Here is a 61,028-nt window from a genome sequence, read left to right as displayed (position 1 = left end):
ACTGCCGTCCCTTTTCTGACCCAGGGATGGGGCACCTGAGAGGCATTCCTTATCCCAAAGCTTACACACAAAACACATCCCGTGTCAATTTTCTATCAAACCCCAAAAACTCTCTCCAAATCCATTTCCCAGAGCGCCCACAAACCCAGCATCCCTGAGCTGCCCCCAGATCGTGCAGGGCAGGGGGAGGGTTCCCCCTGAGCCCCCCCGAGCCCACAAACACCCCCAGGAGGGGATCCCGGCTCAGGGCACGCCTGGCTGGGCCAGAGCAGACCCTGGAGGCGCTTAGGGCTGCAAGAACCTTTGCTGTTCTTCTGGGGCAGCTGAGAGAGGTTCTGCAGCTCCCTCTCCCTTGCCCAGGCTGGGGGAGCTGGAGAATTCCTTGTGGCAGCTCAGGGCTTGGAAAAATCAGAGAAAAGCTTTTCCTCAAGCCAGGAGAAACAGCGGCGATTTCAAACCGGGAGAGGGTGGATTTAGGTTGGATATAAAGAGAAAATGTGCTGGGGGGGATCAGTGGGAGCCCAGGGATTCCCCATCCCTGGGGCAGCGAGGCTCGGGCACCCCTGGTGTGAAAAACGCCAAACACTTGGTTTTTTAAAAATTTTAAAAGTTTAATAGTAATAAAATGGTTATAAAAATAGTAACACAATTAGAGTAATAGTAATTTGGACAATTTGAATTAGGACAATATGAGACAATAAATATAAAGAGTTACGGATGTCCGGGTACTTTTTCTGGGCAGCACAAGCCCAAAAAAAGGACACCAGTTAACAAAGGATTAACCCTTAAAAACAACAGCCTGTTGCATATTCATACACCTCATACCTGATGCAGAAATTCCATTCAAACACAGGATTCTGTCTGGTCATCATCAACTTCTTCCTCTGAATCCTGACAGCGCCTTCGAGGTGGGAAGAAGTTCATTTCTTCTGATAAAAGGGCAATAAATTCTTTTCCTCTGAAAGATTCAGGTGTCCTGTGGCTGCTATCTCAGTGCAAGTCCTTGCTTTAAAAAAAAAATATCCTACATAGCATCGTTTCTATTTTAACAATTTTTATATAACCTAAAACTATATTTAACACGCTTACTTAAGAGAATTAATACAGCATTACCTTCTAACACAACACATATAATATTCTATATATTATATAATATTTTATATATTATGTTCTATTATGTTCTATTATGGTATTATATTATATTATATGATATGATATGATATGATATTATATATATTATATTATATTATATGTTTATATATTATATAATATATACAATATAAATATACTATATATTTCTAATATAATTAATATTAATTATATGATATTAATAATATAATTCCAATTCTATTATTAAATATTATATAATATTTTAATATTTGCGAAAAGCCAATCATAAAAGATGCATTTTTCACACCTGGCACCCCGGGGGCACAGAGGGCTGCTTTAGGTCGGAGTGGTGCTGGGCATTCAGTGACACCCCAAAACTCCATCTCTCAGCCCAAATCTGCTTTTTGTGGGGCTGCCCGGCCCAAAATTGGCTTTGTATTCCCAGCCCCTGGGAAAAGTGGTCGCTGTCACTCCTGGTGCCGGTAGGGCACCTGGCACACACGTTAATTATTGCATCATTCACGCCGTGTTTGCATATGCTAATTGCCGTTAATTGGAGCGGGCTCGCTGCGGCTCCGGGAGCGGCGGTGGGATGGGGGTGGGGCTGTTCCCCCCCAAATCAGGGAGTCCGGGCTGATCCCGGGGCTGCGGGGTGGGGGTGCCCCTGTGGGGCTGTGGGGGTGCCCATCCCTGGGGTGCCCATCCCTGGGGTGCCCATCCCCGGGGTGCCCATCCCCGGGGTGCCCATGTGGGGCTGTGGGGTGGGGTGCCCATCCCCGGGGTGCCCATCCCTGGGGGTGCCCATGCCTGGGGTGGGGGTGCCCATCCCCGGGGTACCCATGTGAGACTGAGACCCCCCCGGGATGGAGCTGCTGCTCGGCTCCCCCGCGCCCAGAGCCGTGGGCAGGGTGTGAACCGGGCTCGGGCTGGGTGTGAAGAGGCTGTGAATGAATTCTCATCAACGCTTTCATTACCTTAATAAAATTACTTCAGGTCTGCTAAGTTCTCTTGCAGAAAAACGAGCTGTAACTGCACGGTTTGCTGGCTTCTCCTTCCCCTGAGCCCGCCGAGGTGCTCAGCCCTGGCTCTGCCCCTGCCCACCTTCTCTGGGGCTCTGGGGGCTCCCCCAGCAGCCTGGGACAGGTGAGGAGCTCTGCTTGTCGTGGATGGCCCCTCTCCCTCCCATCTGCTGAGCTCTGACAGATCCCGAGGAGTTACTCAGAGCTTTGGGCTTTTTTGAACATTATATTCTCAAAGCTTTTTTTCTGTGGGAGACAGATTCTTACCTAAACTCACCCACTCTCCAGAAATAGCAGCAATAATAAGCCTGAAATGAGGGGATTAAGAGCTGGAATTCATTTTAGAATCATGGAAGAGTTGGAGTTGGAAGGGCTCTCTGAAGGTCTCCCAGCCCATCTGATTTCACCCCTTTCAAGGTTTTCCAGGTTATCCACTCCCTGTTACCCTCACTCTGACCCCAGAGATTCTCCAAACCCTTTTAGCTGTGGGATCTGTCCCATTCCAGCCTGGCAGGTCCCAGTTTGGAGCCAGCAGCAGCCCCCAGAGCAGCAGAGCCCAGATTTGGCACTGTCTGGGCTAATCCAGGCTGGTTTCAGTGCATGCTTTGCTTTAAAACCTCTTTTTCCACACAGCAGCTCTGATGTGAAGGGTGAATTGGGAAAGGTCTTTGCTGCACCCAGAGCTCAGAGATCCTGGGGCCTCTGGAGCAGCTCCTTGGCACGGGAGGTTCAAGGACTGCAGGGATCCAGGGGAAGTTTCCTGGAAGGAAATCAGATATTATGGGATGGGCTTGGAGCAGGTGGATGGTTTAGTGGGTTAATTATTGGGTTAATCAGCCCTTGGAATCATGGAATCATGGAATGGGTTGGGTGGGAAGGGACCTTAAAATCCATCCCATCCCACCCCTGCCATGGCAGGGACACCTCCCACTGTCCCAGGCTGCTCCAAGCCCTGCCCAGCCTGGCCTTGGGCACTGCCAGGGATCCAGGGGCAGCCACAGCTGCTCTGGGCACCCTGTGCCAGGACCTGCCCACCCTGCCAGGGAACAATTCCTAATTCCCAATATCCCATCCATCCCTGCTCTTTATTTAATCTCATTTGCTCCTCTATTACTTTAAAATCCCCCTCCTTGTCCCATCACTGCTGGCCCATGTACAAATTCCCTCTCCCTCTCTCCTGTCAGCCCCTAAGGCACTGGAATGTCCCTGCCCTGGAGATGGAGGCCATCCCTGCAGCCGGCTTTGGGAATGGTCCCTGCAGGGCTGCACCCCTCCCTGCCTGCCCTGGGCTGCTCCTCAGCTGCTCCTTGCAGTGCCTGCAGTGGGCTGAGCAGGGATGGATGGGATTTCAGGGAGGAATCGTTCCCTGGGAGCACAGGATCCTCCTGGGCAGTGCCCGTGCTCTCCCTCCAGCAGCTCCCAGCTCTCGGGGTCTCTCACTGCTCACACTGACCCTGAGATGGGTTAAAGTCTCTTTTCCCAGCCCAGCAATCAAAAAGGAGTCAGGGCTCTTCATTTCTCAGTCTCAAGGTTGTTTATTGTTCCTTATCTATAAAATTCTTTCTCTTGGCCTGCCAAGGTCCACTCAGCAGGACATTTCCAGGCACTCTGCCTGTCCTTGGGGAGGTGTTATGTCTTTATACTAAAAACTACATGTACAATATTTACAATTATTTCCCAATACCTATCACCTATGTTAGACAGTGAGTTTCTACCTTAAACCAACCCAGAAGTGCCAGCATCACAGCAGAAGATGGAGGCCAAGAGGAAGGACAGGACACACCCAGATTCCTCCATCTTCCCTGCTGAACCCCCATTCTAAAACTTCAAAAATCTATTTTTTCACTCCGTGACAAACTATCATGCTACTTAGACTTTTGTGGCTTGCAGATCCTTATATAATGTTGGTACTTTTTTCCATGGGTCAAAATCAAAATCACAGGGGTCTTGGGCTCTGTGCCAGGGTCTCTGAGCCCCCTGGCAGGGGTTTGAGCCATCCAGGACAGCCGGAGGGATGTGACACCCAGGGTGGCTGGAAGGTTTGGAGCCACCTTAAAATGCAGGTGGGAGCCTCTGGTAACCAGAGTTGGTAGCAACAGTGCAGAACCTCCCGGGAGAAGTTCCTTAGAGATCCTTCCTGGGCTCCTCAGTCGCTGCCTGCCCAGCCCTGTGCAGAGCCCCTGGCCTCTGAGCACATGGATCTTGGAATTATTGCAGAGAATGAGAGTGTGAGTATTCCCACAGAGCACCTTGCTGCCCAAAAACCCAGCCATGGAGGTGTGCAGCCGCTCCCCAGCTCATGGAACCAGCACTCTGCCAAGGAAATCCTCCCCAGAGGGGATAAACGGCTGCTGGAAGCCTGGCTGGGATCTGTCAGGCTCTGAGAAGCTGGATGGGCAGGGCTGGGATCTGTCAGGCTCTGAGAAGCTGGATGGGCAGGGGCAGAGCAGGGCCCAGCTGGAGCTGCTCTGTGCCTGCAGGGGCAGCTGGAGGACAGGACCCAGGAGATGCAGCAGCCTGGAGACGCACAGCAGGAGATGGGGGAACTGCCGGGCTCCAGGACAGACTTCCCAGCCAGGACGGTTCTGAGTGAAGAGGAAAAACTGAAGGTAAAACTTTGGGAGTTGGAGGGAACTGAGCTGTGATGGCCACTGGATCAACGGTGGGAAATCTGGGGGGAATTCCTCCTTTGGGGGGGCTGTGTTGTGCTCAAACCTCACACTGGCCTCAGAACCCATGCATGGCCTTCACTGCCTCTGTGTCTCCCAGATTTCCAAAGACCTGGTGGATCTGCAGATCGAGACAAACAGGATGAAGGAGCGCTATGAGACAGAGAACTTCCAGCTGAAAACCACGGTACCACTTTGGGAGCAGCCCCTTCCAGCCCTGCAGCCCCTTCCCCAGCTCTGCAGCTCCCAGCACCCCCCTGGACCCTGCTTGCATCTCCTCCTGCCTGGAGAGGGAGCTGAATCCCCCAGCACCCAGATCCCGAGGAATTCCCCTGAAATCGCCTCTGGTTTGGGGCTGCCTGTGCTGCAGTGACCCTGCTGGCCCTGTGCAGATGCAGGCGCTGGAGAGGCGGGTGCGGGAGCTGGAGCAGGGCAGGGCCGGGCTCCGGCAGGAGCGGGATTCGCTGCGGGAGGAGCGGGATTCGCTGCGGGAGCGCCTGCACAGCCTGGAGAGCAGCCGGCAGGAGCTGGGGGAGGAGTTCATCATCCTCAAGAGCAATTACCTGGCCCTGGGCAGAGAGCTGGACAAGGAGGTGAGGAGGCTGCAGGGCTCATCCCAGGGGTTGTCCCACAGATCCAGCCCCACCTCACCTTCCCTGGGGCCTTGCTTGGCTTTCATTTGCGCAGCCCCATCACAGCTCAGGTCCAGGGAGGCTTCTCATGCAATTGTACCCAAAGTTCTTAAAGGTCACCAAGTCCACAAGAACCACCCAGTGCCACCCCTGCCATGGCAGGGACACCTCCCACTGTCCCAGGCTGCTCCAAGCCCTGCCCAGCCTGGCCTTGGGCACTGCCAGGGATCCAGGGGCAGCCACAGCTGCTCTGGGCACCCTGTGCCAGGGCCTGCCCACCCTCACAGGGAACAATTCCCAATTCCCAATATCCCATCCAGCCCTGCCTGTGATGGTGTTCACAGGGGTCCCAGGAAGAGGGAAGTGATGAGGATCTGACTCCATGTTTCAGAAGGCTTGATTTATTATTTTATGGTATATATTACATTAAAACTATACTAAAAGAATAGAAGAAAGGATTTCATCAGAAGGCTAGCTAAGAATAGAAAAAGAAGAATGATAACAAAGGCTTGTGGCTCAGAGAGTCTGAGCCAGCTGACTGTGATTGGCCATTAATGAGAAACAACCACATGAGACCAATCACAGATGCACCTGTTGCATTCCACAGCAGCAGATAACCATTGGTTACATTTTGTTCCTGAGGCCTCTCAGCTTCTCAGGAGAAAAAATCCTAAGGAAAGGGTTTTTCATAAAAGATGTCTGTGACACCTGCCCTCTGGCAGTGGGAGCCATTCCCTGTGTCCTGTCCCTCCATCCCTTGTCCCCAGTCCCTCTCCAGCTCTCCTGGAGCCCCTTCAGGCCCTGCAAGGGGCTCTGAGGTGTCCCTGGAGCCTTCTCCTCTCCAGGTGAGCACCCCCAGCTCTCCCAGCCTGGCTCCAGAGGGGCTCCAGCCCTTGGGGCATCTCCATGGGCTCCCCTGGACTCTCTCCAGCAGCTCCAGGTGCTGCTGCTGTTGCCCCCAGGGCTGGGGCAGCTCAGCAGGTGGGCTCTCACCTGAGGGGCAGAATCCCCCTGCTGCCCAGGGGGGCTCAGCCCAGCCCGGGGGGGCTCAGGGTCCCAGCACACCCGGCCGGGACATGTCCAGGCTCTGAGCTGTGACACGGCACAGCCTGGGCTGGGGATTGTCCCTGGGGTTTGGTGTCACCCAGCTCCTCCTCACAGGGCCTGCAGACCTGCCCTGGTAATGGGGACAGGGATGGGGACAGGAATAGGGACAGGAATAGGGACAGGGATGGGGACAGGGATGGGGACAGGGATGGGGACAGAGTTGGGGACAGAGCTGGGGACAGGGATGGGGACAGAGCTGAGGACAGGGATGGGGACAGAGTTGGGAACAGGAATAGGGACAGGGATGGGGACAGAGCTGAGGACAGGAATGGGAACAGGAATAGGGACAGGAATAGGGACAGGGCTGGGGACAGGAATAGGGAGAGAGTTGGGAACAGGAATAGGGGCAGGAATAGGGACAGGGATGGGGACAGGCTGAGGACAGGAATAGGGACAGGGATGGGGGCAGAGCCGGGGGCAGAGCTGAGGACAGAGCTGCGGACAGGGCAGCGCTGCCCCGCCCCGGGCAGAGCCCTCCCGCTGCCGGCGCTGCCCGGAGGTCACGGCGGGGCTGCCGGGGCCGCTCCCCCGCCGCTGCCAGCCCCCTTTGTTTCCCTTTTTTCTGCTTGGCTTGCGCAGCCCGCACGTGAACGGATTGGAGCCGCTCTCATTTCGGGCGGCGGGAAGGGGCCTGGCAGCTTTCAGGTCGAAAAGTTTCTAAAACCACCGAAATCAAGCAACTTTCTGACGGTGCCTTAAGAGACAGACAACTTCCCGCTGCCTGCTCGCTCCGCAGTGATCAACCGGAGGCTTTTGGACCCAGATTTGTGGAATTCTTTGGCTACTTCAATAGGCTTTCCTCTGTCCCCTCCTCTCCCCCCTGCCGCTTCTCCCGCTTTGTGAATGGGATGGAATGACGGACACGCCGCCTTCCCCCTCCCTCCCTCCCTCCCCCAGCAGCTCGGTGACCTGGTTTTCCATGTGCTGTGCTGGAGGATGTGCGGCAGGAATGCTGCCCTGCCCCAGCGTGTCTGCACGGGCTCCGGCAGAGCAGGACAATGCTCACCCTTGCGCAGACACCGTTTGTCTCCCAGAAGCTGAGAACTGGGAATTTCTCACAGCTCAGCTCCTGCAGGGGGTGATCCCAGCCTGCGATCCCGCCGGGCTCAGGGAGGAGCAGCGCAGCCATCAGCGCTCTCAGCTGCTTCTCGTCCCCAAGGGGGTGCAATGTGTTTGTCAGAAACGGCATTTTCAGGCAGCTGACATCTCTAGATGATGGGTTTAGCGGGTTGGAGGTGATAACACACCGCTTTCACATGGATCCTGGGGTAGTTCAGAGGGTGAAAGCACGTGGATTCAGCTCTGTGCCAGACAGCATCCTGAGGAACCATAGAATCAAGGAATGCTTAGGGGTGGAAGGAATTTAAACCCCACCTGATTCCAGCCCCTGCTGTGACGGTGTTCACAGGGGTCTGAGGATGAGGGAAGAGACGAGCATCTGACTCCGTGTTTCAGAAGGTCTGATTTATTATTTTATGATATATATTACATTAAAACTATACTAAAAGAATAGAAGAAAAGGTTTCATCAGAAGGCTAGCTAAGAATAGAAAAAGAAAGAATGATAACAAAGGTTTGTGGCTCAGGCTCTGTGCCCAAGCCAGCTGACTGTGATTGGCCATTAATTAGAAACAACCACATGAGACCAATCACAGATGCACCTGTTGCATTCCACAGCAGCAGATAATCAATGTTTGCATTTTGTTCCTGAGGCCTCTCAGCTTCTCAGGAGGAAAAATCCTAAGGAAAGGATTTTTCATAAAAGATGTCTGTGACACCTGCCATGGGACACCTTCCCCCAGAGCAGGTTGCTCCAAGTGCTGAAGCAGGGCCAGAAGCCAGAGGTGAATTCCTTGGATGTCCTCCATGTGCCAAGGCGTTTATTCCAGTTCCTTGGCTCCGACTCCCAGAAATCCCTGTCTGAAGCCAGCGAGGCTCCGACTTGGCAGCCTGGGACTTGTCGGGACATGGGCCTCTTGCTCATTATTTTCCCAGTGCGGACTTTCCCAAAGGAAATGGGAAAAGCAGCCTGCGGTTCTGCCCCCTCCCCTTCCCCGGCGCTCTTCTGGGGGACACAATGAACCTTTTACACATTCCCAATTACAAGTGCTACTTGTGACCTCGCCAATATGTTGTCATGGCTGCTTGGCGCAGGAGCGGCTCGGAGCTCATTCACGGCGCCTGGGCCGGGAGCAGCCGGAGCCTGCGGGCTGTGGCGGCTCCTTTGTGCGAGCGGGGATCCCGCAGGAGCGGCCCTGCCCGGCCCGGGCAGCGCTCGCGGGAGATGCGGGCAGGCACCCGCTGCCTGTTCTCTGACTCGCTGTAAATCCTTCCTTTGCAAGGCTCTGACCTTCCCTCGCTCTCCGTTTCCTTCTCCTTTTGTCCCCCAGGCTCGGCGGCAGCCCCCGGGGGGACCCGAATCCCTGGAGCCACGCCAGGCTCGGGAGCTCAGGAAAGGCAGCGGAGCCCAACTCAAACCGGGCGCTGCCCCTTTTTATTTTTGGCTAAACCGGTCCTTGTGACCCCTGCGATCAAATTGTCAGGCTGACAGCTGCAGATGGATCGCTGGGAGCCGGGGAACAAGCGGAGCTGTCTGTGCGGAGCTGTCAGGTCTCACAGCTGTATATCTCACCTCTTTGTCAGCTCCTTTCTCCCCGCTCTCCCCCAGCCCACCCCGCGCTATCTTTTGATAAGCTATTCTCTCCACGGATGACTCAGATGACCTCTGCCTCCCATCCTCCGATTCACTGCCATGGTAACAATTACTCAAGCTTGTCCCCAGTCATAAACCCCATCAGAGCTTTGTTATCTACACAGAAACCCTCCCGGGAGACATGAATTCCCCCAGTGTTCCCTCCAGATCACCTGGAACGGAGCTTTCCTCATTCACATCCTCTTTATCTTCTGGAAATGTGTCACTTCACAGCAGCACTGCTCTGAATCGCTGCCCACACGGCGCTGTGGGCTGGGGAGGCATCCCATCCACCTGGGAATGTGTCATCTGCAGGGATGGATGGATGGATGGATGGATGGATGGATGGATGGATGGATGGATGGATGGATGGATGGATGGATGGATGGATGGATGGACGGATGGATCCATGGATGGATGGATGGATGGATGGATGGATGGATGGATGGATGGATGGATGGATGGATGGATGGATGGATGGATGGATGGATGGATGGATGCATGGATGGATGGATGGATGATGGATGGATGGATGGATGGATGGATGGATGGATGGATGGATGGATGGACGGATGGATGGATGCATGGATGGATGGATGGATGGATGGACGGATGGATGGATGGATGGATGGATGGATGGATCCATGGATTCATGGACCCATGGATGGATGGATGGAGAAGACTTGGCCCTTCTTGCACTGAGGAGCCCAGCACTGCTCAAAGCTACTCCATGGGGAAGAACGTTCCTGAAGTGTTGGGAAGCTGAAGGGAGGGTGCAGGGTGGGGGTGAGGAGGGAGCTGGAGGCTGCAGAGGTGGTGGCAGAGCTGTGCCAGGGCTGGCACAGGGTTTGAGTGTGGATTTGAGGGTTGAATGTGCAGAGGGATAACATTCCATGGGAATAACCCTGCTGCCTGGAGTGCATTTCCATGGGAAGCAGAAAATCACTGTTATCCCTGGACATAGGAGACAGAACCAAAATTCAAACTTGATTTGGGCAGGGGAGGGCTGCCTGCCTGGAGCACACAGCAGGAGCAGCAGGGATGTGCTGACCAGAGGGGGATTTCAGAAGTTCTTTCCTTTTTGTTTGACCTTGCAGGTGATGAGGAATGAGGAGCTGACCCAGCAGCTGCTCAGCCTGGCCAAGGAGAGCAGCTTCCCCCCTGGCCTGGCCCATCCATCCTCCCCGGGGCTGGGAAGAGCGAGAGCAGCAGGACAGCCCCGCTCTGCTCGCAGGGGGAAGGTGAGGGACTCTCTGCCCTTCCACCAGCCCCTCAGAGAACAGGGATCCACCAGGCCCCTTCTTCTCTCTCCCCAAAGCAGCCCGAGGATGCAGCTGCCTCGGAACACGAGCAGCAGGAGCTGGAAAGAAACGTGAGTGTGCAGGGGTCTGCTGCAGGATCCCTGGGAAGCAGAGGGGGATTGATTCCAACTGTGGCTGGCACCTCCTGCTGCTAACTTGAGTTTTGTGGATCAGCTGATGCCTTGATTCATTTTAAATCCTTTTTTAAACCCCGCAGTTACAAAACGAGGCAGGAATAGCTGCAGATGTGCAGGCAGAGCTGAGGAGGGCAGAGGTGATTCCCTGGGTCCGTGCCCTGGCAGGGGAACACAGACAGGAGCTTAGAAGCCAACAAATGCAGAGGAGAATTTTTTCCCTTCTTTCTCACACTTGAGAAATCTGGGGGTGATGAAGCACCCAAAACTGAGCACACGGAGATGGTCCCTGCCTCCTCCCCATCTGCAGCCCTTGCAGAACCAGCCTGGGCTCCACCAGCAGCTCCTGCTGGAATCTGACTCTCAACGTGAGCCTTTCCCTCGGGAGAGCGACACATGTGCCCCTGCATGTGCCCTGGCTGGCAGCAGACACCATTCCTGCCTCCCCAGCCACAGCAGGCCCTCCCCCAGCATGGCACTGCTCAGCTGGACAAGGGCTCAGCTCCAGGTTCTCCTCACTTTGTCCTCTCTTCACTCAGCCTTCTGCCTCACCTTCCTCTTCGTTTGTCCCTCAGTTGCTTGGAAACCAGGATCACATAAAAGCAGAGCTGGAAAAACTGAAGAAAAGGCACGAGGAGCAGCAGCAGAAGCTGGAGGAGCGAGTGTGAGTGTCCCTCTGCTTGGCCAGGTGTTTGTGGGACCGGACTGACCCATGGAGCAGGAGGGGAGGCAGCCTGCCTTTGGGGGGTACAGGGAGGGAATGAGGCCTGGAAGAAAAACCTGATGTGTTCAAGGCTCTTCAGAGCTGTCAGATGAAAGCTGGTGATGTCCAGGGACACCTTGGAAATCCACTCTCTGTGACACACAGCAAATGTGTGACATCCCAGAGGTTAATCCAGCCCAGCCCTTACCCACAGAGGGGGCTTTCCATCACCTTGGAATGGGGCTCATGTCCCAGGAAAGGCTGTCCCAGCAGGACTCAACCCTCTGAACTGTGGAGGATGTTCATCCACACTCAGGAGAGGTTTTGTGGCACTGCTTTACACACATTTGGAGGCTGGCAGCTGCTGCTGGGAGATTTCTGTCATTCCAAAGTGATTTTCTTCCCAATGGAGAATCCCAGAACCCCAGAATGGGTTGGGTTGGAAGGGAGCCTAAAGCCCATCTCCCTTGCCATGGACAGGGACACCTCCCACTATCCCAGGTTGTTCCAAGCCCCATCCAGCCTGGCCTTGGGATGGGATGGAGAAGGAGTTTGGGCAGTTGCAATAACCCCATTTTCCCGCTGTGTGCGCAGGCTGGCGCTGGGGCAGGAGCTGCAGGAGGCGAAGGGAGCGGCGGGGGCGGTGCGGGCGGAGCACTCAGCGGTGAGCAGGGGATGCCAGCCCCATCCACATCCAACGGGGCCGGGGTGCCTCAATCCCCGTGCTCCAGCTCCTCTCCCCCTGCAGGGAGTTTGGCACACCGAGGTTCTCCCGTGCAGTCTCCTCCTGCACGTGGTGGAAGCGCTGCTTGCAGAGCTGGTGGGAGGAATTTTGCTCGCTGGTTTTCAGAAAGAGTTGGTGGAATCACCGGGCTGGGGGGTGGCAAATGACAGAAAGTGGCAGGGGAATAGGGATTATAAATATTTCCAGTGGGTTCCTCTGAAAACCCAGGAGCTTCCCATCTCTAGTGAAGCCAGATATCTGGGAATGGAGACCCTCAGCTCTTAGGAAGGAGGAGGAGGCCAGCAGGGTTTGTGTGCCCTGTGCCAGGTGCTGCAGGCCAGCAGGGTTTCTGTGTCAGTGCCCAGGTGCTGCAGGCCAGCAGGGTTTCTGTGTCAGTGCCAGGTGCTGCAGGCCAGCAGGGTTTCTGTGTGCCCTGCCCAGGTGCTGCAGGCCAGCAGGGTTTCTGTGTGCCCTGCCCAGGTGCTGCAGGCCAGCAGGGTTTCTGTGTGCCCTGCCCAGGTGCTGCAGGCCAGCAGGGTTTCTCTGTGCCCTGCCCAGGTGCTGCTCTCGTCCCGGCTGCAGGAGCTGGAGGCCGAGAACGCGCGGCTGCAGCTGCAGCTGAAGGAGCTGAACGAGGAGTATCGGTGCCGGCTGGCACAGTGCCTCGGGGACCTGGCAGTGGGTACCCCCCCGGGAGGGTCACAGAGCCATCCTCAGTGGGGAGGGAGCCACAAATATCATGGATCCAGCCCCTGGCCCTGCACAGACCCCCCAACAATCCCACCCTGGGCATCCCATTGCCCAAGCTCTCCTGGAGCTCTGGCAGCCTCGGGGCTGTGCCCATTCCCTGGGCAGCCTGGGCAGTGCCAGCACCCTTTAGGGGAAGAACCTTTCCCAAAATCCAGCCTGACCCTGCCCTGGCCCAGCTCCAGCTGTTCCCTCAGGCATCTCCACACTGGCACCCTCCTCTTGTAGGCTGCAGCCAATAAATTAGAGTAAATACATAAAGAAAGAGGTTTTTAATCCCTTTAATCTGACCAAGAAAACTCCCAGCAGAAGATCACTGATAATTTTGCGTGGCCATACAGGAAATCTGGATGGGAGGGCTGCCATAGAACCATGGAATGGGTTGGAAGGGACCTTAAAGCCCATCCAGTGCCACCCCTGCCATGGCAGGGACACTTTCCACTGCCCCAGGCTGCTCCAAGCCCTGTCCAGCCTGGCCTTGGGCACTGCCAGGGATCCAGGAGCAGCCCCAGCTGCTCTGGGCACCCTGTGCCAGGGCCTGCCCACCCTCACAGGGAACAATCCCTTCCCCGTATCCCCTCTAACCCAGCAGGAAGCCATTGCCCCTGGAATTCCCTCTCTGCATTTACAGAACTACATGGACAGCAAACCCAGCAGCGTGCCAGGACACAGCAAAGCCCCAGCTGGCCACGCTGCCATGCAGAACTTTGTGGACAGCATGCTCAGGGACATCCAGGCCTCCTACAGACGCCGGGAGGAGCAGCTGGCCCGGGCAGCCCGGGGCTACAGGAAACGCCTGAAGGAGCTGGCCAAGAAGCACGAGAACCTGCTCATTGCCTATGGGTAACCATCAGCACCTCCTCCTCAGGCCAGCTGGAAAAGCCCCACAGCAGGCAGCCCTGCCCCGGGAGGAGGCAGGCAGGGCTCCCAGGTGGAGCAGAGGGTCTGGAATGCACATTTATCCCCCTGCTCCTGGCAATCCAGCATCAAGCTGCCTCCAGCTGCACGTCAGGCTGCTCTGGGCCCCATGGAGCTGCTTTGCACATATGTTCCTCCCACTTCAAATGCAGGGTGAGAGATTGAGCCCACGGTGGATGGTGTGGAAAGGCAGAGGTACCACAAATAGCTCCACCTCCCAGCCCGTCCCTGCAGCGCTGTCAGCTCTCTCGGCAGCTTGGGCTGTGGGAAGCAGCAGAAATACTCGTGGTAGAAAAGCCACAAATAGCCCTAGGACAAGCTCCCCTCAGAAACTCTCCCACTTTCCCTTTGCAGGTGGCCAGAGCCAGCGGGTCCCAGGGAGTGGCACCGCAGGAGCAGCAGAGCTCTGGCGGTGTCACCCCGAGGGGCGGCAGGGAGTGACCCTGTGCTGGTTTCAGGCTGCAGCGGGAGCAGATCCGGACCCTGGGCAGCAGTGCCATGGACTGTGGCCCTGCCGAGCTCCACCTGTCCATCACAGACCCTGAGCTGCTGACAAACAGCTCCCGGGAGCTGAACCGCCTGCGCGAGCAGAAGGCAAAGCTGGAGGTGCAGCTGCAGGAGCTGCAGCAGGTAGGCAGGGAGCTGGGAACGGTGCCATGAGCCCCTTCCCTAAGGCATTTGTAGCATTGGTTAGGTTGGAAAAGCCCTCTCAGATCAGCAAGGCCAACTGTTCCCCCGGCAGGGCCAAAGCCATCTCTGAGCCGTGTCCCTAAGTGTCACAGACATCTTTTATGAAAAATCCTTTCCTTAGGATTTTTTCTCCTGAGAAGCTGAGAGGCCTCAGGAACAGAATGGAAACAATGGTTATCTGCTGCTGTGGAATGCAACAGGTGCATCTGTGATTGGTCTCATGTGGTTGTTGCTAATTAATGGCCAATCACAGTCAGCTGGCTCGGACTCTCTGTCTGAGCCACAAACCTTTGTTATCATTCTTTTTCTATTCTTAGCTAGCCTTCTGATGAAACCTTTTCTTCTATTCTTTTAGTATAGTTTCAATATAATACATATCATAAAATAATAAACCTTCTGAAACATGGAGTCAGATCCTCATCTCTTCCCTGTTCCTCGGACCCCTGTGAGCACGGTCACACCCCAGTGCCACAGCCACGCTCTCCCTGAGGGTTTGCTGTGCCTGGGCCACAGGCAGGGCACACAAGGGTCACCTCCATGTGACACAGTCATGGAAACATGCAATGGGTTGGGTTGGAAGGGGCCTTAAAACTCCTCTTCTTCCACCCCTGTGTTGTGACTCCACGAAGGGGGGATCAATGCCACACTCAGGGTTACTGTTTGTGGTATTTGCAGGGGTTTTAGGATGAGGTGAGAGATGAGAATTTGATTCTATGTTTTTTGAAGGTTGATTTATAATTTTATGTTTTTCTATTAAAATAAAGAATACTAATAGATACTACATTATATATATACTAGTATACACACATGTATATTATTATATATTAATATATTTATAACTATAACTATATATATTATAATATAATATAATATAATATAATATAATATAATATAATATAATATAATATAATATAATATAATATAATATAATATAATATAATATAATATAATATAATATAATATAATATTATATTATATTATATTATATTATATTATATTATATTATATTATATTAATACTGAAATATATATTAGTATAGTATATACTAATATATAGTATATATGATATATATACTATATATAATATATACTATATAAAATATATATAGTATATATACTATATACAATATATAATATATATTGTATATATTAGATACTATATAATATATATATTATATATACTGTATATAATATATATAGTATATACAATATATATAATATATACTCTAGATATACACTATATAATATATATGGTGTATATTAGTATATATAATATATATATGATATATACTCTAGATACGATATGATATTATACTAATACTGAAACTATACTAAAGAATAGAGAAAGATACAGATAGGAGGTTTAACAAGAATGATAATAAAAATTCGTGACTCTTCAGAGCTTCAGCATAGCTGGCCGTGATTGGTCATTAAGTTAAAGCAATTCACATGTTGGATAAACAATCTTTAGACTACATTTTAGAGTAGTGAACACAGGAGAAGCTGAGGCTTCTCAGCTTCCCAGGAGAAAATTCTGGGTAAAGAGGATTTTTCAGGAAATATGACAGTGACACCACCCCTGCCATGGCAGGGACACCTCCCACTATCCCAGGTGGTCCAGGACCTGTCCAGCCTGGCCTTGGGCACTGCCAGGGATGGGGAAATGTCCTCCCACTGGGAAAATGTGGGCATTGATTTGCACAGGATGCATTTATTTAGAAATTCAGAGGATGGGAGACCTGAAACCTTCAGACTGTACAACCCCTGGTTTCCTTGCTGCGGCACTGGTGGCTGTGGGAGTGTTGGGATACCTTGTGCCAATTCCAAGGGCGCAGAAAAGAGGGATAATGTCATTTTACATGTGCAGACAGTGACAGGACAAAGGGAAATGATTTAAACTAAAAGTGGAGAGATTTAGGTTGGATGTAAGGAAGGAATTGTTCCCTGTGAGGGTGGGCAGGCCCTGGCACAGGGTGCCCAGAGCAGCTGTGGCTGCCCCTGGATCCCTGGCAGTGCCCAAGGCCAGGCTGGGCAGGGCTTGGAGCACCTGGGACAGTGGGAGGTGTCCCTGCCATGGGATGGGATCATCCTTAAAGCCCCTTCCAGCCTGACCCACTCCATGGCAGGATTTCTGAGAGTGGCAGGAGCTGGGATTGCAATGGGTTGACAGGAATTCTGTTCTTCCTTTGCCTCCAGAAAAGCCTGAAAGGAGCCGCTGCCCTCCCAGCGCCCCCGGAGCAGTAAGTGCTGTTTCTTCCTTGGGATATCTGCCATTCCAAAGTCCCATGGATGTGTGGAGTGAGGGAGCCTGACTGCCTGGCTGGAGGCAGCAATAGGCAGGGAGAGGGAGCTGCTGGGGCTGGCTGGGAAGAGGCAGCTGTCCCCTCTTCCTGCAGGAAGAGGTTTGGCCACTGGGCCTCGATCCAAGAAAGCTCTTAAGCACATATTTGATTTAATCATGTTTTTAGCCCCACTGACCTCTTTAAAAGCCAAAGTTAAGCACATGCCCAAGTGCTTTGGTGGATCACAACCTGAGAAAGGCCTGCGAGACACCACCAATTTGGGACGGTCCTGTTTTTCCTCCTTCCCAGTGCAGGAGTTGGGCTGGAATCCTTTGGTGCCACCGTGCTGACACCTCCCTGGCTTCCCAACAAACCCTGAAATTGCTAAATTTTGATGGGTCTCTTCCCCTGCTCCATTCTCCTGCTAAAACTCAACCAGCTATAGCTGTGGAGGGGTGGAACAAAGCACAGGAGAAACCTGAGCTAGGGTTTTCAGCCCTTTAGAAGACGTGGTCACCTAGAAAACACGTCAGATATTCCATTAGCTGGATGCCAGCACTGAGGAGTGGGTGAGTGCCGGAGCCCCTGGGCTCTGGAGGGGTGTCTTGAGCCTCAACCAGCCTCTGCCATGTGTTCCACACTGAAAAGAGCAGTGTCCGTGAGTAAATGCAGCCATTTGGGCAGACACCACAGGAGCAGGGCGTGCAAGGTCCAGAACCTGAATTACAGTGATGCATGTCATCATTTGGGGTTTTTCAAACTGCAATGAGACCCCACACGCTCCACATTCTGCTGGGTTAACCCGTGTGCTGTTACCTGGCTCATCCCGCTGGAGACGGGAGCCCGGTGTTCCCACAGCTTCAATTCCCGGGAACCTCGGTGTTCCTGGGAATCCTGGTGTTCCCCCAGCTCCAATTCCCCCAGCCCCAATTCCCAGTGTTCTCCCAACCCCAATTCCCAGTGTTCTCCCAGCCCCAATTCCCAGTGTTCTCCCAACCCCAATTCCCAGTGTTCTCCCAGCCCCAATTCCTGGTGTTCCCCCAGCCCCAATTCCCGGTGTTCTCCCAACCCCAATTCCCAGTGTTCTCCCAGCCCCAATTCCCAGTGTTCTCCCAGCCCCAATTCTCAATGTTCCCCCAGCCCCAATTCCCAGTGTTCCCCCAACCCCAATTCCCAGTGTTCTCCCAGCCCCAATTCCCGGTGTTTCCCCAGCCCCAATTCCCGGTGTTCTCCCAGCCCCAATTCCCGGTGTTTCCCCAGCCCCAATTCCCAGTGTTCTCCCAGCCCCAATTCCCGGTGTTCTCCCAGCCCCAATTCCCAATTTTCCCCCAGCCCCAATTCCCGGTGTTCTCCCAGCCCCAATTCCCGGTGTTTCCCCAGCCCCAATTCCCAGTGTTCCCCCAGCCCCAATTCCCGGTGTTCTCCCAGCCCCAATTCCTGGTGTTCTCCCAGCCCCAGTTCCCGCTGCCTCTCACCTTTGCAGAGAACGGGCTGGGCTTGGAGGTCCCTGTTGGGAAAATGAATCCACAAACACCAGAGGTCTATGTCCAAAAAGGAGACAGAGGAGTTCTTTTTTAGCTTTATTTGAATAAAGGCAGAGGCCATCGGGCATTCCCCTGGGATCTCTCCAATTTTTGGAGGACCCAGCCTTATCCCAATTTCCCAGCTGCATTTCAGTTCTCTCTTTCCCCGTTTCTGAGGTGCTTGAGACGTTCAGACTTCCCAGAACACGATACCAAAGATTTCCCTCTAATGTACAACCCTCCCTTTTAATTTTTAATTCTTATGGAATTTAGAGGTTTTTCTTCCTCATTGTTTCTTTCATCTTTCAATATCCAATTTAATTTATCAGCAAACCTCAAGTTTATTTGTAAAAGCAAATATCTTTTTCCATTCCTCAATCAGTGGAATCCTTCCCGTTGTTTCTTTTATCTCCCAGTGCTGGTTTTATCTACCAGCTGGTTTGGAAAGACAAATCCGCTGTTCCTCTCACACCTAAAGCCCAGCTCTGCCACCCCCATGCCGTGGGGATTTAGGAGCTGTCCCAGTGCCCTGTTGATCATTCCCTTCTCCCCGGGCTCAGCCAGGATCTCTGGTGCTGGAGGGAACCGGAGGGAAAGGTTCTGGTTCTGGGGATGGTGGTGGGATGGGCACCGGCTGTGTGGAGCTCCTGGCTGCACACTATGGCTTGTGTTCTGATCTGTTATGGGATTGTCTGCTTTTCTCTCCCACAGCAGAAAGACATTGCTTAAAACTTTTCTTTTTTCAGCTAGAGGGATTAGTTCAGTGCAGCTTTTTTAATTAAAAAAACTGTATCCTTCTCAATGTAATTTAAGGCCATCAGCATTCATAACTTAGCACTGTTACCTGCAACAAAGCCTAGCCATTCATTTTACATTCAGAAGAAATCACTATCAAGATTATCGAGAGTTCAAATATGGTGATTGGCCCTGTAATTGAAAGAATCACGGTTACCCATTGTCTCCTGAGAGTTTTCTGTGAAAGAACTTCAGTTTTCCTCTTATTTATCTGGGCTTTCCTAATTAAATCTCTGTGACATCAGAATGGTGGTTAGAAAAAATTCTGATGTGCCAAAATAGATCCGAGCATATATTTTTCACAAAAAAATGAATGCAAAAATACCCCCAAATGTTAAAATGGCATCTTCAGAAAATGACTCTGTAACATCAGCCACATCTGTATCAGAACAATATTTCCACTCAACAAATTTTCCAAATATGTAACTAGCGCCTTTATTAATAAGTATTAACATGCAAATAACTGACACATGTTCATATACCTAAAATGGTGAATTTGTATGTATGGCTGTAGATGTAGATGTGTGTTTATGCATATATGTGTGTGTGTGTGTATGTCTGTATTCATGTAGACACATATAGATTTATGTATCTATATGTGTGCTCTGTGTGCTCTGTGTGATCTGTGTGCCCTGTGTGCTCTGTGTGACCTGTGTGCTCTGTGTGCTCTGTGTGCTCTGTGTGACCTGTGTGCTCTGTGTGCTCTGTGTGCTCTGTGTGCCCTGTGTGCTCTGTGTGCTCTGTGTGATCTGTGTGCTCTGTGTGCTCTGTGTGATCTGTGTGATCTGTGTGTCCCGTTATCTGTGTGATCTGTGTGCTCTGTGTGATCTGTGTGCTCTGTGTGCTCTGTGTGCTCTGTGTGCTCTGTGTGCTCTGTGTGCTCTGTGTGACCTGTGTGCTCTGTGTGCTCTGTGTGCTCTGTGTGCCCTGTGTGCTCTGTGTGCTCTGTGTGATCTGTGTGCTCTGTGTGCTCTGTGTGCTCTGTGTGATCTGTGTGCTCCGTGTGATCTGTGTGCTCTGTGTGATCTGTGTGCTCTGTGTGCCCTGTGTGCTCTGTGTGAGCTGTGTGCTCTGTGTGCCCTGTGTGCTCTGTGTGCCCTGTGTGCTCTGTGTGCTCTGTGTGCTCTGTGTGCTCTGTGTGCTCTGTGTAATCTGTGTGAGCTGTGTGCTCTGTGTGCTCTGTGTGCCCTGTGTGCCCTGTGTGCTCTGTGTGCTCTGTGTGATCTGTGTGCTCTGTGTGCTCTGTGTGCTCTGTGTGCTCTGTGTGCTCTGTGTGCTCTGTGTGCCCTGTGTGCTCTGTGTGCCCTGTGTGCCCTGTGTGCCGCTCTGTGTGCTCTGTGTGCTCTGTGTGCTCTGTGTGATCTGTGTGCTCTGTGTGCTCTGTGTGATCTGTGTGCTCTGTGTGCCCTGTGTGATCTGTGTGATCTGTGTGAGCTGTGTGAGCTGTGTGAGCTGTGATCCGTGTGATCTGTGTGATCCGTGATCTGTGTGCTCTGTGTGCTCCGTGTGCTCCGTGTGATCTGTGTGCTCTGTGTGATCTGTGTGCACTGTGTGCCCTGTGTGATCTGTGTGCTCTGTGTGCTCTGTGTGATCTGTGTGCTCTGTGTGCTCTGTGTGATCTGTGTGCTCTGTGTGCTCTGTGTGCCCTGTGTGATCTGTGTGCTCTGTGTGCTCTGTGTGATCTGTGTGCTCTGTGTGCTCTGTGTGATCTGTGTGCTCTGTGTGCTCTGTGTGATCTGTGTGCTCTGTGTGCTCTGTGTGATCTATGTGCTCTGTGTGCTCCGTGTGAGCTGTGTGCTCTGTGTGCTCTGTGTGATCTGTGTGCTCTGTGTGCTCTGTGTGCCCTGTGTGCTCTGTGTGATCTGTGTGAGCTGTGTGATCTGTGTGAGCTGTGTGCTCTGTGTGCTCTGTGTGCCCTGTGTGCCCTGTGTGCTCTGTGTGCTCTGTGTGCTCTGTGTGAGCTGTGTGCTCTGTGTGCTCTGTGTGCCCTGTGTGCTCTGTGTGATCTGTGTGAGCTGTGTGATCTATGTGATCTGTGTGAGCTGTGTGCTCTGTGTGATCTGTGTGAGCTGTGTGCTCTGTGTGCTCTGTGTGCTCTGTGTGCTCTGTGTGATCTGTGTGCTCTGTGTGAGCTGTGTGAGCTGTGTGCCCTGTGTGCTCTGTGTGCCCTGTGTGCTCTGTGTGCTCTGTGTGATCTGTGTGATCTGTGTGCTCTGTGTGAGCTGTGTGAGCTGTGTGCCCTGTGTGCTCTGTGTGCCCTGTGTGCTCTGTGTGATCTGTGTGATCTGTGTGATCTGTGTGCCCTGTGTGCTCTGTGTGATCTGTGTGCTCTGTGTGCCCTGTGTGCTCTGTGTGCCCTGTGTGCTCTGTGTGCTCTGTGTGCCCTGTGTGCTCTGTGTGAGCTGTGTGCTCTGTGTGCCCTGTGTGCTCTGTGTGAGCTGTGTGCTCTGTGTGCCCTGTGTGCTCTGTGTGCCCTGTGTGCTCTGTGTGCCCTGTGTGCTCTGTGTGCTCTGTGTGCCCTGTGTGCTCTGTGTGATCTGTGTGCTCTGTGTGCTCTGTGTGCTCTGTGTGCTCTGTGTGAGCTGTGTGAGCTGTGTGAGCTGTGTGCTCTGTGTGCACTGTGTGCTCTGTATGCTCTGTGTGCCCTGTGTGCTCTGTGTGCCCTGTGTGCCCTGTGTGCCCTGTGTGCTCTGTGTGATCTATTCAGGGGCTGGATTTGGTGTCTGGGCACGATCCACATGAACTCTTCTCTCACAGGCAGCTGGATGAGGAGGGCTGGGCAGAGGTGAAGAGGAAGCTCCGGGAATTCACACTCAACACCCAGGTAAAGGCTGGAACAGCCCCTGGAGGCGAAGCTGATCTCTCACCCACTGGCAGGGATGTGCTGCCCCAGCCCCTGCCCTGGGGCTGCTCCAGCCTGGAGGGGGAAACGTCCATGGAGTCACAGAAATCCTGAGTGGGAAGGGACCCCAGGGATCATCCAGCCCAGCTCCTGGCCCTGCACAGACACCCCAACAATCCCACCCTGGGCATCCCTGGAGCAGTGTCCAAACCCTCCTGGAGCTCTGGCAGCCCCGGGGCTGTGCCCATTCCCTGGGATCACTCTCCATGGAGCCTTCCTGTGGCCTCAGCCCTCCCAGCAGTGCTGGCAGCTCCCAGCTGGTGCTGTCTCCAGGCTTTACCGTCCCTGCTCCTAAAGGAAGGAGAGCAGCCCCTTGTCACTCCTGCCCACGTTTCAGAACAACCTTTTGGCATCTCTGTAATAAACTGGGGCTGATTGCTGCCCTGTGCTGGCACTGCTGGGATATCTCCAGTCCTGGGGACAGGTCTGGGCCACTCATGGCAGGAAGGACATGGAGGGGCAGGAGGGAGTCCAGGGAAGGGATAAGACCTGGGGAAGGGGCTGGAGCAGCAGGAGGGGCTGAGGGAGCTGGGAAGGGGCTCAGCCTGGAGAAAAGGAGGCTCAGGGGGGACCTTGTGGCTCTGCACAGCTCCTGACAGGAGGGCACAGCCGGGCTCTGCTCCCAGAGAACAGGGACAGGAGGAGAGGGAAGGGCCCCAAGCTGTGCCAGGGGAGTGTCAGGTTGGATTTTGGGAAAATTCCTTCATGGAAAGGGTGATCAGGCACTGGCACAGCTGCCCAGGGCAGTGGTGGGGTCACCATCCATGAAGGGATTTATAGGATACATGGATGTGGCACTTGGGGACACGGGTCAGTGGTGGCCTTGGTAGTGCCAGCTTAATACCTGGATCCTTGTGAATTCCTACACAATTCCACAATTCTTTGATTCTATTTGACCTGGTTCAAGTCTAGGCTGAATCTGAATCAGCTTCCCAGTCTGGATCCTGCTGGCTGCAGGGATATTCCCTTCCATGTCCTGCCTTCCCCCGTGCACAGCGACCTGAGGGAGTGCCCCACATTCCCTGGGGGTGTAAAGCTCAGTCCTTGGGGGGATGTAAAATTCATTCCTTGGGAGTGTAAAGCTCATTCCCTGGGAGTGTAAAGCTCACTCCTTGAGGATGCAAAGCTCCACACCTGCACGGGGCCTGCCTCTGTGGCCAAAAGAAGGCAGAAGTCATGGCAGAGAGGTTGGAGTGATGGGGAAGTGGTGGGAAGGTCGGACTCACACAGCAGAGAGGGGCTGAGCAACATCACTCCCACGGCACAGATCTCTTTTTTCCCACGTGTTCTCCATGTCCTGTGCCCTGCAGGAGGAGCTGGAGCAGCAGAGGAGCCAGCTGCTGACCCGGGCTGTGGTGGCAGAGGAGCAGGTGTTGGAGCTGCAGGGCTACATCGACCAGCACCTCACCAGGTGACAGGGGGTGACAGCCCTCTCCAGGCTTGTGCCACTGCTGGCCCCGTGCCCACTGCTGGCCCTACCACAGCACTGCCCATGTCCCACTGCTCCTCCAGCTGTGCAGGCAGCTGCCACCACCTCTTGTGCCCCAGGGCAGCGGGACAGACACGCCCCAGGTGTCCTGCCCTGTGTGCTCACCATCCTTGGGAGGAATCACAATCATGGAATGGGTTGGAAGTGACACAAATGTTCATCCAGTGCCACCCCTGCCATGGCAGGGACACCTCCCACTGCCCCAGGCTGCTCCAAGCCCTGCCCAGCCTGGCCTTGGGCACTGCCAGGGATCCAGGGGCAGCCCCAGCTGCTCTGGGCACCCTGTGCCAGGGCCTGCCCACCCTCCCAGGGAACAATTCCCAATTCCCAATATCCCAATATCCATCCCTGCCCTCTGGCAGTGGGAGCCATTCCCTGTGGCCTGTCACTTTATGCCATTGCCCAAAGTCCCTCTCCCACTCTCTTGGAGCCCCTTTAGGCACTGGAAGGCACTCTAAGGTTTCCCTGCAACCTTCACAGGACTCTAAAATCCAAAGCCTGATCTAAAGCCTAGAACCTTCAGAGTCCTTTTATTCACAGGTTCTAACCTCAGCCCTCCCAGCCGCCCCTGATGTGTGTTCCCCTTCCCTGGCTCATCCTGCCCTGGAGCAGGGAGAGCAGCAGGAAGGGAGAGGACAAGCAGGGCAGGTGTGGCAGGGCTCGATCCCCCTGCTCCTGGGCTGGGTCAGGCTCTGCCCTTACCTGGCACAGCCCATGAATGCCTTTTCCTTGGGAAAGGCTGTGGGATCTGTGTGCCAGGCTCAGCTCCTGGCATGGCTCCCTGCCCAGGGACTGTGTGTGTGTGGGGGTACCAGCTGTGGGTTTCTCTGGGTCTGGATTGAAGGCACTTGAGACAGTAATTCATGTTCAGACTCAAGTGTTCATTATTTCTTATCAGTAAAACAGTCTCACTGCTGTGAGTTCAGCAGCTTTTCATTAGAAGGCACAAAATGGCCAATTATCTCATTAAGAACTGACACCTAGATTATTTTCCCTTTTAACCCAATAACTGATCCCACAGAGCCCCCAATGGGGACTTTTCTGCCCAATTACAAAATGCCACCCAAACCCATGGAGAAGGAGGAAGAAGAAGCATGAAGAAGAAACCCAGGACACCACCCTGTGCCCTCCATCTTGCTTCCATCCACAACACACTAAAAATCCCCAAACCTAAATTTCTCACCAAGTGATACACCTACACTGCTCTCTGCAATCTATTTCACACTTTTGTGGATTCTAGTTTATCTTGAAGTTTGGGAAACTTTCTCCATGGATGAGGGTCAAAGTCAGTGCTGCCCTGGGGGTCAGGGCACCCCAGAGCAGACAGAGAAATATTCCTGGTGCCCTGGGTTTGCACGTGTGACAGTGGCACTTCCACACTGCCCATTGTGAGTGCTGACAGTGGCACTTCCATGCTGCTCATGGTGACAGTGGCACCTCCACTGCAGGTACAAGCAGGAGATCCTGCGCCTGAGGAAGGCTGAGGGCAGCCAGGTGCCCCCAGTGCCCCGTGCCAGCAGTGCCAGCCAGGAGCCAGAGCAGCCCCAGCCTTGGGAACACCCCACTGCAAGGGAGGTCTGTGCTCCACGGAGTGCCAGGCACGGATCCTTCTCGGGCTGGGAGGTGGGCACAGCCAGAGAAACCACGTGGGTGTTTCTGCTCTAAATTCACAGCACTGAAATGAGACCAGACAAGGGCGGCTGGGCTGTGCCCTGCAGGAATTCTGCTCTTCCCTGAGCACCCCTGGGACACAGGGCAGGGATCCCAGGCAGCTCTGCACTGCTGGGCTGCAGGGACACGTGCCTGCTCCTGCTGGAATATTTTCCCTGGATGAGATCTGGACCTGGACCAAGGGCTGCTCCTGCCTTGCTCTCCTCACCTGTGAGACAGAGCCAAGGCTGGCTCAGAGCAGGATTTGTTCTGGGCTTGGACAAAGGGAAGAGCTGCTCTTTCAGTGGGAGCGTGGGGAAAGGCTGCCCACAGCAGCTGTGGCTGCCCCTGGATCCCTGGCAGTGCCCAAGGCCAGGCTGGGCAGGGCTGGAGCAGCCTGGGACAGTGGGAGGTGTCCCTGCCATGGCAGGGGTGGGATGGGATGAGCTTTAAGATCCCTTCCAACCCAGCCCATTCCATGATTCTGTGACTCTGTGGTGGGAAAACTCCATTTTCCTGTGTGTTTGAGTGGAAAATGGAATATTATACTGATGGGCAGGGCCAAACTGATCCTGCATGGAGGTGAGCTGGAAAGGATGGCAGAGCAAAGCCAGGAGCAGCAGCTGCTCCATCTCCAGGACCATCCAGCAGCTCAAAGACAAAGCAAAAACCTCAGAGGTACAACCAACCAAAACTTTATTTTTAAAACTTCAATTGAATTAAAGCAGCAATCATCTAAAAAGAGGCACTGGAGTTTCATCCCTCAAATCCTGCGTTAACCCCAGGATTTCTAGCTCTGATTTTCTCCTCTCTTGCTTTGCTCACACTCTGGAAAATGAAGATCTGCCACCCTGCAGGTCCCCAGGAGAAATGCTGGCCAAGCACTTCTGTCCTGAGCTGAGCCAAGGGCTGGAGTGGCTCTGACCCTTAATGCCAGGCTTAAGGAGGCTGCTGTTAAACCAGGCTTAACGAGGCTGGGGTCAGACCTGGCTTTGCTGGGCCCTGCCCTGCACTTCTCTCCGCACCTCCTTGATGTCATAGGCCCAGACCTGGTCCAGGCCCTGGCCCAGGGTGCTGCTGGGGCTCCAGGAGGGGAAGGGGTAGCGGCCGGCCACCACCCGGGCGTCGTCGGGCAGCTCTGCCAGGAGCTTGCTGGCCAAGGGAGGCTTCTGGGGAGAGAGACACAGGAGGCAGCATCAGGACACAGTCACACAGTGGCAGTGCCACCAGGGACCCTCTGGGATGTCAGCCCTTGGTAAGGCTGGGACTTGGAGCAACAGGACAAGAGGAACGGCCTCAAGTTGTGCCAGGGGAGGTTCAGCATGGATATTGGGAAAATTCCTTCATGGAAAGGGTGGTCAGGCACTGGCACAGCTGCTCAGGGCAGTGGTGGGGTCACCATCCCTGCAGGGCTTTAACATGGATGTGGCACATGGGGACATGGCTCAGTGCTGGAGGAATGGCAGGACTCCATCCCAGAGGGATTTTCCAACCTCCAGCATTCCATAAATCCATAAATCCAAATGCTGTGCAGCACCAAACCACAGGGATGCCCACCTGGCCTTATTCCACCCCAGGAATAAAACTTATTCCCCTCTGTTTCCCAAGACAAGCCCCCTGGAGCTGGCCCAGAAGAACTCAGGGTGTGAGGGGCTGACTCACCACGCTGGGGGCCAGGAACACGATCACGTTGTGGCAGTCAGAGAGATTCACCTTAAAACAGAAGGAAAAGGGGAATAACGAGCAGCAGGCAGAGCAAGAAAAACTGCTTGAGTGTCCAAACCTCGTGGGTGATCTTTGGAACCTTGCAGGGAGCAAAGATGCCACAAAAGATGTGGGATGGGGAAGTGTGGGTGTGAAAGCAGCACGTCTTGGGAAACACCTGCCTCCAGCACCATCCCAGAACCACATTGCTTGATGGATTCTCTCTGGTCAGGCTGCAAATACCTCATGGCAGCCTGAGCAGCTCATCCCTGCAGGTGAGCCTGTCAGCAGCACCCAGACCTCTCCTCAGAGCTGCTCCAAGCAGCAGAACTGGCCACGGGCTGCCCCAGCTGGCATTCCCTGGAAAGGAGGATGGATTTCCACCTCCCAGGAGCAGTATGGGATGGGGAAGGAGCAAGCAGCCATCAGCAAATCCATCCTGGAGAGGCAAACAGAGCTCTGGCCCTGCTCTGAGCACACCCAGACCCTCGGGATGCTGTTACCTTCCACAGATCCTTCTTCAGGAAGGAGATCTTGCCGTGGTACCCCGCCCTCCAGGCGCGGTAGTTGGCCAGGCACAGCAGCCAGGGGTTGAGCTCATAGCCCAGGGCCGGCCTCAGCCCCTGCTTGTAAGCCTCGAGCACCTGCACAGGAGAGAGGGAGAGAGGGAGGGCTGAAAGCCAAAGCAGCTCAGTGCTGAGTGCAGGGCAGGATTTGGGAGGGCGGGGGCTGCTGCCCAGCTGCACCCACCCCATCCTGCTGGCTCACAGGCAAGGTGACCTTGGAGCTCAGCACCACCCATTCCCTCACTGCCACCCTGCTCCCTGCATGCATCTTTTAGGGCTGCCAAAGCCCACCTATGGCCATCTAGAGCCACCCTGCACCACCCAGGGCTGCCTAGAACCACCTGGGGCTGTCTAGAGCCACCTAGGACCACGCTGGGTCACCAAAGACTACCAAGGACAGTCTAGGACCACTTAGGACAGCCTAGGAACACCTAGGACAGCCTAGGACAACCTAGGACAGTCTAGGGACACCTAGGACAGCCTAGGACCATCTAGGACAGTTTAGGACCATTTAGGACAGTCTAGGGACACCTAGGGACACTCAGGACAATCTAGAACCACCTACAGATGTCTAAGACCATCGAGGACCCTCTGGGACCACCACGGATGGTCCTGGCCACCCATAAGCCCAACCAGAAGCCCGCCAGCAGCAGGGTGGGGGTGTCCCCTCCACCCTCCCTGCCCTTCGCCCACCCTCTACACCCCAATTTCCCGCAGGACCCTTACAAGCCGTCCATCTCCGGATCCCAGATCCACGGTCTTGCCGGCGCGGCCCCGCAGCAGCGCCAGGGTGTTGGCAACCTGCCGGGGGCTGGAGGGCTGGTACGGCACCTGTGGGGGCACGGCGGGTCAGGGGGGCCGGGCGGCGGGGCCGGGATATCGGGGTGCCGGTACCTGCAGGTACAGGGGGTCGGGGTGCCGGTACCGGGATTGGGGTGCTGGTACCTGCAGGCACAGGGGTTCGGGGTGCCGGTACCTGCAGGCACAGGGGGTCGGGGTGCCGGTACCTGCAGGCACAGGGGTTCGAGGTGCCGGTACCTGCAGGCACGGGGGGTCGGGGTGCCGGTACCTGCAGGCACAGGGGGTCAGGGCAGCGGTACCTGCAGGCACAGGGGGTCGGGGCGCCGGTACCTGCAGGCACAGGGGTTCGAGTGCCGGTACCTGCAGGCACAGGGATCGGGGTGCCGGTACCTGCAGGCACAGGGGGTTCGGGGTGCCGGTACCTGCAGGCACAGGGGGTCGGGGTGCCGGTACCTGCAGGCACAGGGGTTCGGGGTGCCGGTACCTGCAGGCACAGGGGGTCGGGGTGCCGGTACCGGGATTGGGGTGCCGGTACCTGCAGGCACAGGGGTTCGGGGCATCGGTACCTGCAGGCACAGGGGGTTCGGGGTGCCGGTACCTGCAGGCACAGGGGTTCGAGGTGCCGGTACCTGCAGGCGCAGCGGGACGCCGCGGAAGCCGGGCATCAGCAGCACGGCCCAGGTTGCCCACACGGCCGCCCCGCTGGCCGCCGCCAGCGCCAGCAGCCCCCGGCCGCCCAGCGCCGCCCCGGGCCGGGCCCAGCTCGGCTCGCCCGGCTCGCCCGGATCCCAGCCCGGATCCATGGCCGGATCCATGGCCGCCGGAAGGGGAGGGGAGCACGGCCGGGCTCCTTCCGCCGGGACACCGGGGACACGGGGGACACGGGCTGGGAACGGGAGAGACGCGGGAGGGACACGGCCCCGGGGAATCCGCGCTGCCCTCACCCCCGAGGCAGCGGGAAGGACACAGCCGGGCGGGGAGTGTGCGGTGTGTGTGTGTGTGTGTGTGTGTGTGTGTGTGTGTGTGTGTGTGTGTGAGAGAGAGAGAGAGAGAACAGCTGTGTGTGTGTGTGTGTGTGTGTGTGTGTGTGTGTGTGTGTGTGTGTGTGTGTGTGGAGAGAGAGAGAGAGAGAGAAAACAGCTGTGTGTGTGTGTGTGTGTGTGTGTGTGTGTGTGTGTGAGAGAGAGAGAGAGAGAGAACAGCTCTGTGTGTGTGTCTGTGTGTCTGTGTGTGTGTGCAGGCTGTGCACGGCTGTGTGTGTGTGTCTGTGTGTGTGTGTGTGTCTGTGTGTGTGTGTGTGTGCAGGCTGTGCACGGCTGTCGTGTGCAGGGCCGTGCTGCTGTGTGCTGTGCACGATGGGCCGGTGTGTGTGCTGGGAACAGCTCTGTGTGTGTTGTGCACAGTTTGTGTGGATGTGCAGTTGTGTGGGGCTGTGAGTGACTCCAGCCATGTGTGTGCCGCTGTGTGTGGCTGAGCACGGCTGTGTGCTGCCGTGAATCGTGGTTCAGCTGTGCACAGCCGGTTGTGCATGGCTGTGTGTGTCTGTACTGACACACAGCTCTGTGTGCTTGTGCAGGGCCGTGCACACTCCTGTGAAGGGTTCTGATGGCTGCACGTGGCTGTGCACAGACGAGCGCTGCTGTGTGAAGCTGTGGGTGGTGTTGGGCAGGGCTGTGAGTGGTTATGTGTGTGCTCGTGCACAGGTTTGTGCAGCTGAGCTCGGGCCTGCAGGGCTGTTGCAGCTCTCCTGGTGTGCATGGGTGAGCAGGGCTGTGTGCGTGGTGCCCAGCTGTGCGTGGCTGCCTCTGCATGGCTGTGTGTGCATTGCCATTGCAGCTGCGTGCCTGGTCCTGCGTGGGTGCTGGCACTCCTGCTCAGCTGGGCATGGATCTGTGTGTGGTTATGCCTTGGTGCACAGTCCTGTGCACCCCTGCACGGTGCGGTGCAGTTGTGACCAGCTGTTAGGGCTGTGCACACCTGTGTGGGGCTGTTGGGGCTGTAGGGGGGCTGTGCACACCCCTGTGGGTCTGTAGAGGCTGTAGGGGCTCTTTGCACACCCTTGTGGGGCTGTTGGGGCTGTTTGTGGTTGTTGGGGGGCTGTTGGGGCTGTGCACACCCTTGTGGGGCTGTTGGGCTGTGCACACCCTTGTGGGGCTGTTTGGTGTTGTTGGGGGGCTGTTGGGGCTGTGCACACCCGTGTGGGGCTGTTGGAGCTGTTTGGGGTTGTTGGGGGGCTGTGCACACCCTTGTGGGGCTGTTTGGGGTTGTTGGGGGCTGTAGGGCTGTGCTGTCTCACCCCGGGGCTGTTCTGGCTGGAGGCAGCAGCATCTCTGGGAAAATTCCAGGCATTGGGAGGAGGGCCCCAGGCCCCGCAGCCCCTGCCCAGCCCCAATTAGTGACCCCCCCGAGCAGCCCAAACGCGGGAACAACCGTCCAGCAGGGCACAAAGGGCCGCAGCCCCCTGCCAGGACAGCCACATGTCACCGGGGGTGCCCCTGCTGTCACCTGCCCCGCTCTCTCCTCAGCCTGTGGGTCGGCAGTTGTGGGGTGTGACCGTGTTCACAGGGGTCCCAGGATGAGGGAAGAGATGAGGATCTGATTCCATGTTTCAGAAGGCTTGATTTATTATTTTATGATATATATTATATTAAACTCTACTAAAGAATAGAGGAAAGGATTTCATCAGAAGGTTAGCTAAGAATAGAGTAGGAAGGAATGATAACAAAGGTTTGTGGCTTGGACGGAGAGTCTGAGCCAGCTGACTGTGATTGGCCATTAATTAGAAACAACCCACATGAGACCAATCACAGATGCACCTGTTGCATTCCACAGCAGCAGATAATCATTGGTTACATTTTGTTTCTGAGGCCTCTCAGCTTCTCAGGAGGAAAAATCCTAAGGAAAGGGTTTTTCATAAAACATCTCTGTGGCAGTGGGGTTTGCTCGGGGTCCCCCTCCAGCCCCATATCGGGGTGCCCCCTGAGAGCCTGGGGGGCCTGGTGGCCCCCATGTCCTTGCACAGGACCACCAGCCCCATCCCGTGCCTCACTGTCTGTGGGGCTGTTCCCAGGGGAGGAGAGACCACAGCCCCATCCTGGCAATGGCTTTGGGGTGCAGGGAAGCAGAACTGGGGACTGGGATCCCCACTCCTCAGTGCTGGGCCCATCCCCAGAGCCCCTCTTGGGGGAGCTGCCAAGGGCAGGAGCGTTCCTGCTCCCACCTGGCCCTGGTTTGTGGGAACGGAGCGGGATGAGGATGCACGCACACCCACACACGAGTTCTACCCCCGCACACGGCTCGGGGCACCAACAACAGCCAGACCCCATTAATCACGGCCCCAGAGCAGCACTGGGGCTCCAGCCGGGAGCTGAAGCCGCCCCCACAACACATCCCGGGGCTGCTCCCTCCAAGGGCTCAGCGTGGCCAAATCGGGGCTCACGGGGATCACCCCGATTTTCCGCTTTCTGCTCTTCCTGGCTGCCAGGTGGAGCCGGTTAAAGCAGAAAATCCCGGGAAATCGGAGCCGGGGGAAGCCGGGGGGCTGCAGAGGAGGAGGAGGAGGATGAGGAGGAGGAGGATGAGGAGGATGGTCCGTGGGGATGAGCCGCTCCTGGAGCCGCCCGAGCGGTGCTGCAGAGAGAATGAATTCAGGAGGAAATACCCGGGCAGGGCTGAGCCCTCCTCGCTGCGCCCCTGGCACTGAGCAGGGGGTGCCCGGTCCCCTCCTGCCCTGCCCCTGGGTTTAGCAGGGTGTGAAAAACGCCAATCACTCGTTTTTAAATTTTTAAAAGTTTAATAAAACGGTTATAAAAATAGTAATACAGTTAGAGTAATAATAATTTGGACAATTTGAATTAGGACAATATGAGACAACGAATACAAAGTGTTACGGATGTCCGGGTACCTTTTCTGGGCAGCACGATTCGGATTAACCCTTAAAAGCAATAGCCTGTTGCATATCCATACACCTCATACCTGATGCATAAATTCCATTCAAACACAGGATTCTGTCTGGTCATCGTCAAATTCTTCCTCCAAATCCTAACAGCGCCTTCGAGGTGGAGGGCAATAAATTCATTTTCTCTGAAAGATTCAGGTGTCCTGTGGCTGCTATCTCGCTGCAAGTCCTTTCATTAAAAAAAATATCCTACATAGCACAGTTTCTATTTTAACAATTTTTATAACCTAAAACTATATTTAACACAGTACTTGAGAGAATTAATACAGCATTACTTTCTAACACAACACATATAATATTCATTTGAATATTTGCCAAAAGCCAGTCATAAAATACATGCATTTTTCACACAGGGGGTGCCCGGTCCCTCCTGCCCTGGCACTGAGCAGGAGGTGCCCGTTCCCTCCTGCCCTGGCATTGAGCAGGAGGTGCCCGGTCCCTCCTGCCCTGGCATTGAGCAGGAGGTGCCCGGTCCCTCCTGCCCTGCCCCCGGCATTGAGCAGGGGGTGCCCGGTCCCTCCTGCCCTGCCCCTGGCACTGAGCAGGGGGTGCCCGGTCCCTCCTGCCCTGGGTCTGATCAGGGGGTGCCCGGTCCCTCCTGCCCTGGGACTTATCAGGGGGTGCCCGGTCCCTCGTGCCCCGCGGTGCCCGCAGCATCTCGGAGCAGGTGGCCGTGCGAGGGGACCGGGTGCGCTGTGTCACTGGAGCCAATGAGTGTTTAATCCTCCCCTTTCCAGGGCAGCTTCCCCCGGCGGGGCCGCGGCGGCTGCAGCGCAGCCCCGAGCGCCAGGAATTTGTCGCTGTGTGCTGGGAACGCCGCTTCCCAGCAGCTGTCGGCAGCCGCACGGGGGTGAGGGGCCGAGGGGGCCCCGCTGCCGGCCGGGGTCGGCTCCAGCCCCCGCATCCCTCCCTGGCTTTCTCCGGGTCACAGCATGGGGCTGGAAGCAGAGCTGATGTCAGGATTTGGGGTGCAGCACTGCGGGGTGTGCTCAGAGTTATCGGGGCTTGTTTCTCCTCTTGCTGAGGGCTGTGGGGTAGAGCTTCCTCCGGCCCCGAGGTGCTCATCCTGATCCTCTGGGGCATCCTGGACCCCTCTGGGCTTCATCCTGAGTTTTAAACTCCAGAAGCATCATCCTGACCCTATGGGGTACCCCTGAGCCCCAGGGGTTTTATCCTGAGTTTATGGGGCTTCCCCTGGTCCCAGGGGCATCATCCAACCCTGTGGGACACCCTCAAACCTTGGGACCTCATCCTGACCCTGTAGGGCATCCCTGAACCCCAGGGACATCACCCTGACCCTACTGGGGATCCCTGAACCCCAGAGACATCACCCTGACCCTAATGGACATCCCTGAACCCCAGGAGCATCACCCTGACCCTACTGGGGATCCCTGAACCCCAGAGACATCACCCTGACCCTGTAGGGCATGCCTGAACCCCGGGACATCACCCTGACCCTACTGGGGATCCTCTGATCTCAGAGCCACCCCTGTGTCCCCCGGCACCCCCTGAGCCCCGGGGTGCTGCCGGCAGGGTGGGCAGGCTGCCCGGGGCTCCCGGGGGTCCCCACTGGGTGCCGGGGGCCGCAGGGAGGGCTGAGCCGCCTTTGTGGCTCCCTTTGCCATTCGCACGTTCGGGCTTTCATCCGGCAGCCGGGAGGGAGGAGGGCGAAGGGAGCAGGAGAGGGGGGAGAAGGGCTGGAGAGGGGAAATGGCGGGAAACGGCGGCTGCCTTTGTGTGACAGGGATGGGGACAGGGACGGGGACAGCCGGCAGTGCCGCCGCCCCGGGGTTTGCCGTCCCGCTGCGAATGCCCACCCACGGCGGGGCTGAAGGGCTGCACAGCCCCCAGAACGTTCTGGAGCCGGGCTGTGGGTCCGCAATGGGGCTGATCCCACGGAATGAGGAGCCCCAGGCACATCCCCGGGCACAGAGGGAGCTGCCATGGGGCGCTGCTCTCCGGGGCTGCCCCAAATCCCACCCCGTGTGGGGCAGGCTGGTGAGTGGGGGGGCTTTGGAGCAGATCTGGCTGGATCATCCCCTTGGTGGGCAGGCACCCTGCCCTGTCCTCCCAGGGGCTGCATCACCCCTCTCCGTGGTCACCCCTCGCCATGGTCACCCCTCACCACGGTCACCCCTCACCAAGGTCACCCCTCGCCATGGTCACCCCTCACCAAGGTCACCCCTCACCAAGGTCACCCCTCTCCGTGGTCACCCCTCTCCAAGCCCCTCCTGACCCCCCAGCTCCACTCGGTGTCCCCACCCCGCTCCCCTCTCCCTGCTGCCTCCCAGCACATTTTCCATCCTGTGGAGGAAATATTCCCCGGGATGGGATCTGTCTCATTGTGTTTTCACCCTTCACGGCCTTGCTCCGTGCCAAGAGGCCAGGCAGGAATTTGGCTGGGCCGGGGCCGGGCTCTGCTCTCGGGGAAACACTGGGATGGAGATCCCAGAGCTGTGGGATTCCATCTGGCTCCCTGGAGCCCCAGGGAAGGGCTGTTAGCCCCAGCTCACAGAAGGGAAACTGAGGCACGGTTATCCCCGGGATGATCCCACGGGAAGCTCAGTGCCCTGGCCCGGGCCCAGCGCTGAGCGGTGACAGCCGCGGGAAGAGACCCAACCTGACAGGGGCCAGGGGGCACCAGAACCAGCCCAAAAACCCCTGTGCCAGCACACGAGCCGAGCCACAGCCCTTTCCGCAGCAGCACACCGAGCTGCCCTGGCCAAATAAACAGATGGGAAGAAAAACAAGAGGTTTTGCTGGAGGGCAGAAAAGTGCCGGATGCCTCTGGCGTTAAACGCCGGCATTTAGCTGGGAGGAATGTGGGATTGGAGCAGCCGTGATTTACCCCCGCGCATACAGAGGATGCCGTGGGCAGCACAATTCCCTCTGCACCTCATTTATTGCTTTTCCAGCTTCATTTTTCCTCCTCCGCTGGCTTTCCCACTCCTTCCCCCTTCCCCCTGCCTCGCTTGGCTCCAGCTCGCTGCCAAAATCCAGGGGGATGCTGGCATCCTCCAGTGCCCAGCGTGGAGATTCAGCCTCCCCAGGACCAGATGCAGCCCTCAGAGCCCAGCCCGGCCCCAAAATGGGGCAACAAAAAGGATAAAATCGAAATATCCAAGTATAAAATTGGCAGTGAAGCATAAAGTAAGCAGCAAACTCTCCTCAAGGGAAAACATGTGTTGTGTATCAAACCCATCCGGATCTTATCACAGCCAGATCATTCTATACACACACACATATAGATATTTATATTTAATTATGCTCCAAAGCCCACAGCATTCTTTGGAAACTTTTTCTTGGCAAGGAAAAGCACATTGTGGTCAGCAGAGGCACCGAACACGCAGCAGCAGCTCATCCTGGCTGGTGATATTTGAAAAGGTGTCATTGAAACAAAATTGGAAAGGTGTTAAGTACAAGCAGATGTGGCAGGAGGTTTGCTTGAGAGGTTTGGGGGGCTCGAGGGGTTTGGGGGGCTCAGGGGCTAAGATTTCCTGTGCTGAGCCCTGTGGCATCACTGGGGGGGAGGAAAGGTGTCTGGCTGGGGGTGCTGTGCCCCATTCCCATGTCCCATATCTGAGGGGGGTCCAGTGCCCCATTCCCATCTGGGTGCCCCATTCTCATGTCCGGGTGGGTTCCAGTGCCCCATTCCCATCTGGGTGCCCCATGTCTAGGGGGTTCCAGTGCCCCATTCCCATCTGGGTGCCCCATGTCCCATCCCTGTCTGGGAGGCTCCTGCACACCCCATTCCCAGCTGAGGTTTCCTGGCTGGGGATTCCGTGTCCCTTCCCTGACCGGGGGTTCTGTTCCCCATCCCGTGCAGGATTCCCACGTCCCAGCCCTGCCCGGAGGTCCCGTCCCCCTCGGCATTCCCAGGGGAGCGGGGCCGGCGCTGGGGTCGGCGGGGGCAGCGGCGGGGCGGGAGCGGGCAGGGCAGGGCTGGGATGCTGCCGCGGCACCATCGGGCACAATGAGGCACAATGGGGCCTTGTGGCCGCTGGCTCTGACGAGAATCAGTGCTGACAGCGGCTCCAGCAGCAGGGTCACCCACCCAGCACGGGGCCACCCAGCCCTGGTCCCCACACCCAGGGATACCCGGGGAGAGGGACCCCAAAGTGCCCCATGCGGGGATCGCTGGGGTGCAGAATGTGCGAACAGCAATAAATCTCTCTCCATTCAGAGAGATGTCCAGGGATCAGGGCTGTTTCCAGCCCCGTGGGCGGCAGGGTCACAGCTGGAGCTGGCACAGAGGGGAGCAGGTGGCACACACCGCAGTGCCTGTCCGAACTTCCTGCTCAGCTTGCTAAAAACAGGAGCCACACGCTACAAATACAGCTTCGTTTATAAAAAAGAAGTCACAAATTTGGTATCGTTATAACTTTAGTGCACATACGATGCCCCCCTCCACCCCCAGGTCAGAAGTTCCCCGCGGCTGGCACGGCCTGCCCCGCTCTCCCAGGGCTGCCAGGGACGGTGGCACTGTCACCTCTCCCTGCTCCCGTGGCCCCTTCCTGTGCCAGTGCTTTGGTCCTGCCCTGACCGTGCCAAGGACACCTCTGCTCCCCGCACCAGCCTTCCTCCCACCTCACCGCTGCCCTCGCTCCCTTCAGCTTCTCTCCTCTTCCTCGGCATCCGCCCCGCAGCTCCTGCCCGTGCCAGGGCCAGGCTCACCGCTGCCTGCTCCCCCTTCCACCCCCAACCTTACAGATCCATCTCCTGGCCCTTCCACTCCCTTCTGTGCCTACCGTGTCCCTGGACCGGCCCCCACGGCCACCCTACCCGAGCCCTGCCGGGGTCCTGGGGTCCGGCTGCCCCCCGGTGCCAGACCCACTGTGCCCACAGCACCCCCTGAGCATGCAGCACCCCGCTCCCCTGGGAGCCCCGACCCCATTCTGCTGCACCCCTCACCCAGGCAGCTCCCTGGGCACCCTGGGAACATCCCTTCCCTTCCAGCAGGATTTTCCCAAACCCCCCAGCCCGCCGGCGGGTGCTGCCCCAGCCCAGCTACACGTGCCACGCTCCTTTCAGGCACCGTCCCCGTGTCCCCGGGGGTGCTCTCAGTGACAGCAGGACCGTGGTCCCCCGGCGCCCGCGGGGCCGGGCTGCGCTCCCGGAGCCGCTCAGTCCGCGGGGAACTCGCAGGGGTTCTGGTGCGTGCGCTGGGCCCCGCGGTAGATGCGCTGGAAGTCCCGGTAGCGGGGAGCGCAGCTCAGCCAGGCCTCCCCGAAGTGCAGCCAGCCCGTGAACAGGAAGGTGCCGGGGCCCGGCCGGACCCCACAGCGCAGGGGGGTGCGGATGCTGCCCACGGGCCGCCCCGGCCGCCCGCCCGCCTGGAACAGTGGGAATTTCTGCCGGTGGATGCGCGTGGCGCTCACCCCGATGATGGATTCCTGCAGCTCAGCGTCGTTGGAGACGCTCCGGATGCTGCCGCGGATGACTGCGGGGGGAAGGTGGGAGGGTGTCAGCATCGCCCTGTCACTGTCCCCACTGCCATCCACGTCCCCAGCCTTGTCCCCATCCCTGTCTCCAGCCCCATCTCCATCATTTTCCTTGTGCACATTCCCATCCCCATTCCCATCCCCATCCCTCTCCCCACCTGCATTCTCATTCCCATCCTTATCCCCATCTCCATTCTTGTCTCATTCCCACTCCCATTCCCATCCCCATCTCCATCCCAGTCCCCATCTTCTTCTCCATTTCCATCCCGATCTCCAGCTCTGTTCCCATCCCCATCCCCATCCCCATCCTCATCCCCATCCCCATCCCTGTTCCTGTTCCTATTACCATTCCCATTCCCACTCCTGTTCCCATCCCCATCTCCATCCCAGTCCCCATCTTCATCTCCACCTCCACCTCCATCTCCATCTCCATTTCCTTCCTGATCTCCAATCCTGTTCCCATTCTCATTCCCATCCCCATCTCCATCCCTATCCCCATCCCCATCCCCATCCCATTCCCATTCCCATCCCCATCCCCATCCCCATCCCCATCCCCATCCCCATCCCCATCCCCATTCCCATTTCCATTCCCATTCCCATTCCCATTCCCATTCCCATTCCCATTTCCCATTCCCATTTCTCACCCCTATCCCCATCCCCATCCCTATTCCCACCTCCATCCCCATCCCTAGCAGTGCTCTGCACAGCCCATCCCATCCCATCCCATCCCATCCCATCCCATCCCATCCCATCCCATCCCATCCCATCCCATCCCATCCCATCCCATCCCATCCCATCCCATCCCACCCCATCCCATCCCATCCATCCCTTCCCATCCCATCCCATCCCATCCCATCCCATCCCATCCCATCCCATCCCATCCCATCCCATCCCATCCCATCCCATCCAATCCCAGCCCAGCCCGGCCCAGCCCAGCCCGGCCCAGCCCGGCCCAGCCCGGCTCAGCTGTCCCCGTGCCCCTTTCGGGTCCATCCCCCTCCCCGGGGTGGCACTCACCAAAGTCACTAGTGCAAATGGCCATCAGGATCTCGGTGTCATTGCACGGCCGGCACGCACCTGCGGGGCCAAGCCCAACCTGTCACCCCCCGGGGGACAACAGGACAACACCCGACCCAGCCCCTCCCCAGCCCCGCGGGCACCCGGCAGGGGCAGGGAAACTGAGGCAGGGCGCGACGCTCACCTTCGTTGCCGAGAATGGCGGTGGGCAGCGCGGGCCGGGCCAGCCAGTCCCCCCGCAGCTCGTAGCGGAAGGCGGCGATGCGGCGGCTGATGTCGGGCTGCGGGGTGGCCTGCAGGAACAGAGCCACCTTCTCCTGGGGCAGCCAGCTGAAGCAGCGCGCGTGGGGCCGGGGGGCCTCGGGCAGCAGCAGCTCCAGCCCCCCCTCCCTCTCCAGGTAGAGCTGAGCCCCCCGGAAGGTCGCGCTGGGTTTGATGCAGGCGGTGACGCGCGGGGGGCTCCTGCCCCTGACGGCGGCGCTGGTGGGGGGCAGGCGGGGGGCCAGGCGGAGGCGGAGGGCCCCCGTGGGGTACAGCCACTCCAGCGAGCCCTCGGCACAGTGCAGGGACAGCTGCTCCACGCTGCCAGCCTCCTGTGACAGCCCGCTGTGGGCACAGCGCCTCGTCAGTGACAGGGACCCCCAGTGACAGGGACCCCCAGTGACAGGGACCCCCAGTGACAGGGACCCCCGGCCCGTGTCCCCCCGCACAGCCGCACCCCGCACTCCCAAGCAGCCCCTCCACAGCAGTGTGCGGGATGGCCACAGGCAGGAACAGCACCAAACCCTCGATGACTTGGGCTTGGGGTTCAACCACATCATTTTGGGGTGCCTGTGTTCCCCCAGCACCTTTTGGAAGGAGTTAAGGGGCGGGGGCGCAGCAGCCCAGCCCCCTTCACACGCAGTGTGGGCTCCCAAACCACCCCCGGAGTGGCCACGACCTCGGGCTCCCCTGTTCCCACTTTGGGGATCCCCAGGGGATGCTGGGGTCCCGCTCTCTCTCACACGATGCCTGGAGCCGCTTCTTTCCCGCGGCACAGGGAGGGACACGCCTGGACGCCGGCCTGGGGGGAGCGGGGACACTCGGGGGCTGCTTTGTCCCTGACAGGACGCTGGTGGCTGCGTGGCCCCCGTGTCCCCCCGGGCCCCCCGCGTGGGGCAGCCCCTCTGGCGGGCCCCGGCTCTTTGTTCCGAGTCCGGCGCCTTCGGGCGATGCTCAGGGCCCTGCCGAGGGCCGGGGGTCCCGCCGGCCACGGGGATGGGTTTCACGGATGGGGGGCTCAGGGAAGGGATCCCGGAGAGGCGCGGAGCCCCGCAGGGGGACCACCATCCCTCAAAGCGGGGGGGGAGCCGCACCCAGGGCTGAGGAAACTGAGGCAGGCGCAGATTCCCAGCATCCCACCCGTACCCTCCCCACGGATGCGGGAGGGGTTCAGCCCCGAGATGGAGATGGGGGGGTGCGGGGAGAGCAGAATCCCCATCCCCCACGAACCTGCCTGATCCGGGGAACCGCACGTGCCACCCCCGCCCGCCCCGGGCTGCTGCTCCCGGGGCCGGTATTCCCGGTGCGGGGTTCCCGGTGCGGGGTTCCCGGTGCCTACCTGCCCCTCCAGCTGCACTGGTCCGCGGCCCCGCCGCCGATGGCCGCCCCCAGGCCGGCCAGGCACAGCGCCCGCAGCGCCCACATGGCCGCGCCCGCGGCGGCCCCGGGCGGCCCGGCCCGGCCCGGCCCCTGCCCGCAGCGCTGCCCGCACCGGGGCCGGGGCCGCGGGGACGGGGGAGCGCGGCCGCCGCCCCGCGTCGCGCCCCGAACTTTCCGCCAATGGCGGCGCAGGGGCGGGCACGGGAGCCGCCCCCGAGGCCCCCTCCCCACCGCCGGGGGCACCGGCATCCACCGGAGCGGCATCCCCGGAGCCCCCCGGGGCTTCTCCGCATGGGGGACGCCGGGAGGGGACACGGCTGAGGCAGGGGACAGGACCCGGGGCAGGGCTGGGGTACCCCAGGGTCAGATCCAGCCCCCGGGGGTGCACCCTGAATTCTGTAGGCACATGGCTGTGACAGCCACGGCTACAGCACCCCGGGCTGGGAACACCCCAAACTGTGCATGGCCTAAACTGTGCAACCCCAAACTGTGCAACCCCAAACTGTGCAACCCCAAACTGTGCACACCCCAACTGTGCACACTCAAACTGTGCAACCCCAAACTGTGCACACTCCAACTGTGCACATTCAAACTGTGCACACTCAAACTGTGCAACCCCAAACTGTGCACACCCCAAACTGTGCACAGCCCAACAGTGCACCCCCAAACTGTGCACACCCATACTGTGCACACCCAAACTGTGAACATCCAAACTGTGTGCACCCCAATCTGTGCACACCCCAAACTGTGCAACCCCAAACTGTGTGCACCCAAACTGTGCACATCCAAACCGTGCACCCCAAACTGTGCACACCCCAACTGTGCACACCCCAAACTGTGCACACCCCAAACTGTGCACAGCCCAACTGTGCACACCCAAACTGTGAACATCCAAACTGTGCACATCCAAACCATGCACCCCAAACTGTGCACACCCCGCACTGTGCACACCCCGAACTATGCACACTAAAACTGTGCACACCCCAAACTCTGCACACCCCACACTGAGCACCCCAATCTGTGCACACCCTGGCTATAGACGCCCCAGGGCAGGTACATCCCAGTTTTTGACACCCCAGGCTGCAGCCAGCTCTGTCCACAGACACCCCAGCTGTGCTCAGCCGGGCACAGGCGCAGCCTGGGCTATGAACACCCCAGAGTGCAGCTCCCCCAGAACTGTGCACCCCAAGACCTGCACACACCCCAGGCCAGGACATGCACCCCCACGGTCATGGGCACCCCAAGGCATGCACATGTGGGGCACCCCAGGCTGGGTGCACCCCAATCTGTGCGCACCCCACACTACAGCCCCCCTGGTTTACACACCCCCACCCCAGAACTGTGCACCCCAAGAGTCCCACACCCCCCAGCCCTGAGTTACACACACCACGGATCCCTGCACCCCGAGTTCTGCACCCCAGGCTCCATGCACCCCAAATCATGCACACCCCAACCCTTACACAACCCAGCCCATCCACACCCCAGGCTACAGGCAACCCAGGCTATGCACACCCCACATCACAGCCCCCTGGTTTACACCCCCCAGAACGGTGTACCCCAAAAGTTACACCCCCCACCTCCTTATAACCTGCCCTCATCACCAGCAGCGTCCCCCTCCCCACGGAGACATTTTCAGACGGGGGAGCCCAGGCACGTGGCACGGGGCCTGACACGGGGGTCAGGCACATCCGAACCCCGAGTTCCCCCCTCCAAACCCGGGGATTTCTCTCCACCCCCTCCCTTCCAGCCGCTATTGTGCCACCACTACAGACCACACCATTAATTAAGTTTCCATCCACTGACAGCCCGCCAAAATGTTTGAAATAAACACGGAACAATTGGGATGGGATGATACAGGCCGGGAACAAAGTCCCCGGCCAGAGGGTGGAGCGGAATGGAAATGAGGGATTGTAAATTGGGATGGTGGGAAGAAAGAGGGGAAGGGGGGAAGGGGAGGGGGAGGCAGGCGGGGAGAGGAGGATTCACAGCCCTCCGGCCATGAAATGATGCTGAAAGAAGTCATGCTGCTGGAATCCGTGGAAAATGAGGGGCCGGAGGGGCAGCGGGTTAAGGTGGAGCGGGTCGGGATGTCGGGGTGTCGGGGGGCTGGGCTGGGGGTCGGTGGGCGGCTCTGCCCGCTGGCCCCCGTGCTGAGCCCACCAGCTGCCGTCAGGGGTTTGCCGGGGGTGGCTGGGCCGAGGGTCTGGCTGTGGCCCGGAGGTCACAGAGACCCCGGCAAGGCAGGGACACGGTCCGCCCGGTGACAGTGAGGGAGTGGAACCGGCTGGGCTCGGAGCTGGGCAGGCAGGGACCCCACCAATGGCTTTGGCCAGGTGCCAGGGGCGAGGTGGCACCAGGGGTAGCGTGGCACCAGAGGCAGGGGGACACCAGGCACTGGTGTCCCCTCAGCACCGAGACTGACCCGGCCCTGTGCGGCGCTCAGCACCCTGTGGGATGCTCCCTTGGGACACCCCGGGATGCAGGGAGGGGCACACGGTGCCACATGGCAGGGTCTGCCCTAGTGCCAGCGCCCCGGGGTGAGGCTGCGCCCCTGGCCCCTCCACAGCCCCCGGCCCACCTTAACTGGTGTTACTGCCGAAACCGCGGCGCCGGCTGCCCCAGCAGCCCGGGCGGAGCAGGGTACGGGCACCCCGCGGTCGGGCACGGCCATCGGGGGTCCCGGAGCCCCCTCGGAGCAGCCACCGCAGCTGGGGCTGGGCCGGAGCGGGCGCGGCTCCCGCAGCACCCGCAGTGGTCTCAGCCCTCCGGAGAGCCCGTGGGGTGGCACCGCCGGGCACACAGCGAGCCGTGCCCGCAGCTCGGTCTGGTGACCGTGTGCTGACTGTGTGCCCCGTGTCCCCTGGCCACCCCTCCCCGTCCCTGCCTGGTTGTCCCCGAGGCACTGGGGAGGAGGGAGGGTCCGAGCTCCCCGAGGCCGCCGGGCCCCGCCGCGTGTCCGCTCTGCCCCGGGGCCGCTCCGGGATGCTCGGGCTCGCAGTGCCCTCTGGTGACCGCGGGCACGGCCGCCGGGAGCGCCACCCCGGCCGAGGGGACCCGCGGGGGCTCGGGTGGGGCTGGGGAGCAGAACTTCAACTCATCCCCCAGGACCTCCGAGGAGCAGCCGGTGCCAGCCCTGCCCTGGGCGGGGACATCTCGCCCCGGGCCGGGCTGCTGCACCCCCGGGGCGCCCACAGCTCCTCCAGCTTCTCAGCGCCTCCTCCACAGAGCGATTCCTCCTGTTATCCCATCTAAACGCACCCTCCTCCAGCTGAAAACTGCTTCCCCTTTGTTGGGGAAGATGAAACAGGAAAGCCTTATAAATATGATTGCCTGGCAAAAGATTTTGAGAATATAGGAATTATAAGTGAGACTGAAATGAAAGCAAGCTTTGAGATACCTCAGGTACTGAACAACTGGAAAACAATGCTGTGGCCAGCTGAGGGTAATTCCCTTTTGATGAAACAACACCCTCTGCTTGCAGACAGCTCCAAGGGTCAGAGCAGACCCTGCCAGCTTGGCAGAAGGGGCCCAAAGAGGAGTTTTTAGGGTTTAAAATGTAACACAGTGTGGTAATGTAATGATTCTTATAGGCTGTATGGAAATGCTATAGGATTTGTATCTTGTACTAGATTGGTTAGTGAGAATTAGAATATTCAACACAGAAGAAGATTTATTGTATGGTAATGGGAACCTCGCTCTCTTACCCTCTTACTCTCTCACCCTCTCATCCTCTCTCCCCCTCTCTTCTCTCAGCCTGCTCTGAGCTGTGGCTGGCAGCTCCCAGCAGGGCCCTGCACCCAGGCCCTGTGCAATAAACCCCAAGTTCCTGACCTGGCTGCAGAGATCTCTGTCTCCATCCCGACTGTCCTGCCCCCCAACACTCCTACATCCTTCTTCTGCCTCTGCAGCTCCTGGCCAAAGCCTCTCTCTGCCACCCTCCCAAGGTCCCTTAGGCATCCCCAGGATGCCAGAAGGTTTCCTCCAGGCTGGAGGGCCCCAGCTGTCCCAGCCTTTCCCCACCAGACAGATTCTTGCAGCTCCCTGAGCAGTTCCATGTCCCCTCTGGATCTGCTGGGACTCATCCAGGATTGCTCTGTCCCTGACCCATCTCCACTCACAGAGCACTCCTGCAGGAGCTTCCTTTGGATTTCGATGATCCTGTCTCTTCCTGATGGGTCACCCCAAAGTTTTTCTTTGCTGGGCAGCTCCCCCCACCACTCCTGGAGTTTCTGGCAGGTCCCTGGGAGCTCCACGCTGCCCCCAGAATGTCCTTGTGGGTGGCTCTGGGCACCCTCCCCGCTGTGCCACGGGTGGGGATGGCATGGGCGGGGATGCTCCAGGCTAGGCTGTGCCCAAAAAAACCCTCCTGGAAAGGCAAAAGGGACATTTGGGGCAGCTTGGAGGGCTGCTCAGGGGCTGGGGGTGCCCAGGCTGTCCCCAGGCAGGTCCCCATCCCCCCGGGTTGTGTGAGGAGCTCTCCCAGCGCCCGAAGGAGCTGCGGCTGTGGGAGGCACCCACCTTGTCTTGAAAAAATAGCTCAGGAGCCTCAGCTCAGCTCCCAGCCCATCCCTGGGGATGCGCAGGGACAAGCTGAGCTGCTCTGCACAGCACCCAGCCAGCTCAGTCCCCTCAGTGTCCCCTCCCACCCAGACCCCAGGATGGTGTCCCCAAGAGGGGGAATGTGCCCTGGGAGGGCTTGGGGAGCTCAGGGGGCCTCTCAGGAGGGGTGAGGGTCCTCAGGGCAGGGCAAAGGAACCCACCACAGCAAGGTGGGGATCCCCAAAGTAAAGATGGGCTCCACATGTCAAAGTAGGGGTCCACGTGGAAAGGAGGGGATCCCATGGCCAGGTGGGGGCCCCATGGTCATCTGGGGGTCCCATGGTCATCTGGGGGTCCCATGGCCAAGTGGGGGTCCCATGGTAAGGTGGGGTCACCATGGCCAGGTGGAGGTCACCACATTAAGGTGGGGGTCCCATGGCATGGTGGAGGTCCTATGGCAAGGTGGGGTCACCACGGCCAGGTGGGGTCCACACTAATGGGAGAAGGTTCCCTTGGAAGGATGAGGTTCCCAGAAGCTGGAGGAGAGTCCTCATGGCTGGTTGAGAGTCCCCACAATAAGATGAGGGTCCTCAGAGGAAGAAGAGGGTCCAATGGTCCCTGCAGCAGTGTGGCCATTCCCATCTCTCTGTGAGGGTCCCCACAGAAGCCTGAAAGCCACCACATCCTCGCCCCCCTCACCCACACGTGGCCTGGATGGGGGGAGCTGAGGGGGAACCAGATCCTCGGCAGGGAAGAGCTCAGGGCGCTGTGGGGTCGGCAGAGGAGGGGCTGAGCCGGGGGTGACCCCAGGCTGGACAGGCCCCCCTGCTCCCCCCCCGTGCATGCATCCTGCGGGCAGCGAATGGAGCTGCCTATTGATTCGCAACCCGGGCTAAAAATAACTTTCAACTCTTCATCCCGAGCTGTGAAAAATCCCCCATTGCTAGGCGACGGGTTACCGGGAGACAGCGGCGCTAGGCGACGGCGGTTGCTGCGGCGACGGCCCCGGCGCACTGCGGTCCAGCCCGGCCCCGCTGCTCCCGCTGCACCGGGAGGGCTCGGCCCGGGCTCCCGGCGCCCTGGGGACACGCTGGGGCCGAGCTCCGGCATCCCCGGGCAGGGGAGCAGAGGGATGTGGCAGCCAGGTCACCCAGCTCTCGGCTGCTGGCCTGGCCTGGGCATGGGGACACCGGGCACCACCACTGGGGACAGGGAGCAGCGAGCAGGGGGCTTGTGATGGTGACATGTTGTTGGGGAAGATGAAACAGGAAAGCCTTATAAACATGATTGTCTGGCAAAAGATTTTGAGAATATAGAAACTACAAGCAAGACTGAAATGAAAGCAAGCTTTGAGATCCCTCAGTTACTGAACAACTGGAAAACAATGGTGTGGCCAGCTGAAGGTGATCCCCTTCTGATGGAACAACACCCTCTGCTTGCAGACAGGCCCAAGGGTCAGAGCAGACCCTACAGCTTGGCAGAAGGGGCCCAAAGAGGAGTTTATAGGGTTTAAAATGTAACACAGCATGGTGATGTAATGATTCTGATAGGCTGCTATGTAAATGCTATAGGATTTGTATCTTGTACTAGATTGGTTAGTGAGAATTAGAATATTCAACACGGAAGATGATTTATTGTATTGTAATGGGAACCTCGCTCTCTCACCCTCTCATCCTCTCTCCCCCTCTCTTCTCTCAGCCTGCTCTGAGCTGTGGCTGGCAGCTCCCAGCAGGGCCCTGCACCCAGGCCCTGTGCAATAAACCCCAAGTTCCTGACCTGGCTGCAGAGATCTCTGTCTCTGTCCCGACCATCCTGCCCCCCAACACTCCTATAACCTGTGGCTGCAGGGTGAGCTGGGGTGAGCAGCACCCCACATCAGGCACCCCCTGGACTGGTGGCACCCCAGCTGTGTCCCCTTCCCCAGGGCCACAGACACACGTGGAGTCTCCTCTTGCCCAGGGGTGACTCCTGTTGGAGGAGTTTTCAGCCTTCTTGGCATGAAAATGTCCCCAGAACATGGGGCCACAGCAATTTGTCCCCTCTGAGTCGTGGAGGTGGCAGGGGTTAGTGACAACGGGCCTGTGCCAGGAGGAGGGCACATCAGGGACCATGCAGGGCCCCATTACCTGCCAGCCCCAGTGGCACCTGGCCTGCTCTGGGTGCAGAGTGTCCCCAAGGGCTGCACCACAGCCTTGCTCCCAGGCTGCTGCAGGTCCCAATTCCCCTGGAACAGCTCCCTGGGGACCACGGGGGACAGGGCACTGCTGGGGGAACGAGGGACTGTGGGGAGAAGGACCTGCAGCTCCTCAGGGGATGGGGAAACACGTGGCACCAGCATGAGGCCATGGATCCACACATCCCTGCGGTCACTGTCCCCTCCAGCATTTGTCACCACTGGGCAGGGTGTGCTGAGGGTGTGAGTGTGAGTGTGAGTGTGAGTGTGAGTGTGAGTGTGAGTGTGAGTGTGAGTGAGTGTGCACAGCCTCCTCCCCCAAGCCCCCTCGCAGCTGCAGGGTGAAACCCAACCTGCCTTATCAACAATGGAAGCAGGAGGCAGTGCCGGCTGCAGGAGCTCCCTCCGCCTCCCCAGGGCCAGCCTGGACCTGCTGCTGCCAGGGCAAGGCACAGGGGACGGGGCTAAATGTGCCTGCTGAGCAGCTCCCTCCAGTCTGGGGAGCAGGGTGAAGCTGGGCCCGGGCTGGGGGGGCTGAGCTGGGGGTGCTGGGACACCCAGAGCAGTGGGACACCCCAGCAGGTCTCAGTGCCAGACGTGACTTGGGCAGGTGATTCCCCCAGGGATATGGGCACAGCAGCCTGGCCTGGGTGATTCCCCCCTAGGGATATGGGCACAGCAGCCTGGCCTGGGTGATTCCCCCAGGGATATGGGCACAGCAGCCTGGCCTGGGTGCCCGCTGCCCCTGGGGTGCTGGTGCAGGGTCTGGTGTCACCGCTGTGCCCCAGGGGCTGTCACAGAGCCCGAGGTGGCTGCCGGGGTGAGCAGGGTCTGCAGCAGGATCTGCACCAGGATCTCCAGCCTGCCGTGCCCTGCTGGAGAGAGAGCCAGAGCAAGCATCTGTCTGTCCTTCCAGCCTTCCACCCATCCCTGCCTTCAGCCTTCCAACCCTCCCTCCCTCCATTTCTCCAGTCACCCCATCCCTCCATCTCTCCATCCATGCTTCCATTTCCTCCTCCACCCCTCCATCCCTTCCTCTCACCATTCTTCCCTCCATTTCTTCATTCCTCCATCCTCTCCAACCCCTCCATCCTCATCTCTCCATTCATCCCTCCACCCCTCCATTTCTCCCTCCATTTCTCCATCCCTCCTTCGATCCTTCCACCTCTCCATCCCCCCTCCATCCCTCCCTCCATCCCCCATCCTTCCACCCCTGCATTCCCCCACCCACCACCCTCTCCCTGCACTCCCAGCTGCCAGCCCAGCCCCATTCCCGTGTCCCGCACCCTCACCTCGCCTCTCCCGGTGCCGCCGCCGCCGCTCCATTATCGCTGCCGGTGTCGGTGTCCCTTTAACGGGCTCGGCCGGTGACACGCGTGTGCGTGTGTGCGAACGCGCGTGTGCGTGTGCTCCCCGCTCCCGGGGCTGGCTGGCAGCAGGGCCCCCCTTCTCCATCCCCCCGGATCCGGATCCGGCCCCATTCCCCCCCTCCACTCCCCGCTTATTTTTCCTGTTGTTTCGCGGGGTTGGGGCGGGGGCCGGGCGGGATCCGGCCCCTTTGCCAACGGGGATTTTGGGGGATTATTCGCCGTTTTCTTCCCGGTGGGATTTTTTGCTGCAACCGAAAGAAGACGGGCGCGAGGCATGGCATGAGCTTCGGGAGACAGGGCTGGAGGTAAGAGCCGCTCGGGAAAAGCCTTTCCCACACAAAGCCGGTGCCGGGGTCGATGCCGATGCCGGGGTCGGTGCCGGTGCCGGTTCTATGGGTACCGATACCGGCACCGGCACCGGCAGCGCAGCCGCCCCCAGCCGCATCCCGCATCATGGAGCCGCGTTATATAACGGCAGCGGAGCCGGCCCGGCCCCGGGGCTCCCGGTCCGGTGCCCCCCCTCCGCCCCCGCCTCCCGGTGGCTCGGCAGAGGATGGCGGTCGGTGTGAGCCTCCCCCGCCCCGCTGATGCTGCCCCCTCCGCCCCCTCGGTGTGGGGAGGGGGCTGTGGGGGGTGAGGGGATGTGCTCTGTGTCCGTCCCCCCAGCATGGCCGGGCAGCAGCGGGTGGGGAAGGCAGGGAAAGGGGATCAGGGGCATCCCGAGGGATGCAGGGCTGCTCTGGGATGGGGGTGGAAAGGCACGTCGCTGTAGGGACGTGGTTACCCCAGTGTGGGGTTGATGTTTGCCCGCTTCCACCTCTGCTGCCAGCCTCTAAAATTCCTCTAAAATTCTGGGATGGGGGTGGAAAGGCACGTCGCTGTAGGGACACGGATGTCCCAGTGTGGGGTTGATGTTTTGCCCCCTTCCACCTCTGCTGCCAGCCTCTAAAATTCCTCTTGTCCTCCCTGGTGGCACCGTTGGCATCCCCGAGGCTGCACTCAAACACCCAAACACCCCAAAAGCTCCGTGTGGCTTTCTGTGGGTGCAGGGTGACACCAGCCAAGGATGGGGGACAGGGAAAGCCCTCCCATTCCCAGAGCCCAGGGGATAGAGGAGAGGAAAGGCCCTGGTTGGGATGGGGCTGAGCCCCACAGCGGGGTCCTGCAGACCCCAGCGTGCATCCATGGATCTCCCATCAGCCCAGGGGTGGGAACACAGAGTTTGTTTTGGTGGGGAGGATGGGGAGGGGCAGAGGGATCAGCATGTGGGGCTGGGGACCAGGCAGGCTCGACCCCATGGAATGGCTGGGGCTGAGCACGGCTGGGGAAACTGAGGCACGGGGTTCTGGCAGCAAGCACCTACATACCCCCAAGGTCTTGGCCATGTGGGGGTCCGGGGGTGCCATGGGGGGCACTGGGCTGAGGTGGTGCCTCTCAGGCATCTGCTGGTGCCCCTGGGACGTGGCAGTGCCTGGGCAGGCAAGGCCGGAGCGTGGCAGCCCCTGCTGCAGGGATGGCCCTGGCAGAGCCTCTCCATGCCCACCCTGTGCCCAGGGTCTGGGCTCTCGGGGCACAGCACCCCGGGGCGCTCAGCAGGCTGCAGCAGCGGGCACAGAGCGAGCACCGTGCCGTGCTGGCAGCTCCCCTCCTCTGGAGCTGGGTGCTGATTTCACTCTGGCTACCAGGAAGAGGGAGGGAGGTGGCTTTGGAGTGGGGAGGACTCGCTCAAGCATCCATTTTTAATGAGCTAGATATCTATTTTTCTCCGAGCTGGCTTCCCCCACATCGATCCCTTTGCCTGTTCCCCTCCCCGTGCCAGCAGCTCCAGGGCACAGGGGAGCAGCAGGACAGGCACCCCTGGCACTGGCACCCTCCTGCCACCCCAAATCCTGCTCCTGGGGGAGGAGAGACCCTCACTCGGGCCAGGGTAAGGTGAGAGTGGGGAAAGGGTCCCCTTGTCCCCTCCAGTGGGGTCACAGCCGTGTTGATCATCCTGTGGGGAGGTGGCCAGACAGAAGGACAACTGGAGTGGGAGCACTTGGAGTTTGGAGGTTGGATCCCTCTGCTCTGCAGATTGAAGCTGTGCCTGGCTCAGCAGCTCCATAGCAAAGCCACCTCGTCCTGCCTGGAGCTGCGTCCCCATCTCCCATCTCCTGCTGCTCCCAGCAGTGCCTGTGCAGGAGCTGCACCCAGGGAGGGGATTTGGGAGGCGAGTGGGAGCTGCTGGTGTGGGAGGGAGCAGCGCTGGGTGTGCAGGCAGCAGAGCTCCTTGGCAGCATCCCCCTCCCAACCTCTGCCCACCTGCCACGGGGACAGCCACGTGTGCTGGGTGCTCCGGGGCTCACGGGAGGAGCTCAGGGATGAGGAGGGCAGGGCTGGGGAGGGCACAGCTCAGCAGGACCCGTTTCTCCAGGGTTTCTCCCTGCTGGAGGGGTGATCCATGCCCAGCTCTTGGACAGGGGAAGCAGGATGCCAGGGGGTTGTGCTGGGAGCAGGATCAGGATGGTGCCTGATGGCTTTTGGAGCCCGTGCTGGCACTTAGCACCCACAGCCCACCAAGGAGCGCCATGGCTGGACACTGCCTGCCCTGGTGTCCCACCAGCCTCGTGCCAAGGGCCCCTGCTTGACCCCAGGGCCAGGTCCCAGCCAGACCCCGAGCCCAGGGACAAAGGGCCATCAGTGCCATCAGTGCCATCAGTGCCATCGGTGCCATCGGTGCCATCAGTGCCATTGGTACCATCAGTGCCATTGGTGCCATCGGTGCCAGCAGTGCCAGCAGTGCCATCAGTGCCATTAGTGCCATTGGTACCATCAGTGCCATCAGTGCCAGCAGTGCCACGTGCCAGCAGTGCCATCGGGTGCCGTTGGTGCCATCAGTGCCAGCAGTGCCAGCAGTGCTTGTGTGGCTGTCACCATGCCTGGGGGGTGAAGGGTTTGGGCAGGCACAAATCCCAGCAGGACCTGAGGAGCTCATCCACATCATGTGCTTGGAGACAGCTCCAGGCTCCTCAGGGGATTGTGCATTTCAGCCCTTCCTGGGCAGAGGGAAGGGCTGGGACACGCTGGGAGCTGTCACTGGGCTCTGGATGGGGTTGTAGTGAGGGGAGGCCAGGCTGGGCAGGATCCAGCACACGAGGAGCTGCTCCCTCTTCTCCTTGCCTCGGTCAGAGGGGAGCAGGGAGAAGCTTGGCTTAAGCATGAGCATCCTTCCATGGTGTGAGAGCAAAGATCTCCAGAGGAGGCTGGAGGGGAAGGGAGCAGGGCTCCAGCTCTGCCCTCAGTCTGTCCCTCCCGTGCTCCTTTTGGGTGCGGGATTCCTCCCAAGGGGACAAGGGGCTGCCTGGACAAAGGGAGAGGTCAGGCTCTGCTGTCTCTGGGAGAAGGGGGTTCAGCAGAGAGGCTGCAAGCTGCTGCAGGAGGGGCTTGGTGGTCAGAGGGAGCCCTGTTGGGAGGAAGTTTTGCTTGGCCAGGCTTGGGGCTGCAGCTCTGCCTCCCCCCCGCGCTGAGGGCTGGGGACAGGAGCTGCATCTCCCTGTGCCCCCAGACAGGAGCTGCTCTCTCCCCAAAGGCCAAAGCAGGACCTGAGCAGAGCTTGGTGCTGGCACCTCAGCCAGCTTTTCCCAGCTCCCTGGGGATGGGGCCAACCCTGCAAACCCTGAGCCTGACCTTTGGGAAGGCTATGGGACCTGAGAGGTTGCAGTGCTGGGAGTTCCTACCGTGGCAGCTCCTCTGCTTGGCCATGAGCTGCAAGAGCCAGCGATGGATTCACCAGCCTGGCTGGCACTGAGAGCAGCAGCCCCAGCACTGGCACTCAAACCAGTCATGTCCCAGCCCCTCTTGCTCCACTGCAAGGTGGGAGCCATCAAGGGAGCAGGAAAGCTGCTCTCAGCCCTTAGGCCTCCCCAGGAGCTCTCTGGGCAGCCCCAGGAGGGAGGTGCCCAGCTCCCATCCCATGAATAGCAGCTCTCCAGGGCCAGCTAGAGAGGCAAGGCCCTTCCCTACCCGGAATTCCTGGATTGTGCAGCAAGGAAGAGGCAGCACTGGGTTTGGAGCTGTGCTCTGAGCCTCTGTCCCAGCTCACCTGTGTGAGTGCTGGAGCCCAAATCCACCTGTGTGCACACACACACACACACACACACACACACACACACAGAGCATCTCCAGGCATGGAGCATCTCTCCACTGCTCCTGCATCTCCGGGGAGCCGGTGGCTCCTCCAGAGCCTCCATCAGCTCCTCTGCACTGCTGGGGCGACCCAAGCCCCCTGAAGCGTGGCTGGGTGCTGGGCAGCGTTGTGATCCAGCGGGATCAGAGCCGGGGCAGCAGCAGCACCCGCGCAGCAGCCCTGCAGGGGATGTGTTCGAGTGCTCATCACTGCCGTGTGCTCCGGGCTCGCTCCGGCCCCGGGGCGAGCTCAGCCCCCCGGAGGGGCTGCACAAAGCCCGGGCTGTGTGCTGGGCACAGCTCCCCGTGCCGGGCCGTGTTCTCCGCCCGTAGAGAGACTTGGTTTGCTGCATTAGTAAAAATAGACGGGTAATGAATTCAGCTGATGCAACCCCGGCAGCGCGTGCACGAGACGGCCCCGGCCGCGCTGAGAGGGTGAGAGGGGTTGGGTGAGTGTGAGTGTGTGTGTGTGTGTGTGAGTGTGTGTGAGTGTGTGTGTGTGAGTGTGTGTGTGAGTGTGTGTGTGAGTGTGTGTGTGTGAGTGTGTGTGTGAGTGTGAGTGTGTGTGTGTGACTGTGTGTGTGGGCTTGTGTGTGTGAGTGTGTGTGTGAGTGTGAGCAGGGCTTGTGTGTGTGAGTGTGACTGTGTGTGTGCATCCCGTGTGAGTGTGAGTGTGAGGGGGGTTGTGTGAGTGTGAGTGTGAGAGTGAGTGTGAGTGTGAGTGTGAGCTGGGCTTATGTGTGTGTGCCCGTGTGCACACCCCGTGTGTGTGTGTGTGAGCAGGCAGCGATGGCTGCTCACTCCGCACAGCTCTGCCACCTGAAGCCCTTTGGCAGCAGCTCTGGGTCCTGGCAGGGCGATAAGAAGGCTCCGAGGGGACTGGGGGCTGCAGAGACCCGCTGGGTGACAGCAGGGTGTCTCGGGGAATCTGTGGGGCACTCATGGGTTGTCCCTGGGATCTGCTGGGGCGGCAGCAGATCTGCCTGCTGGGTTACAGTGGGATCTCGGACAAGGATCTGTTGGAGCAATCCTGGATCTCGGCAGGGCCCTGAGGGGCGATGGAGGTTCCCTCACAGGAGCCGGTGCGGCAGGGCTGGATCCTCCCGGGGCCCGGCGCGACAGGGCCGGATGCGGGCAGGGAGCGAGCGTGGCGTCCTTGAGGGAAACGCTGTCCCCGGTGCTGACCGGGGCCAGGACCGCTGTCCCCGGTGCTGACCGGGACCGGGGCCGCTGTCCCCGGTGCTGACCGGGACCGCTGTCCCAGGTGCTGACCGGGACCGGGGCCGCTGTCCTCGGTGCTGACCGGGACCGGGGCCGCTGTCCCCGGTGCTGACCCAGCCCGCCCGCGGTCCCGGGGCTCCCACGCCGCCCAATCCGGGATCTCCCCTGGCTCGGGTGCGGCTCCAGCCCGGCTGTCCCAGAGCCCAGCCCGATCCCTGCTGCACAGGATCAGCTGCTGCCCAGGCCAGCCCTCCCTCCACAGGCCTGCACTAACCGCAGGCCGCCGGCCCTGCCCATGTCTCAAGGCCCTCATCCCTCTGCACTACCACGTGGAGACAGTGAACTCGCCAACAGGTTGGGCAGGCTCTGTTTTCCAGGCAGTTTCCATCCCGTTCAGCCCAGCACCCTCGCTGTGCAGTGTTTGTGGTGCCAGGCTCTCAGACCCGGCTTGCTCCTCTCTCCCTGCGTCAAACCCGCCCCCCAGCACTGCATCATCGCTCCCCGTGGGTGACAAACCCCCCCAAACCCCCCTGCCAGTGACGTATCCTGAGAAATGTGCACCCTGCGGTGGATTCGGGAGGCTCGAGGGCTCTGGCCTTTGCTTTTGTCAGGTTTTCTCCCACTGGGCTGGGGCTGGCACGCCACTGGGACAGAGGGGCTGCAAATCTGAGCCCGTCCTGTGGGACCCCAGAGCAGGGGTGGTTGCACCAAATGCTGAACAAATGTAATGATGGTGATGATGATGATGGTGTGCTTGGCCCAGTCATGCAATCTGCAAACACTGAGATGGCAGGGGGAAGGGAAAGGGACAAATCTCTGCTCTCCTGTTGCTTTGGAGTGGCCAAAAAGCATTTGGAGGTGTTCATGGAACTGCTGGCACATCTGGGAGGGGCTGTGCTGATTTGGAGTTGTTTATGCATCACTGCTGGGCACATCTGGGGAGGGGGGGCGCCGGGTCCCGCCCTAGCACTGTACCCGGGCTGTGGATCATCAAGGCAGTCATTTACATTTAAAGCTCCCACCGCTGCCCAGATCCTCCTGTGCCCAGAGGCTCGAATCTCTCTCCGTTTTTCTCTTTGAAGTGACTTCAGGCTCACTCAAGGTTCGGGATTTCTGTGCTCTGTTCAGGCAGCCTGAGCTCCCTGGGCAGGGGTCCGGCTCAGCTTTCCAGGGAAAGCTGCTGGACCCCTGAGCCCCCCCTGAGCCCCCCCTGAGCCTCCCTGAGCCCCTCCAAACCCCCTGATCTCGGCCTCGGGGACCAGCCGAGCTCTGAGCAGGTTGGATGCGGTGCCCAAACCTTCTGCTGGCTGCTGTGAGTCTGGCGACTTGTCAGCATCTGTGTCCTGCTGGGACTGTCCCCTCGGGCTCCCGAGGCCCTGCACTGCCCCTCTGCCACCACCTGCCCTGTCCCCGTGCCCAGCGGCTCTGGGGCTCAGTGCCACCACCTGCCCTGTCCCCGGTGTTGGAGTGACGGGGGGTGGGACGGTTGGGATGGAGACAGAGATCTCTGCAGCCAGGTCAGGAACTTGGGGTTTATTGCACAGGGCCTGGGTGCAGGGCCCTGCTGGGAGCTGCCAGCCACAGCTCAGAGCAAGCTGAGAGAAGAGAGGGGGAGAGAGGATGAGAGGGTAAGAGAGTAAAAGGGGTAAGAGCCTAAAAGGCAAGATCTAAGAGACAAGAGGTAAGAATGTAAAGTTCCCATTACAATACAATAAATCTTCTTCTGTGCTGAATATTCTGATTCTCACTAACCAATCTAGTACAAGATACAAATCCTACAGCATTTACATACAGCCTGTTAGAATCATTACATTACCACACTGTGTTACATTTTAAACCCTATAAACTCCTCTTTGGACCCCTTCTGCCAAGCTGTAGGGTCTGCTCTGACCCTTGGGCCTGTCTGCAAGCAGAAGGTGTTGTTCCATCAAAAGGGAATTACCTTCAGCGGGCCACACCATTGTTTTCCACTTGTTCAGTAACTGAGGTATCTCAAAGCTTGCTTTCATTTCAGTCTCACTTATAATTCCTATATTCTCCAAATCTTTTGCCAGACAATCATATTTATAGGGCTTTCCCGTTTCATCTTCCCCAGCACCTGGGGCCGGCCAGCGTGCCCAGCGCCTCTGGGGCTCGGTGCCACTCTCTGCAGGGACAGCTCCCCGTGCCACCTGGCCATTGTCTGTTTGGGTTGGTGCTCTGTGAGACACCCGCTGCACGTTCTGTTTACCTCCCTGATTGCAGCCGAGCCGCTGGTTTCGAGTTTCTCCTTTCTCTCCCCTCCCCTTCTGCTGCTTTCAAGCGAATTTAACACATGTCCAAGCATCGGGCGGCGTGAGCGGAGGCAGCGGCGGCTGCATCCGAGCCGGGAGCGGCGCCAGGCTGTCTGCACAGGGCTGGGCTCGTCCCCGGGGGCTGCATCGCGGCGGGACGGTGCCACCGAGCCGGGCTGGCTGCGGGCACCGCGGCTCCCCCAGCGCCGTGCCGGGAACGGGAGTGCTCCCGGGGGATGCTGCTGTGTGCCCTGCGTGCTGCGGGGCCTCCAGCGTGCCACCGGCACCGGACTGCGCTGCTGAGCTCCTTTGTGGGTGGCTGAGCCCTCCCTGGCTGCTGCAGGAGGGCTGGATGAGGCCAAGGGATATCGCCAGCTGGGGCTCTGTACAAATCACCAGCAGGATGGGACTGCTGGGAACGTGCCTTGAGCTGTTTGATTTTCCAGCATCAGTCTCATTACATGGTTCTGACAATGGGAAGATGCCAGCAGCTCACATCCCAGGCAGCAGAGCAAGAACTTCATGTTACAACTTACTTTAAGAGTTTTTTGGCCAATCCCACAAAGCAAAAGCACACTGACAGTAGTTCTATCCAATCACTACAAGCACAGGTACCTTTGGTTAAAACAATGCTTGCTTCTTTTGGATACAATACCTGCTTGTGAGCCTTAAAACACAATGCACAGAGCTCCATTATTAAGCTTAAAACTTCCTAATATCTTGCTAGATAAACTTTTCTGTAGCTTAGAGAATTATTCCAGACAAGTGTTAATATACAGACCATTGTTCTATTTGTCCTTGCTTTTCTAATTTTGACATAATTTTTCTGCTGACCAATCTCATGGCTGCTGCTTAGCTCTAATCACAGTTCTGCTGTCTCTCAGGCCTGTCTTTTGCAGCTTTCCCAAACTCCTCTGATTTTGTGGATTCCCACAAGGGATGCTGTGAGAGTGAAAGGGATGGGCAGCAGGTCTAGGCTGCATCCTGCTTCCAGGCTCAGGGACCACGGAGCCTGGCCATGAGCAGGATGCCCTTCCCTCGGTGCCCTTCCATCAGGGCTTGACTTTCTCCATCCCAAATCAAGCAGCTGTAATAATTCCCTTGCTTAATCTTGGGTCTGGGAAGAGCTGGCAGGCAAGGAGGTCCCCAGCTCCTGTCACTGATGGATGGAGGTGCCAAGCACCCCTTGGGCCTTCAGGGGCAGCTCTGTGCCCTGCTCCATGCACTGCAAGCTGCATTCCCGTCCTTCAGCTCCCTGTGCCCGCAGGGGGTGCCAGGATCAGTTTTTTGGCAGGGTTTGGCGTGGCATTGGCACACGGGATGCGGGCAGGGCAGGCAGAGCCGGGCAGGGCCCTGTGCCAGGCCCCGGCTGGGCAGGGCGAGGGGGCTGAGCCCCCATCAATAATTCAGCTCCATATTTATAGAGGGAAATGTGTTCAATAATGGATGCTGGGTGAGGGGGGCCCTTGGGAAGCCGGCCTTGCTGCCACTGCAATATTTATTGGCCTGGGTTGCCGGGTGCTGCCCGACTGCCTGGAGGCTCCACTACGGCTGGCACAGGCTCACTGCTGAGGGCTTGGCTGGCATGGTGGGCACAGGCAGCTCTGCTCCTCTGCCTCTGCCCGCTCCCCTCCACAAAAATGCACTGGGGGATGGAGCCCCTCTGCTCTGGAGGCAGGCTGGCAGAGCTGGGGGTGCTCACCTGGAGAGGAGAAGGCTCCAGGGACACCTCAGAGCCCCTTGCAGGCCCCAAAGGGGCTCCAGGAGAGCTGGAGAGGGACTGGGGACAAGGGATGGAGGGACACGACACAGGGAATGGCTCCCACTGCCAGAGGGCAGGGATGGATGGGATCTTGGGAATTAGGAATTGTTCCCTGTCAGGGTGTGCAGGCCCTGGCACAGGGTGCCCAGAGCAGCTGTGGCTGCCCCTGGATGCCTGGAAGAGTCCATGGCCAGGTTGGAGCCACCTGGGACAGTGGAAAGCGTCCCTGCCATGACATGGATGTAGAATGTGATGGGCTTTGAGGTCCCTTCCAATCCAAACCAGTCTGTGGATCCTTCTCCACCTGCCACTGGCCATGCTTGTTTCTAGGCTCAGAGAAGGATGTGAATACCCAGGGGCAAATCCCCATCCGTCCCTCATCACAGGGGGCACCAGGGCCATGCAGCTTCTGGGAGGACCCTGCTCTGTGTCCCCGACAGGTCCCCTCTGTGGCTGTGCCCACCCAGTCCCACGTGCCACCCTGCTCAGTGCCTCCAGGATCTCCCCCCTCCCTGGTGCCACCACCTCCCCCAGCCATGGCCGCCCCCCAGCAGGCCCACAGCCCCTGACCCCACACCCTGTGTTACAGAGACACCTGTGGAAGATGTCGAACCCGAGAAACGGCGACACCAAGCCCCCATGTTTGCCCCGCAATGGACTGGTGAAGATCCCCACGCAAGCCAACGGCCTCGGCTCCGCCAGCATCACCAAAGGCACCCCCGCCGTGAAAAACCGCCTGTGCCAGCCTTCCTCCGTGCCTGCCATCCTCAGCCCGGCCTTAGCCCACCGCAGCGACCTGCCCATCCCCAGCCTGGCCTCCCCGCTCTCCTTGGCCACCCTGGCCAGCGTCTCCTCCCCTCCCGGCGCTTCCTTGGTGGGACTGAACGCCAGCGAGGGCTCGGAGCAGCCATCCCCGGAGCGGCTGCCGGGCTCGCCCTCGGAGAGGCAGCTGGCCGTGGACGAGAAGATCCTCAACCGCTTGTTCTGGTACTTTTCGGCGTGCGAGAAGTGCGTGCTGGCGCAGGTGTGCAAGGCATGGCGGAGGGTGCTCTACCAGCCCAAGTTCTGGGTGGGCTTGACGCCCGTCCTGCACACCAAAGAGCTCTACAACGTCCTGCCCGGGGGAGAGAAGGAGTTCGTCAGCCTGCAGGGCTTCGCCGTCCGCGGCTTCGACGGCTTCTGCCTCGTGGGCGTCTCTGACCTGGACATTTGTGAGTTCATTGACAACTACCCCCTCTCCAAGAAGGGGGTCAAGTCCATGAGCCTTAAGAGGTCAACCATCACAGATGCGGGGTTGGAGGTAGGTGACCCTGCTGAAGTGACTGGGGTGGCTGAGGTGTGCTGGTGGCGGGTCAGTCCCGGTGGCCTTGGGGACACGCACATGGGCAGAGTGGTCCTGTCACAGTGAAGGAGCAGACAGGTGGCATGGCCACCCCACAGGTGCTGGCAGCACAGGGAGGCCCTGCCTGTGGTCTGGGCGGTGGGATGGGCGCAGCCTGTACAGGGTCAGGAGGCTGTTGGGGCTGCATCCCTGCAGGAAGGCAGGGCCAGGTGAGGTGGCCGTGCTGCTGGGCGGTGATGTGGCAGTGGGTGACAAGCTCTGGGGACAGGACATTCCTGCTTGGCTGGCTGCTCCCCAGCAAGGAGGTCACCCAAGCAAGGGGCTGAGGTGATAGAGATGGGGCAATTCAGGGGGCTGGGCAAGGTCCCCACCGAGATCCTTGCCCCGTGCCGTGGCCAAACACAGCACCAGCTTCTCCATGGGCACATCTCACCTGTGCTGGGAACAGCATCAATCCCCACCCTGCCAGCAGCACCTGGCACAGTGCTGGGGCTGCAGCCAGGGGTCCCTGCCTGTCCCCTGCCATTCCCCACTGATGCTGCTGTGCCCTAAGGCAGGCGTTGAACCCATGGCGGGGAGAAGACTGGGAGCAGTGGGAGGAGCCACCCCGAGGGAGCCAGGGTGGGGACACAGGGACACACGAGGGTGGGTGGCAGTGCCTAGCACGGCCTGACCCCCTGCCCTCGGCAGGTGATGCTGGAGCAGATGCAGGGCGTGGTGCGGCTGGAGCTGTCGGGCTGCAACGACTTCACGGAGGCCGGGCTGTGGTCCAGCCTCAACGCCCGCATCACGGCGCTGAGCGTCAGCGACTGCATCAACGTGGCCGACGACGCCATCGCCGCCATCTCGCAGCTCCTGCCCAACCTGACCGAGCTCAACCTGCAAGCCTACCACGTGACGGACACGGCGCTCGCCTACTTCACCGCCAAGCAGGGCTACACCACCCACACCCTGCGCCTCAACTCCTGCTGGGAGATCACCAACCACGGCGTGGTCAACATGGTGCACAGCCTGCCCAACCTGAGCGTGCTCAGCCTCTCGGGCTGCTCCAAGGTGACGGATGATGGAGTGGAGCTGGTGGCCGAGAACCTGCGGAAGCTGCGCAGCCTCGACCTGTCCTGGTGCCCCCGCATCACCGACATGGCCCTGGAGTACATCGCCTGTGACCTGCACAAGCTGGAGGAGCTGGTGCTCGACAGGTAAAGGGCTGTGCTGAGCCGTGCTGTGCTGTGCCAAGCCATGCCATGCCATGTTGAGCTGTGCCGGGCCATGCCATGCCATGCTGTGCTATGCCAAGCCATGCCAAGTCATGCCATACCGTGCTGAGCCATGCCATGCCATGCACGCCATGCCATGCCATGTTGAGCTGTGCTGTGCCGTGTCACCCCATGACAAACCATGCCGTGCCAAGCCATGCCATGCTGAGCCACGCTGTAGCAGAGGGTGCAGCATGGGGGCCATGGTTTGGGGACACCCGCGGGTGACCAGCTGGCCCTGACACCCCGTGTCCCGGCAGGTGCGTGCGGATCACCGACACCGGCCTCAGCTACCTGTCCACCATGTCATCCCTGCGGAGCCTCTACCTGCGCTGGTGCTGCCAGGTAGGTGTGGAACACGGCTGTGCCCGTCCCGGCTCGGCACGGCAGAGAGGGCATGGTGGCACCTCCCTGGGCATGGGCCATGAGCTAGGGGTGGGCTCCTGGGGCTGGCTGAAGACCCCGAGACTTGTGCCAGGAAGCAGAGAGCTCCTGTGAGCTCAGCAGGACTCAGCCCTGGCACCCTGACCCTGCATCCCCAGACCTGGTACCTGTTGCAGGCTCCCTGCCCTGGCTCCCTGCTCCCTGTCGCACAGCCCAGAGCCGGTATCCCGGTCCTGCACCCCAAATCCTGCCCCAGCATCCCGCTGCAACATCCCACATCCTGCTCAGGCTCCCCTCCCTGCAGCCTGTCCCATCACAGTTCCCTGCCCTG

General features: G+C 58.7%; 4 protein-coding genes across 4 annotated transcripts in view; 2 read left to right on the top strand and 2 right to left on the bottom strand.

Moving 5' to 3' along the window:
- The first annotated feature begins 4,521 nt into the window (after window positions 1–4,521).
- CCDC78 (coiled-coil domain containing 78) lies at window positions 4,522–25,671 on the top strand. The gene is made up of 16 exons (XM_030957891.1): window positions 4,522–4,525; window positions 4,557–4,738; window positions 4,899–4,985; window positions 5,191–5,391; window positions 10,326–10,469; window positions 10,550–10,600; window positions 11,239–11,327; window positions 11,961–12,030; window positions 12,649–12,768; window positions 13,469–13,680; window positions 14,214–14,385; window positions 16,641–16,684; window positions 21,802–21,868; window positions 23,257–23,357; window positions 24,884–25,010; window positions 25,645–25,671. The coding sequence occupies exons 1-16, from the start codon at window positions 4,522–4,524 to the stop codon at window positions 25,669–25,671; spliced, it is 1,698 nt and encodes a 565-aa protein (XP_030813751.1).
- Window positions 25,672–25,756: 85 nt separating this feature from the next.
- On the bottom strand, window positions 25,757–29,134 carry ANTKMT (adenine nucleotide translocase lysine methyltransferase). Its single transcript, XM_030957908.1, has 5 exons — window positions 28,786–29,134; window positions 28,082–28,186; window positions 27,293–27,433; window positions 26,748–26,798; window positions 25,757–26,254 (listed from the first exon to the last, which is right to left on the bottom strand). Exons 1-5 carry the CDS (start codon window positions 28,969–28,971, stop codon window positions 26,066–26,068), a joined length of 672 nt encoding a protein of 223 aa, XP_030813768.1. The 5' UTR covers window positions 28,972–29,134; the 3' UTR covers window positions 25,757–26,065.
- A 6,662-nt stretch (window positions 29,135–35,796) lies between these two features.
- On the bottom strand, window positions 35,797–40,278 carry METRN (meteorin, glial cell differentiation regulator). Its single transcript, XM_030957900.1, has 4 exons — window positions 40,173–40,278; window positions 38,757–39,178; window positions 38,573–38,632; window positions 35,797–37,554 (listed from the first exon to the last, which is right to left on the bottom strand). Exons 1-4 carry the CDS (start codon window positions 40,256–40,258, stop codon window positions 37,238–37,240), a joined length of 885 nt encoding a protein of 294 aa, XP_030813760.1. The 5' UTR covers window positions 40,259–40,278; the 3' UTR covers window positions 35,797–37,237.
- Window positions 40,279–48,180: 7,902 nt separating this feature from the next.
- Window positions 48,181–61,028, top strand: part of FBXL16 (F-box and leucine rich repeat protein 16) — a 13,991-nt gene continuing 1,143 nt past the window's right edge. The window contains exons 1-4 of the mRNA XM_030957892.1: window positions 48,181–48,600; window positions 58,305–59,015; window positions 59,748–60,256; window positions 60,574–60,658. Of these exons, the coding sequence (XP_030813752.1) occupies window positions 58,320–59,015; window positions 59,748–60,256; window positions 60,574–60,658 (1,290 nt within the window). The 5' untranslated portion in view covers window positions 48,181–48,600; window positions 58,305–58,319. The remainder of the gene's footprint in view (window positions 48,601–58,304; window positions 59,016–59,747; window positions 60,257–60,573; window positions 60,659–61,028) is intronic.

This window comes from Camarhynchus parvulus, chromosome 14 (assembly GCF_901933205.1).
Source record: "Camarhynchus parvulus chromosome 14, STF_HiC, whole genome shotgun sequence".
In the NCBI taxonomy this organism is placed as follows: domain Eukaryota; kingdom Metazoa; phylum Chordata; class Aves; order Passeriformes; family Thraupidae; genus Camarhynchus; species Camarhynchus parvulus.
This window is presented reverse-complemented; position numbering and strand designations above follow the sequence as displayed.

What these genes read in the sequence shown, in the direction of transcription:
- CCDC78 (XM_030957891.1), top strand. An exon ending in AGTGCCTCGGGGACCTGGCA is followed by an intron (nt 12,769 to 13,468) that starts GTGGGTACCCCC and finishes CTGCATTTACAG; the next exon opens with AACTACATGGACAGCAAACC. An exon ending in AACACCCCACTGCAAGGGAG is followed by an intron (nt 25,011 to 25,644) that starts GTCTGTGCTCCA and finishes ACTGATGGGCAG; the next exon opens with GGCCAAACTGATCCTGCATG.
- ANTKMT (XM_030957908.1), bottom strand. Translation starts at nt 28,971, where the DNA reads ATGGATCCGGCCATGGATCCGGGCTGGGATCCGGGCGAGCCGGGCGAG. An exon ending in GCGTCCCGCTGCGCCTGCAG is followed by an intron (nt 28,187 to 28,785) that starts GTACCGGCACCT and finishes GTGCCCCCACAG; the next exon opens with GTGCCGTACCAGCCCTCCAG. An exon ending in TGTTCCTGGCCCCCAGCGTG is followed by an intron (nt 26,255 to 26,747) that starts GTGAGTCAGCCC and finishes CTCTCTCCCCAG; the next exon opens with AAGCCTCCCTTGGCCAGCAA.
- METRN (XM_030957900.1), bottom strand. Translation starts at nt 40,258, where the DNA reads ATGTGGGCGCTGCGGGCGCTGTGCCTGGCCGGCCTGGGGGCGGCCATC. An exon ending in CAGTGCAGCTGGAGGGGCAG is followed by an intron (nt 39,179 to 40,172) that starts GTAGGCACCGGG and finishes CTGTGCCCACAG; the next exon opens with CGGGCTGTCACAGGAGGCTG. An exon ending in CATTTGCACTAGTGACTTTG is followed by an intron (nt 37,555 to 38,572) that starts GTGAGTGCCACC and finishes TTCCCCCCGCAG; the next exon opens with TCATCCGCGGCAGCATCCGG.